At 37.8% G+C, this 72,089-nt stretch overlaps 1 protein-coding gene across 2 annotated transcripts; it reads right to left on the bottom strand.

The window, feature by feature from the left end:
• Positions 1 to 12,865: 12,865 nt before the first annotated feature.
• On the bottom strand, positions 12,866 to 54,472 carry LOC128651465 (histone-lysine N-methyltransferase PRDM9-like). 2 transcript variants are annotated; one of them, XM_053704509.1, is made up of 3 exons: positions 54,369 to 54,472; positions 35,378 to 36,139; positions 12,866 to 14,097 (listed from the first exon to the last, which is right to left on the bottom strand). In XM_053704509.1, exons 2-3 carry the CDS (start codon positions 36,081 to 36,083, stop codon positions 13,424 to 13,426), a joined length of 1,380 nt encoding a protein of 459 aa, XP_053560484.1. In that variant the 5' UTR covers positions 36,084 to 36,139; positions 54,369 to 54,472; the 3' UTR covers positions 12,866 to 13,423. The 2 variants fall into 2 exon arrangements, with proteins under 2 accessions (XP_053560484.1, XP_053560483.1); XM_053704508.1 differs by lacking the exon at positions 54,369 to 54,472 and having other exon boundaries at positions 35,378 to 36,366.
• Positions 54,473 to 72,089: the final 17,617 nt, after the last annotated feature.

Raw genomic sequence — 72,089 nt, 5'->3', positions numbered from 1 at the left:
AAACCAACAAGGATTGTAAAACTATATTTTTTAAAGCAGAGGTGGCTGACGTGACTTTGAAACATCTACCCCCCCCGGCTCTTCCGGGTAAAGCACCCAGCAATGGAGAAGGACCATGGGAGGCTGCTCAGTACCCTTCTTAGAAATCTGGGGCAGCAGATGGATAGCAGATTCAAGGAGCTCACGTATATCTTAAGAGCGGAGTACACTCATAGTTGCAGCCCTACCATCAAGATGGCGGATGACTCGGCGCAACAAGTAAATCTCAGAGAGAGTGAATACTCCCAACACAAGAGTGAGACACAGAGTCCTACCCCTCACAAAGTGACACTTGCGAACTCGGGTGGAGCGCTTAGTCCCTGCACAGATACACGGGGTAATGGATCGGATGAGGTATTGAGTACAGCTACAATTCGACATGGCGAGGCCGGCTTTCCGACGCGTAGCAGCACAGCCAGAGCCCAGAGCAGAAGAAAACAGAGCACGGAAACCTGGAAGAGACGCAGGGACATACGATCTCCCACTGGAAGTAATATGAGGCAGCTTTCCGCAAAGTACAGATCACCTATCTATGTCAGCTTCTTGATCCGGTGGCAAGAACTCGTTCTTAATATGTGGGAGTTTTTCTTTAAATTCATTTGGCTTTTTAAGGATCCTGCTTCTGGCCTGGCCCAGCTACAGGAGTGTAGAGTGGGTCATCTGCATGGCTGCTATACAAATACAAGGTCTGGAGTGGGGTAGAAGCTGCTAATATGACATTGCAATTTTGTTGAGGGTGATGTGAGTTATAATGGGCCTACTAATCTATGTTTTGAAGAATGATACAGCCCTATTCACCCCGTCTAGCATTGACAGTACAGAACCTTCAAGAACCAGATTCAAAATACAATGTTTAACTAAAGTTCATGCACCAGAACTGTATTGTTTTACTCCCAATATTATTCACTGCTAAATTATAAAAGGGTGTTATATATCTCATAGGAGTTACCGTATGTTCTCACTATATTGTTGTTTTGTTTTTTTCTCTCTCCCTTTTCTTTTTTCTGTCCCCTACTTTATGTGCATTTTATTTATAACAAGTTGCAGTGGGAGAAAACGATAGACACTTTGATAATTTCTCATCTTTTGTGTTATCCAGAACTAGGTGGACATGTTACAATGTGAGTAGATGTAGTTAGGTCACAGAAGTCCATTCTTACATCGGGACATCCCTCTCAACATGTACTAGCATAAATTGAAGTGCCATTTTACATATAATTGCCTAACAATCCTGGTGGTGCTTACATGAAGTGTGACTAAGTTGAAGGGCAATATACATTTCTTATTCCATAACATGAGTACATATGTGTTTGAAATCTAATATACACTACTCCTATGTACATGACTAGCTCTCTAGAGTGTAATATCTACTACCCTATACAGGATCCTGCTTCTCTCCTGAACATTTTTCCTTTAGAACGTTGCTTTGATGAGAATTAATCCTAGGTCCAAACTCGTAGCTATTACATACACAGCAGTAAACATATATATAAATTTTGATGAATCAATCGCCTTAGCTGTAGTCTAAGAAATAGTACCCTTGCGGCAGTGAGAGAGGCTCCCTATTGTTTGTATTCAGGAAAGTTTATCAGTCCCTTTAATAGGTGTCTTCTGTTCAATAATATAAGCATTATTTGAAAGGTTTCATGTGAAGACAGTTTGTCTTTTTAGAGATCCTATAATAGCTCTTATTATTACATTGCTGGTTTGAACGCCCCAGTATTTTCACTAACAGTTACCACCATATTATTTGAGCTAAGGAGCCACTCCACTATATACAACACATACAACTACATAGGACCCCTGATTCCTAAGCCCCTATCTACCCGTCCCTGCCTTATAAAAGTCTTCCCTTGTCCAGGTCTACCTCCTGGAGTGAGTTGATCCAATGCTCCCATATGTAACAGCTTCTAGGTCTATGGGCACACCCTTTGCTGCATTCCCAGTCATCTTCAATAATGTAGCTGCCAAATATGTTTAAGGACTCCTTATGAAGCTTGCATCACCACCCTTATCTCTTAGGGTACCCTATATCCACACTATTATAGTATGGGAAACGGATAGACCTTTTACTATAGAGGTCAGTAAGCCATCACACCCTAGATATAATTGCACATTAGCTGTTTACTACTGAAACAATAGAGTACCACCACTCACTGAGTAACAGCTGACCAGGGTATTGACTACCTTAATAAGAAGATTATCGGTGATTGGTCGACGTAGTAGTTGCTGACAGCCCAGTAGATACTCATCTTAGAGGGCACTAAATACTATTCAGTGTCAAGAGCAATTTGTGACACAGTCACTACTTATTCTGTCTTAACTTTTTTACACACTCTCAGTATGGGTTTAATACATATATAGATCTACGACACATTTACCAATGCACGCTCATATCCTTATAGGCATGATCTAATATATTCCCACTTAGTATTCCTCTTTGCTTTAAGTCTCCCCAGTGCACTTCTCCTCAGCATATACATATCCATAAACCAGTCTCCCTATCCCTTACATCATAGTATGGGCATTGGCCTAAGGTCCCAGATATTGCGTCATAAATACTGCCGTAAACACATGTAGATATATCATTACTAACTATACTATTACCTAAGACGTTTATATATTTAGGTCCAACAATGATCATTGTACTGTTAAGAGGATATTTATACTGGACCGAGGCCACGCTTCCGGCTCCTGTCCGCTGATCACCCTTGCTAGAAAAATTAATAACTCTTGCTCATATGTTCCCATGGGTATACTGATTATTATGCTACTTCTCACTCTATATGGCTCGCAGCTCGTAGGGAATCACCACCAATTTTTATATTCTAACCCGGTTCATCCTGCAGGTTGCAAATCCATAACCTTCCTATCCCTTTATTATACTATGTGCACTTGCTCCTTCACTAGTACCTATGGGAAACACAAATCCCACTCAGAAAATGAGGTTCAACACTTCAGTCACTGGAACCATTCCTCTTCTCCAGGAACTTTGCTTGAGGAGGGTATTCATTTTTCAATATTTGTCTATATATTCTAGGAAAGTTAATATGCAGTTGATTATTTCAGCATCACTGTTTATATAATTTACCACTTATGACAACAGTGATTTGTAAACCAGCAATTTAAGTCCGGTGACTGTGTTTTGTTTATTTAACTGTATCTAATTTCCTCAATAAAAAAAATATATTTTTTAAAAAAAGGCTTGGATTTATTCCAACTTGAAGAAGGTTTCCAATCGGAACCAGTCTTTAAGGGAAGGATTGGGTTTCTGTTCCTTATTCTGTTGAAAAGAATGAAAATGATTAGAAGCTTTAGATTTACCTCTTTTATCCTGAGGGAAAAAAAACTCACTCCCCCCCCCCAGTGATAGTTGAAATAATTGAATCCAACTGAGAACTAAATAAATTGTTACCTTGGAAAGAAAGAGATAGTAATCTAGACTTAGATACCATGTCAGCATTCCAAGATTTGAGCCATAAAGCTCTTCTAGCTAAAATAGCTAAAGACATAGATTTAACATCAATTTTGATGATATCAAAAATAGCATCACAGATAAAATGATTAGCATGTTGAAGCAATCGAACAATGCTAGACAAATCAGGATCTGTTTCCTGTTGCGCTAAGCTATCTAACCAAAAGGTTGATGCAGCCGCAACATCAGCCATAGAAATTGCAGGCCTAAGAAGATGACCAGAATATAAATCAGCTTTTCTTAGATAAGATTCAAGTTTTATATCTAAAAGATCTTTAAAAGAAGTACTATCTTCCATAGGAATAGTAGTACGTTTGGCAAGAGTAGAAATAGCCCCATCAACTTTGGGGACTTTTCCCCAAACTCTAATCTAGTCGCTGGCAAAGGGTACAACTTTTTAAATCTAGAAGAAGGAATGAAAGAAGTACAAGGCTTACTCCATTCCTTAGCAATCACGTCAGAAATAGCATCAGGAACTGGAAAAACCTCAGGAGTAACCACAGGAGGTTTATAAACAGAATTTAAACGTTTACTAGTTTTGATATCAAGAGGACTAGATTCCTCAATATCCAAAGTAACCAACACTCCTTTTAACAAGGAACGAATATATACTCAATCTTGAAAAGATAAGTAGAGTTGTCAGTGTCAATGTCTGAGGTAGGATCATCTGAATCAGAGAGATCCTCATCGGAGGAGGATATTTCAGTATGTTGTCGATCATTAGAAATTTCATCAACTTTATGAGAAGTTTGAAAAGACCTTTTACGTTTAATAGAATGCGGAATAGCAGACAAAGCCTTCTGTATCGCATCAGCAATATAATTTTTCATATCAACAGGGCTATCATGTACATTAGATGTTGAAGGAACAACAGAAACTGTACTAGTACTGATGGAAACGTTTTCTGCGTGCAAAAGCTTACCATAACTGTTACATACTACAGCTGGAGATATAATCTCAGCTAACTTACAACAGATACACTTAGATTTGGTAGAACTGTGATCATGCAGCAGGGTTCCAACAGTTGCTTCTGAGACAGGATCAGATTGAGACATCTTGCAAAATGTAAAAGAAAAAAACATTAAAGCAAAATATACAATTTCCTTATATGGCAGTTTCAGGAATGAGAAAAAATGCAAACAGCATAGCCCTCTGAGCATATAGAGGGCAAGAGGCATATAGGAAGTGGGGTGAAAAATAAACAAAATTTTTGGGCGGCAAGTATAACGCACGACGCAAAAGGAAGTTGAACATTTTTTTGCCGCCAACAACATCCGAAAATGACGCAACTCGTCTCATGTCAGGGTGCCAGGAATCAGACTGAGACGAGAAGTGCAAAAATAATCACACCTTTATTAATAGCAAAAAATAATAAAAAGTCCACAAGTCAAATAACAAGCCAGGAGTCAAAACCAGAGATGGTAGTCAGACGAGCCAAGTCAGGAGCCAAAGCGAATAGTCAGATGAGCCAGAATCAGGAACAAGGAAAACAGCAGAGTCAAGAACAAGCCAGGGATCAGGAACCAGGAAGGACGTCAGACAGCCAGGTAATACACAGGAACTCTCACAAACAGGTCTGAGACAACGCAAAGGCAAAGCATACTGAACAGAGGCCTTTTAAATAATAAGTGATGACATCACAATTCTGAGACTGCATCCTGTCTCACATGGATGATGCACACCAGTCTGGCCATAAAAGTGCAGGAATTGAGCAGCATCCCCCACAATGCACCATAGTCAGGAAGAGAGGTGAGTAAAATGGCTGCCAGCAGCACATGGCAAACTCAACAGGGAAAAAACCCTGACACCTCATAACAGACTTAAACTCATGCAAAGAAACCTGGTGTCAACTAAGACGCCGGAAATAACAAACTTGCGTCAAAGATGTACCTTCGCTCAAAAAAAAAAATTCTCGCGCCAAGAATGACTCAATAAATAACAGCATTTTGTGATCTCGCGAGCCTAATTTTGCCAGCGAAATTTAAAGAAAAACAAGTCAAATTTGAAAAAAAGGACTTTAAACCCAGGCAAGAAAATAACTTCCTAAAACATGCTTCCCAAACTGAAACTGACAGTCTGCAAAAGGAAATACACATAGACTTGACTCATGGCAAATATAAGTACAATACATATATTTAAAACTTTATATCAATACATAAAGTGCCAACCATAGCTGAGAGTGTCTTAAGTAATGAAAACATACTTACCGAAAGACACCAATCCACATATAGCAGATAGCCAAACCAGTACTGAAAAAGTATCAGCAGAGGTAATGGTATATAAGAGTATATCTTCGATCTGAAAAGGGAGGTAGGAGATGAATCCCTACGACCGATAACGGAGAACCTTTGAAAAGATTTCCCACAACCATAAAATCAATAGGCGATACTCTTCGCATCCCTCTGACAAACACTGTACTCTGAGAGGAATTGGGCTTCAAAATGCTTAGAAGCGCTTATCATAGAAGAAAAAAAATCAAACACAAACTTCACCACCTCCATAGGGAGGCAAAGTTTGTAAAACTGAATTATGGGTGTGGTGAGGGGTGTATTTATAGGCATTTTGAGGTTTGGGAAACTTTGCCCCTCCTGGTGGGATTGTATATCTCATACGTCACTAGCTCATGGACTCTTGCCAATTACATGAAAGAAATCCTAAAACTACACTACCATTTTTGTCATTGTAAATTAGCTAACCAAGATGGCCTCTAAAAGTTACCTAATGCAGCCACTACCGCCTCTGTCTTCATACTGAACATAATAAAATTAAATGGAGTTCCATCCAGCATCACCTCAGATAGAGGAAGTTAATTCACTTGAATTATGTAAGAATCTTCAAATAGACAGGAGACTTTCAAGTGCTTATGACCCACAAACAAAACGACCAAACCAAAAAAGGTCAATCAGATTCTGGAGCAATAGCTTTGTTGTTATTCTTCTTAATTTGCTTACAATACTATCAGCTCCACCACTAAGCAAACCCCCCTTTTCTCCATCTACGGATTTCATCCCACTTCTCTACCTACATCAATATGTCCATCCGTACAAGACTAAACTAAAAACAATTGTGATGGTTTTAAACTCCTCACACGTAATATAAAAGCAGCTCAAGCACAGCAGAAACGTAATAACCTCCGTAGAAGACAACCACCTTGCTATCAAGTTGGTGATCTTGTCTGGTTAGCCACAAAAAAATCTTTGTATCAACGTACTCACTAAGACTTCTACATCGAATCCTTTTCCAATAATCAGTATAATAAATTCCAAAGCGGTCAAATTATTCCTCCCTGCCTCTTACTACCTTCCATGTGTCCTTTTTAAATCCTTTCAAGGAAAACATGTTTCCTGACAGATATCCTAATCCTCTTCCTCCTGTACAAGACAAGTTCAGGGAGCAGAATATGAAATTGACCAAATCTTAGACTCCCGAATCTCTAGTAGGAAACTTCAGTATTGTTTTGGGCATATCTACGCAGTCATTGATCAGGGCTTTTCATTGAAGACATCCTGATAAACCGAAGCTCTGAAGCCACTGAGAGGCTTCTTTGAGGTGGGGGATATGTAATATACCTTTAACACCACTCTTCCAGCTACGATATCACATTGCATATATAACCCTTGCTTGATTGTTAACAAGCTAACTGCATGCAGGCTTCACTTGTGTGTTCTACAAAAACATTCTGAGACTCTGCTTGCTGAGTTTTACCTCTCTCCTGACCTGTTCTCTCAGCTTGTAAACAGGACTTGCTTAACCTAAGCTCTCCTGCATCTGGCTGCTAGTTTGGTAAATCCTTAAAGGGACACTAAACACATTTTTTTCATTCATGATTCAGATAGAGCATGCAAATTTAAGCAACTTTCTAATTTACTCCTATTATCAATTTTTCTTCATTCTCTTGCTATCTTTATTTAAAAGCAGGAATGTGATGCATAGGAGCCGCTCATTTTTGGTTGAGAACCTGGGTTATGCTTGTCTATTGGTGGGTAAATGTAAACCTCCAATAAGCAAGCACTATCCATGGTGCTGAACCTAAAATGGGATAGCTGCTAAGATTTACATTCTTGCTTTTTAAATAAAGATAGCAACAGAACAAAGAAACATTGATAATAGGAGTAAATTAGAAAGTTGCTTAAAATGTCATGCTCTATCTGAATCATGAAAGAAAACAATTTGGGTTCAGTGTCCCTTTAAGCACAACATGAGGGTTTACTTCCACTGCTTCAGCAATACAGCAGGACTTTCTGTGAGGATCCTGGGGAAACTGGCTACTCAGTGTTTCACCTCCTACTATAGCCTTTCACAGGTAATTCTGACCTGCAGTGTATTTTCCTACCAGCAACTATAGAGCCACACTTGCAATAAAGTCCACTTTGTTTCGCTGGAGTTTTTGAGTATTTGTGGTTAATACAGAGGCTTAGTAAGCCGTCTCCTGGCGAAGTGTTTGGTGTCTAAATGTAGCCACTATCCCTTTAACCTTCCACTTCCTTTACCCTGCAACTGGCATAGAACTCAGAAACCGCAGATTGTACCTGGGCTGCAAAATCATGGGGAAAAGTTCCATACCTGGATTGTGTTTGAGAAATAAGGTTGCAGAGAACAGCATGTGCAGGAATAGCGGCCGCCGTTTGCGGGTTGTAATACTGGCATATCTGGGCATACTTGATCTGCGAGTCTGCAGAGCATCCAGGGATAGTAAGAGATGGCGGGGACCCCGCGGACGTCTGAATACCAGGGCCCCCTGAATGAGATGGCAGAACAGATTTAAGGAGTGAGCTGCATAATTGAGCAGGAGGACACAGTATGTAACCTGCATAGCATGCATTTATTAGACTCAAATAAAGGAGTAGAACAAGTCTCCGTCTGACTAGGTTCTATCATAGTCATCCATAATGTACTATTGGATGGAAACGGCAATCAACACTAATGGTGCACCAAAAATAAATTGAGAAAAGTACTGTAAAGCCCCACAGCTATTTCTCAAGCTTTCTGCCCCAAAGCCTACTTAATAATGCTCCGTCTGAGGTGTCCTCACCACCTCCGTGTCAGTAACGGGACTCCAACGCTGCCTCAGGTACTATTGTTACGCCGTTGCGCACAAGGCAAGAAATCAAGAGTCGGGGATGGTGCCAAAACTGCATGCGGTGGGAGCCTGTAACCCACCCACCGCTGCAGATCAAATGTGCATGAGAAGCATTATCAGACATTGCGAGTGAAAACTATTTAGCCCAGATATATTAACTCTCCCCCTGCATTAGCCTAATGATAATAGCGTTAGTTTCCGGGGGTGTGAGGCCAAACATAGCCTCTTCTTACAAAGTCGCCCCATTTCACATGGCAGCAGACTGCACTGGGTTCGAACTGCAAGTTCAGTCTGAGGACCAGGTGCCGCTTCTGAGTGTGATATTGTACCCCCATAAGGAGTGCAACCTCTAACCAGTAGGTCCCTTTCCTCCACAGATTGCCCCTAGACTACTGCAGTAATCAAGTTTACTAGTTAGCTCCCTCTGCTGTGAGGGTCCCCATAAACCAGTCTGCTGGCAATCTGACTGCTTACCCTATCTCATTACGCAACAAGCCATTAGAGAGGGAAAAATAAGGAAATCTGGACTTACCCAGCTTCTGTCATCCTGAAGGAGTCCTGTAACACAAAGGAAAATCAGTGTAACTAACACTCGGCTAGATTTAGAGTTCTGCGGCCAAAGGGGTACGTTAGCTATGCGTGTATTTTTTCCCCCGCACCTTTTAAACAACGCTGGTATTTAGAGTTCACAGAAGGGCTGCGTTAGGCTCCAAAAAGGGAGCGTATAGCATAATTTACCGCCACTGCAACTCTCAATACCAGCGGTACAATAGCTAATAAATAGTTAATAACTATTTAATAGCTACCTAGCTAAAAGAAATACAAAATTACCTGTAAAATAAATCCTAACCTAAGTTACAATTAAACCTAACACTACACTATCAATAAATTAATGAAATAAACTACCTACAATTATCAACAATTAAATCAACTGAACTAAATTACAAACCCCCCCCCCACTAAATTACAACCCCCCCCACTAAATTACAAAAAATAAAAAAAGATTACAAGAATTTTAAACTAATTACACCTACTCTAAGCCCCCTAAAAAATAACAAAGCCCCCCAAAATAAAAAATGCCCTACCCTATTCTAAAATAAATATTTTACAGCTCTTTTACCTTACCAGCCCTTAAAAGGGCCTTTTGCGGGGCATGCCCCAAAGAATTCTGCTCTTTTGCCTGTAAAAAAAAACATACAATACCCCCCCCAACATTACAACCCACCACCCACATACCCCTAATCTATCCCAAACCCCCCTTAAATAAACCTAAGACTAAGCCCCTGAAGATCTCCCTACCTTGTCTTCACAACGCCGGGTATCACCGATCCGTCCAGAAGAGGGTCTGAAGTCTTCATCCAATTCCGGGCGATGTCTTCATCCAAGCGGGGGACTGAAGAGGTCCATCATCCGGCTGAAGTCTTCACCCAAGCGGGGGCTGAAGAGGTCCATCATCCGGCTGAAGTCTTCTATCAAGCGTCATCTTCAATCTTCTTTCTTCCGGCTCCATCTTCATCCCGCCGACACAGAATATCCTTCCTCCTGACGAACTCCCGACGAATGAAGGTTCCTTTAAGGGACGTCATCCAAGATGGCATCCCTCGAATTCCGATTAGCTGATAGCATTCTATCAGCCAATCGGAATTAAGGTAGGAATAATCTGATTGGCTGATGGAATCAGCCAATCAGATTGAAGTTCAATCCGATTGGCTGATCCAATCAGCCAATCATATTGAGCTCACATTCTATTGGCTGTTCCGATCAGCCAATAGAATGCGAGCTCAATCTGATTGGCTGATTGGATCAGCCAATCGGACTGAACTTCAAACTGATTGGCTGATTCCATCAGCCAATCAGATTATTCCTACCTTAATTCCGATTGGCTGATAGAATCCTATCAGCCAATCGGAATTCGAGGGACGCCATCTTGGATGATGTCCCTTAAAGGAACCTTCATTCGTCGGGAGTTCGTCGTGGAGGAAGGATGTTCCGCGTCGGCGGGATGAAGATGGAGACGGAAGAAAGAAGATTGAAGATGCCGCTTGGATGAAGACTTCAGCCGGATGATGGACCTCTTCAGCCCCCGCTTGGATGAAGACATCGCCCGGATTGGATGAAGACTTCGGAACCTCTTCTGGACGGATCAGTGATACCCGGCGTTGTGAAGACAAGGTATGGAGATCTTCAGGGGCTTAGTGTTAGGTTTATTTAAGGGGGGTTTGGGTTAGATTAGGGGTATGTGGGTGGTGGGTTGTAATGTTGGGGGGGGGTATTGTATGTTTTTTTTTACAGGCAAAAGAGCAGAATTATTTGGGGCCTGCCCCGCAAAAGGCCCTTTTAAGGGCTCGTAAGGTAAAAGAGCTGTAAAATATTTATTTTAGAATAGGGAAGGGCATTTTTTATTTTGGGGGGCTTTGTTATTTTTTTAGGGATCTTAGAGAAGGTGTAATTAGTTTAAAATTCTTGTAATCTTTTTTTATTTTTTGTAACTTAGTGGGGTTTTTTTGTAATTTAGTTTAGTTGATTTAATTGTAGATAATTGTAGGTAGTTTATTTAATTAATTTATTGATAGTGTAGTGTTAGGTTTAATTGTAACTTAGGTTAGGATTTATTTTACAGATAATTTTGTATTTCTTTTAGCTAGGCAGCTATTAAATAGTTATTAACTATTTAATAGCTATTGTACCTGGTTAAAATAAATACAAAGTTGCCTGTAAAATAAATATAAATCCTAAAATAGCTACAATATAATTATTATTTATATTGTAGCTATATTAGGGTTTATTTTACAGGTAAGTATTTAGCTTTAAATAGGAATAATTTATTTATTAAGATTTATTTTATTTAGTTAGATAAAAATTATATTTAACTTATGGGGGTGTTAGTGTTAGGGTTAGACTTAGCTTTAGGGGTTAATACATTTATTATAGTAGCGGTGAGGTCTGGTCGGCAGATTAGGGGTTAATAATTGTAGGTAGGTAGCGGCGACGTTGGGGGGGGGCAGATTAGGGGTTAATAAATATTATGTAGGTGTCGGCGGTGTTAGGGGCAGCAGATTAGGGGTACATAGGAATAATGTAGGTGGCGGCGGTGTGCAGTCGGCAGATTAGGGGTTAAAAAAATTTAATAGAGTGGCGGCGATGTGGGGGGACCTCGGTTTAGGGGTGCATAGGTAGTTTATGGGTGTTAGTGTACTTTAGAGCACAGTAGTTAAGAGCTTTATGAACCGGCGTTAGCCCAGAAAGCTCTTAACTCCTGGCTTTTCTCTGCGGCTGGAGTCTTGTCGTTAGATTTCTAACCCTCACTTCAGCCTCTAAAGTGACTCTAAATACCAGCGTTAGAAAGATCCCATTGAAAAGATAGGATACGCAATTGACGTAAGGGGATCTGCGGTATGGAAAAGTCGCGGCTGGAAAGTGAGCGTTAGACCCTTACCTACAAGACTCTAAATACCAGCGGTAGGACAAAACCAACGTTAGGACCCCCTAACGCTGGTTTTGACGGCTAACGCAGAACTCTAAATCTAGGCGACTGTTTGCCTTAAAGGGAGGATGGCAGAGCAACACTGGAAGAGGCACTGGAACTTCCTTGCGACATCCAGAAGCTGACACCAAAACTCTACTAAGGACATTACATGGCATCCAACAACTCCCCTGTCCTCTCCTTTGAGGACAATAAAAAAATAATCTTCAGCAGAGCACCTCTCTGCCAACCTCCATGAAAGGAGGCAAATAACTACTGGGAGGGTAGGGGAAGTGGGAGGGATATTCTATACTCTGTTTTGGGGTGTCTTTGCCTCCTCCTAGTGGCCAGGTAAAATATTTCCCATAGGTTATGAATTGAAGTCGTGGACTCTAACTTCCATTAGAAAGAAAAATGTGGTCTCTTATGGGGCCTTATGAGTTTGGCATCAGGATCAGTGTAGATAGTGCGTAGCTTAGGTGTGAATATTGTGTATTTAGCTATTATATATATCTGGTTAAATATATGTTTAATTCATTAAGGCGAATCAGTGCTGAGGAGGGTAGGGCTACGCCAATCTACTGAACTGCACATGTGCAAACAATGATTACCGTTTGTGATTGGCTAACAAGAGTCCCTTTGTTCTGTGGGGAGAACCACATTATTCATTGCACAGTTCCCAGAGATGCTGGTACGTTATCAACCGCTTACAATATATGTTTAATTTATATCAGGACCCTGACTCTCCATCTCTTCTCTCCTGGCACATTTATTACTTACTGGAAATAAATGCACGGTTACACCTGGGCACAATAATGTGTTTATTCTTAAGCTCCCTTTACATTTAATATATATATATGTAATAAAAGTTACGTTATCCTACTACAAAACACAGTAATCTGAGAACAGTTACACAGCTGCCTCAGGAATTTTATATCCAATGGTAACGAAGGACGGTCCAGGATGGGAAGTCAGACAAGGTACGTGTGAGGGGGTGAATTTGATTAAATAAGTGTTGAGATTCACCAAGATTAGTTTGCTTACAAGCTGCCTAAAGAGAAAAGGAATACATTATAACTATTTGGGGCCAGGTTAGCAATATCCATCATATAAGCAGATCCTGCAGTCATGTAGCAGAGCATACTCTTCAGACAACTGCACAGGAGATGGGGGAACAGGAGCTTGGATCTAAATTTGTAACCAGATACAAGAATTATGTAAAGTGCTGTTTTAGTAATGACCAAAACTTGGGGGGGGAGGGGGTTGCCAGGACGTCTGAAAAAAGTCAAACTTATTAACGTAGAGGGTCTCTCATGGCTGGAGATCCCAGAATAACCAGAAAAAAGGGTTATGGTTTTGGGCACTTTTACCGTTTCTCCGCCATATGAACTCTTTCATGTCTAACCAGGGCAGATTTAACTCGGAAGCAACTGCCACAAACCCTGCAAGAGTAAGGTTTCTCCCCAGTGTGTGTCCTGATATGGATCAGAAGGTAGGAGCTGTGCGTGAAGGTCTTGCCACACTCTGTGCATGCGTGCGGCCTCTCACCCCTATGACCACGCTGGTGTCTGAAGAGATTGGAGCTCTGAGTAAAGCTTTTCCCACACTCTGTGCACACATAGGGCCGCTCTCTAGTGTGGACTCGCTGATGCATAACTAGGTGCGACCTGCACTTAAAACTCTTATCACATCTTAGGCACTCGTAGGGCTTCTTCCAGGACAGCTTCCTGTGCAGAGGCCGGCTGTCCGTCTTGCTGGAACATCGTCTGTTGTTCTCACTGGACATTAAGCTCTTTGTCCTGTGCTCAGGGTGAAGGCTTTCAGCTGACACAGTCAAAGGACCCAACACTTCATCATTCTCTTTAGTAAGGGTTTTACAAGTGGGGGATTTTCTGGCTGATTTGCCGGGTTTCCTGCCAAATAGCTGTGCTTCCCCTGCTGAAGAATTCTGTGAGGTGACACAATCTTCAACCGTCCAATGCCAAGAATTTAGCTCCATCTGAGAACCTTCTTGCTTAATCTGTATTACAGGCAAGTCATCTACAAGAGAGACAACAAGAATTATACACTTCAGCAGTATTTTCAGCTAATTTTTAAACCCTTGAAGGCCGCCACTTAACTCAGTGCATCTGACAGTTTTTCACAGCTAGAAATCGCTAGTTCATGTGTGACATATAGATAATAGGTATATGACTAAGTGCCAAGAAAATGAACAAAAGGCCTCCTAGCTGACTTCGGGGGAGTCAAATTGGAATTTTTGTGTACAAAGCGCCTCAGAGAGGCCGAGGCGACTAGGGTGGATTGGGAAAATCCCAACAATGTCGGTATGGCTATAGCAAGAGCTAAGATACTGGTCTTAGTTGGTGAACATAACGATATATAGTGTGTATCAATTTGTGGTTTTGCCCAATCACAGTGAATTATAGTAGTAAAACAGTAGCAATCACTATATACGGTTAGTAGGATACGTCTCCTTGTAGATGAACGTAATGGTATATATGGAGTGTATCAGATTGTTCTAAAATGTAATTTAATACAATCACAGTAAAAACAGAATTTATGCTTACCTGATAAATTTCTTTCTCTTGCGATGTATCGAGTCCACGGATTCATCCAATACTTGTGGGATATTCTCCTTCCCAAAAGGAAGTGGCAAAGAGAGCACCCACAGCAGAGCTGTCTATATAGCCCCTCCCCTAACTATACCCCCCAGTCATTCGACCGAAGGCTAGGAAGAAAAAGGAGAAACTATAGGGTTCAGAGGTGACTGAAGATTTAAAAAGAAATACTACCTGTCTTAAATAGACAGGGCGGGCCGTAGACTCAATACATCGCAAGAGAAAGAAATTTATCAGGTAAGCATAAATTCTGTTTTCTCTTGCAAGATGTATCAAGCCCACGGATTCATCCAATACTTGTGGGATACCAATACCAAAGCTTTAGGACATGGATGAAGGGAGGGACAAGACAGGTACCTAAACGGAAGGCACCACTGCTTGTAGAACCTTTCTCCCAAAAATAGACTCCAAAGAAGCAAAAGTATCAAATTTGGAAAAAGTATGAAGCGAAGACCAAGTCGCAGCCTTACAAATCTGTTCAACAGAAGCCTCATTTTTAAAAGCCCATGTGGAAGCCACCGCTCTTGTAGAGTGAGCAGTAATTCTTTCAGGTGGCTGCTGGCCAGCAGTCTCATAAGCCAAACGGATGATGCTTTTCAGCCAAAAAGAAAGAGAGGTTGCCGTAGCCTTTTGACCTCTCCGCTTTCCAGAATAGACAACAAACAATGAAGATGTTTGACAGAAATATTTAGTTGCTTGTAAGTAGAACTTTAAAGCACGAACCACATCTAGGTTGTGCAACAGACGTTCCTTCTTGGAAGAAGGATTAGGACACAGAGAAGGAACAACAATTTCCTGATTGATATTCCTATTAGAAACAACCTTAGGAAGAAACCCAGGTTTGGTACGCAAAACCACCTTATCGGCATGGAAAACAAGATAAGGGGAGTCACACTGTAAAGCAGATAACTCAGAAACTCTTCAAGCCGAAGAGATAGCTACCAAAAACAGAAGTTTCCAAGATAAGAGCTTAATATCTATGGAATGCATAGGTTCAAACGGAACCCCTTGAAGAACTTTAAGAACCAAATTTAAACTCCATGGCGGAGCAACAGGTTAAAACACAGGCTTGATTCTAACTAAAGCCTGACAAAATGCCTGAATGTCTGGAACATCTGCCAGACGCTTGTGTAAAAGGATAGACAAAGCAGATATTTGTCACTTTAAGGAACTAGCTGATAATCCCTTCTCTAATCCTTCTTGGAGAAAAGCTAATAGCCTAGGAATCCTGATCTTACTCCATGAGTAACCCTTGAAATCACACCAGTAAAGATATTTACGCCATATCTTATGATAGATTTTTCTGGTGACAGGCTTTCGAGCCTGAATCAAGGTATCAATGACCGATTCAGAGAAACCACGCTTTGCTAAAATCAAGCGTTCAATCTCCAAGCAGTCAGACGCAGAGAACGTAGGTTTGGATGCTTGAATGGACCTTGAATCAGAAGGTCCTGCCTCAGCGGCAGAGACCATGGTGGGAAGGATGACATGTCCACCAGGTCTGCATACCAAGTCCTGCGTGGCCATGCAGGTGCTATCAGAATCACTGAAGCTCTCTCCTGCTTGATTCTGGCAAATCAGACGAGGAAGGAGTGGGAATGGTGGTAACACATAGGCCAGGTTGAAGGACCAGGGCATTGCTAGAGCATCTATCAGTACTGCCTGGGGATCCCTTGACCTGGACCCGTAACAAGGAAGTTTGGCGTTCTGACGAGACGCCATCAGATCTAATTCTGGTGTGCCCCATAGTCGAATCAGTTGGGCAAACACCTCCGGATGGAGCTCCCACTCCCCCAGATGAAAAGTCTGTCGACTTAGGAAATCCGCCTCCCAGTTCTCTACTCCTGGGATATGGATTGATGAAAGATTGCTGGCAAGAGTGAGTCTCTGCCCATCGAATTATTTTGGAAACCTCTATCATCGCTAGAAAACTCCTTGTTCTCCCTTGATGATTGATATAAGCTACAGTCGTGATGTTGTCCAACTGAAATCTGATGAATTTGGCCGCAGCCAGTTGAGGCCACACCTGAAGCGCATTGAATATCGCTCTCAGTTCCAGAATGTTTATCGGGAGGAGAGTCTCCTCCTGAGACCATAACCCCTGAGCTTTCAGGGAGTTCCAGACTGCACCCCAGCCCAGCAGGCTGGCATCTGTCGTAACTATGATCCATATTGTCAGCTTATGTATCCCTATATTTTTTTGATATGTAACTATGATCCACTCTGGTCTGCGGAAACACATTCCCTGAGACAGGTGGACCGGTGATAACCACCAGGGAAGAGAATCTCTGGTCTCCTGATCCAGATCTATCTGAGGAGATAAATCTGCATAATCCCCATTCCACTGTTTGAGCATGCATAGTTGCAGTGGTCTGAGGTGTAAGCGAGCAAATGGAACTATGTCCATTGCCGCTACCATAAGTCCGATTACATCCATACACTGAGCCACTGACGGCCGCAGAATGGAATGAAGAGCTCGGCAGGTGTTTACGAGTTTTAATTTCCTGACCTCCGTCAGAAATATTTTCATTTCTACCGAGTCTATCAGAGTTCCTAGGAAGGAAACCTTTGTGAGAGGGAAGAGAGAACTCTTTTTTTATGTTCACCTTCCACCCATGAGACCTTAGGAAAGCCAACACGATGTCCGTGTGAGACTTGGCTAGTTGGAAAGTTGACGCTTGAATTAAGATGTCGTCTAGATAAGGCGCCACTGCTATGCCCCGCGGTCTTAGAACCGCTAGGAGGGACCCAAGCACTTTTGTGAAAATTCTGGAAGCCGTGGTCAACCTGAAGGGAAGGGCCACGAACTGGTAATGTCTGTCCAGAAAGGCGAACCTGAGGAATCGGTGATGATCTCTGTGGATAGGGATGTGCAGATACGCATCATTTAAGTCCACGGTGGTCATATATTGACCCTCCTGGATCAGTGGCAGAATAGTCCGAATAGTCTCCATCTTGAAAGACGGGACTCTGAGGAATTTGTTTAGGATCTTGAGATCCAAGATTGGTCTGAAAGTTCCTTCTTTTTTGGGAACCACAAACAGGTTGGAGTAAAACCCTTGCCCCTGTTCCGCTCTTGGAACCGGGTGAATCACTCCCATGGTATGTAGGTCGTCTACACAGCGTAAGAACGCCTCTCTTTTTGTCTGATTTGCAGACAATTGAGAAATGTGAAATCTCCCCCTTGGGGGGGAATCCTTGAAGTCCAGAAGATATCCCTGGGAAACAATTTCTAAAGCCCAGGAATCGTGAACATCTCTTGCCCAAGCCTGAGTGAAGAGAGAGAGTCTGCCCCCTACTAGATCCGGTCCCAGATCGGGGGCCACCCCTTCATGCTGTCTTGGAGGTAGCTGCAGGCTTCTTGGCCAATTTACCCTTGTTCCAGGCCTGGTTAGGTCTCCAGGCTGACTTGGATTGAGCAAAATTCCCCTCTTGCTTTGCAGCAGGGGAAGCTAAAGCGTGACCACTCTTGAAGATTCGAAAGGAACGCAAATTATTTTGTTTGGTCTTGATTTTATTTGTTTTATCCTGAGGGAGGGTATGGCCCTTCCCTCCAGTGATGTCTGAAATAATTTCCTTCAGTTCAGGCCCGAATAGGGTCTTACCTTTGAAAGGGATGGTCAAAAGCGTTGATTTTGATGACACATCAGCCGACCAGGACTTAAGCCATAATGCTCTACGCACTAAAATGGCAAAACCTGAATTTTTTGCCGCTAATTTAGCCAATTGGAAAGCGGCATCTGTAATGAAAGAATTAGCCAGCTTAAGAGCCTTAATTCTATCCAGAATATCATCTAATGGGTTCTCCCCCTGGAGAGCCTCCTCTAGAGCCTCGAACCAAAAAGCAGCTGCAGTAGTTACAGGAACAATGCATGCAATAGGTTGGAGAAGAAAACCTTGATGAACAAAAATTTTCTTTAGGAGACCCTCTAATTTTTTATCCATAGGATCTTTGAAAGCACAACTGTCTTCAATAGGTATAGTTGTACGCTTAGCTAGTGTAGAAATAACTCCCTCTACCTTAGGGACCATCTGCCATGAGTCCCGCATAGTGTCAGATATGGGAAACATTTTCTTAAAAGTAGGAGGGGGAGCGAACGGTATACCTGGTCTATCCCACTCCTTAGAAACAATATCCGCAATCCTCTTAGGGACCGGAAAAACATCAGTGTAAACAGGAAACTCTAAGTATTTGTCCATTTTACACAACTTCTCTGGAACCACAATAGGGTCACAATCATCCAGAGTTGCAAATACCTCCCTGAGCAACAAGCAGAGGTGTTCTAGCTTGAATTTAAAGGCCATCATATCAGAGTCTGTCTGAGGGAGCGTCTTTCCTGAATCAGAAATCTCTCCCTCAGATAGCAAATCCCGTACCCCTACTTCAGAACATTGTGAGGGTATATCAGATACGGCTACTAAAGCGTCAGAAAGCTCAGCATTTGTTCTTAACCCAGAGCTATCACGCTTCCCTTGCAACCCAGGCAGTTTAGATAAAACCTCTGTGAGGGTAGAATTCATAACTGCTGCCATGTCTTGTAAGGTAAATGAATTAGACGCACTAGAAGTACTTGGAGTCGCTTGTGCGGGCGTAACTGGTTGTGACACTTGAGGAGAACTAGATGGCATAATATCATTTCTTTCTGTCTGAGAATCCTCTAGTGCTACATTTTTAAGTGCTACAATATGCTCTTTAAAATTTATAGACATATCAGTACAAGTGGGACACATTCTAAGAGGGGGTTCCACAATGGCTTCTAAACATATTGAACAAGGAGTTTCCTTGATGTCAGACATGTTAAACAGGCTAGTAATGAGACAAGCAAGCTTGGAAAACACTTTATTCAATGTAAAACAACAATTTAAAAAAAAACAGTACTGTGCCTTTAAGAGAAAAAAACATGTACACGTTCTGCAAAACTGCTTAAAAATGCACCAAATCCTTCAAAATTTGAGAGTAAATAGTACATACCGGTAACATTTAAAATAAACTCTTGCTTGAAGAAAATAAAACTAATATTTTGTCACCACAATCACTTTACCCTTCCTTATTGCTTAGAGCCGGCAAAGAGAATGACTGGGGGGTGGAGTTAGGGGAGGAGCTATATAGACAGCTCTGCTGTGGGTGCTCTCTTTGCCACTTCCTGTTGGGAAGAAGAATATCCCACAAGTATTGGATGAATCCGTGGACTCGATGCATCTTGCAAAAGAAATAATAATTCATATACAGTAGCGATCTGCAGTCAGTTGTGTGCAAATAGCAATAAAGGGATGATAGAAGACAATATAAAATCACAGTATGCAATCATAAATAAAATCAGGGATCCATGATGATAAATTAAATGAGTTAAATGACTTGATAGTAGGTGGTAGCTTGCGCTATTAGAGGTGTCTATCTCAACTACATGATGGTGGTCTGTACTTGGGAATATTCCCAATATTATCTTTTGTATCTGTACAATCTACACTATCGATCTTTAATTTACAGGTATACTCAGGAGGATTCTGGACAATACAAGGAGCCATTAGGACCTAAACTGAGGACCACTCCTATCAAATCCAAAGTTGGTCTATTATTTTCATCTCATTTTTTACCCCTCTCTCACATTGGAGTTATCACACTGACTTGTTTTTTGTTTTTTTTGCTGTTGTCATTCCCACTGGTCCACATCGGACTGGCTGCAGTGCTTTTTTGTTTTTCCACATTTTTTCATAGATTTGTACAAATCTTTTTATTTTTGGCATTTTAAATGTTCTAATATTAACACTTTATTGACACTTATCCTGTATTTGAGTCATCACATTTCCGGTACCATTTGATTTATCAACCGGATCTTCTAACCGGACTTACCACTCCCATTTGGGACTAGGCACTTTCACTTTTGAAGATCACCCTCATGCGGGTCTTGTAGTTTAATCACATCCTCTGTCCATATTTTTTCATTTTCAACTAAGCTTATCGCTCATATTCAAGTATATGTCTGCATAAATCATTTCTATTATTGTCATTTGAACAATGTACACAGACACAAGGTTTTAATCTACCACCAAGTACAGACCACCATCGTATAGTTGATAGACACCTCCAATAGCACAAGCTACCACCTACTATCAAGTCATTTAACTCATTTAATTTATCATCATGGATCCATGATTTTATTTATGGTTGCTTACTGTGATTTTATACTGTCTTCTATCATCCCTTTATTGCTATTTGCACACAACTGACTGCAGATCTCTACTGTTTAAATTACTGTTATTTTACTGTGATTGTATTAAATTACATTTTAGAACAATCTGATATACTCCATATATACCGTTACGATCATCTACAAGGAGACGTATCCTACTAACCGTTATAGTATATAGTGATTGCTACTGTTTTACTACTATAATTCACTGTGATTGTGCAAAACCACAAATTGATACACTCTATATATTGTTATGTTCACCAACTAAAACAGGCATTCCAATAACCGTTAGTCACACCTACCCTGTCGGAATTTTCACCAACTAGGACCGGTATCCTAGCTCATTGGCGCCCCCTGGCTGCTAGGCTAGGCCCCAAAAAAGTTAGCTACTAGCCTCAGCCAGCTTACTGGCCAGGGAAGCCCCCATGCTTGCTACTGCAGCTCCTACCTGGTGGATTCTTTCAGATTTTAGCTACCTTGGATGATTCTGATTCAATGGTCATAGTTACTCCCAAGAAGGCTAGTAAGCTTAATAAGTTTTTTGATGTTCCCTCCGTGGCGGAAGTTTTTCCTGTTCCGGATTGGGTTTCAGAGATTATTTCTCGGGAATGGGAGATGCCTGGAATTCTTTTTTCCCCTTCTCCTATTTTTAGGAAGATGTTTCCTATTGCGGATTCTATTAAGGAATCTTGGCAGACAGTTCCCTAAGGTAGAGGGATCTATTTCCACTGTGGCTAAGAGGACCACTATTCCTATTGAGGATAGTTGTACTTTTAAGGATCCCATGGATAAGAAGTTGGAGGCTTTGCTTAAGAGGATTTATGTTCACCTTGCTATAGCCATACCCACATTGTTCGGATTTTCCCAGTCCACCCTAGTCACCTCGGCCTCTCTGAGGCGCTTTGCACACACCAATTCAAAATTGACATAAAGATAACATTGTGCTCACCCCCTTGGAGTTATTGAAGACTCAGCTCTTATTAATTAAAATGCAAGTCTGTCAAAAGCACTGAAAAAAGGGGCAGTCTGCAGAGGCTGGGATACAAGGTAATCACAGAGGTAAAAAGTGTATTAAAGGGACACTGAACCCAAATTTTTTCTTTCGTGATTCAGATAGAGCATGAAATTTTAAGCAACTTTCTAATTTACTCCTATTATCAAATGTTCTTAATTCTCTTGGTATCTTTATTTGAAATGCAAGAATGTAAGTTTAGATGCCGGCCCATTTTTTGTGAACAACCTAGGTTGTCCTTGCTGATTGGTGGATAAATTCTTCCACCAATCAAAAACTGCTGTCCAGAGTTCTGAACCAAGAAAAAAAAGCTTAGATGCCTTCTTTTTCATATAAAGATAGCAAGAGAACGAAGAAACATTGATAATAGGAGTAAATTAGAAAGTTGCTTAAAATTGCATGTTCTATCTGAATCACGAAAGAAAAAATTTGGGTTCAGTGTCCCTTTAATATAACCGTGTGGGAATAGGTAATAAAGGGATTATCTATTTTATTGAACAATAAAAATTCTGGAACTGTCCCTTTAAGGGAGATTGAATAGAGGTTAGGAAGGGGACAGTGACAAAGTCATGTACAGATGGGGATAGCTGATGGCTGAGGTGCAATTCCTAGGTCTTGTTGCCAACATCATTTATGGCAATAACTTACAAGATAAATGGCAGATCACAAAATGCCTGTGACCCAGTTGAGGAAACTCTGGGTTATAAGAGGTTGCAGATAACGACACTACACTAATTCACTAACCATGGAGAACACACACGCACATACCCATCCTATAACCACGCGCAATATACGCACACGCACGTACCCATGCTTTAACCACACACAATATACACACACCCATGTAAGTACCCATCCTATAGCCACGCACAATATAAACACACGCACATACCCATGCTTTAACCACACACAATATACACACTCCCATGTACGTACCCATCCTATAGCCACGCACAATATACGCACACGCACATACCCATGCTTTAACCACACACAATATACACACCCACGTAAGTACCCATCCTATAGCCACGCACAATATACGCAAACGCACGTACCCATGCTTTAACCACACACAATATACACACACCCATGTACATACCCATCCTATAGCCACGCACAATATACGCACACGCACATACCCATGCTTTAACCACACACAATATACACACACCCATGTACGTACCCATCCTATAGCCACACGCACATACCCATGCTTTAACCACACACAATATACACACCCACGTAAGTACCCATCCTATAGCCACGCACAATATACGCACACGCACGTACCCATGCTTTAACCACACACAATATACACACACCCATGTACATACCCATCCTATAGCCACGCACAATATACGCACACACACATACCCATGCTTTAACCACACACAATATACACACACCCACGTAAGCACCCATCCTATAACCACGCACAATATACGCACACGCACGTACCCATGCTTTAACCACACAGAATATACACACACCCATGTAAGTACCCATCCTATAGCTACGCACAATATAAACACACGCACATACCCATGCTTTAACCACACACAATATACACACACCCATGTACGTACCCATCCTATAGCCACGCACAATATACGCACACGCACATACCCATGCTTTAACCACACACAATATACACACCCACATAAGTACCCATCCTATAGCCTGCACAATAGACATGTTTAACAGGCTAGTAATGAGACAAGCAAGCTTGGAAAACACTTTATTCAAAGTAAAACAACAATTTAAAAAAAACGGTACTGTGCCTTTAAGAGAAAAAAACATGTACACGTTCTGCAAAACTGCTTAAAAATGCACCAAATCCTTCAAAATTTTTACAGTATATGTAGTAAGCCTTAGTAAGGTTGCACCACCAGTAAAAAATGAAATTAACCCCTTAATACCAAAACCGGATTGACAAGAGTAAAAAAACGGAATATATACAGTCAGCACCTTGCCACAGCTCTTCTGTGGCGCCTACCTGCCCTTAGGGGTTGAATTTGAGGGAATAAAGCTTCGTTTTGGCCCCAAAACCGCTTCAGGACCCTCCAATGTTGCAGCTTGCTGTCCAAAATGAATAAAAACTGTGCATCTAAGGTGCAAAATTAGGCCCCACCCACCTCTTACACGATGTCTGTTGGGCCTTAAAGTGACACCTCAAGTGTTAAAAATAGCCATGTGGGATGTAAATCCCAAAAATAAGCCAAATGAACCCTCTCAATAAAAGTTCCAAAACGTTTTACCCAATTTAAAAAAAAAAAGTTTGCTCTAGTGTCAACCAGCAGAGTAATTTAGCCCTTATGTAAGCTTGAAATACTACCCAAGTATTTGATTACAGCCTACCCTTCTCCCCTCATGGGGATAATGTCAGCCCTTTTCTGGAAATATCAGTCTTTCTAGAAAAAAATGACTGAACATACCTCAGTGCAGCATAGCCTGCAATACCGTTCCTCAACTGAAGTTTCTACAGAATCTATCAGAGTCCCTAGGAAGGAAACTCTTGTAAGTGGGGATAGAGAACTCTTTTCCTCGTTCACTTTCCACCCATGCGATCTCATTAATGCCAGTACTACGTCCGTATGAGACTTGGCAATTTTAAAGTTTGACGCCTGTATCAGGATGTTGTCTAAATAAGGAGCCACTGATATGCCCCGCGGTCTTAGGACCGCCAGAAGTGACCCCAGAACCTTCGTAAAGATTCTTGGGACTGAAGCTAATCCAAAGGGAAGGGCTACAAACTGGTAATGCCTGTCTAGAAAGGCAAACCTGAGAAACTGATAATGATCTTTGTGTATCAGAATGTGAAGGTAAGCATCCTTTAAATCCACTGTAGTCATATATTGACCCTCCTGGATCATAGGTAGGATGGTAGGAATAGTTTCCATCTTGAATGATGGAACTCTGAGGAATTTGTTTAAGATCTTTAGATCCAAAATTGGTCTGAAGGTTCCCTCTTTTTTGGGAACCACAAACAGATTTGAGTAAAAACCCTGTCCCTGTTCCTCCTTTGGAACGGGATGGATCACTCCCATAACTAGGAGGTCTCGTACACAGTGTAAGAATGCCTCTTTCTTTATCTGGTTTGCAGATAATTGTGAAAGGTGAAATCTCCCTTTTGGGGGGGGAAGCTTTGAAATCCAGAAGATATCCCTGGGATATAATTTCCAGCGCCCAGGGATCCTGGACATCTCTTGCCCACGTCTGGGCAAAGAGTGAAAGTCTGCCCCCTACTAGATCCGTTACCGGATAGGGGGCCGTTCCTTCATGCTGTCTTAGAGGCAGTAGCAGGCGTTTTGGCCTGCTTACCTTTGTTCCAGGTCTGGTTTGGTCTCCAGACCGTCTTGGACAGAGCAAAAGTTCCCTCTTGTTTTGCATTAGAGGAAGTTGATGCCGCACCTGCCTTGAAGTTTCGAAAGGCACGAAAATTAGACTGTTTGGCCCTTGATTTGGACCTGTCCTGAGGAAGGGCATGACCTTTTCCTCCATTGATATCAGCAATAATCTCCTTCAAACCAGGCCCGAATAGGGTCTGCACCTTGAAGGGAATGTTAAGTAGCTTAGATTTTGAAGTCACGTCAGCTGACCATGATTTAAGCCATAGCGCCCTGCGCGCCTGTATAGCAAAACCAAAAGTCTTAGCCGTTAGTTTAGTCAAATGAACAATGGCATCAGAAACAAAAGAATTGGCTAGCTTAAGTGCCCTAATCTTGCCAAGTATGTCATCCAATGGAGTCGCTACCTGTAAAGCCTCTTCCAGAGACTCAAACCAGAACGCTGCAGCAGCAGTGACAGGAGCAATGCATGCAAGGGGCTGTAGGATAAAACCTTGTTGAATAAACATTTTCTTAAGGTAACCTCTAATTTTTTATCCATTGGATCTAAAAAAGCACAACTGTCCTCGACAGGGATAGTAGTACGCTTTGCTAGAGTAGAAACTGCTCCCTCCACCTTAGGGACTGTCTGCCATAAGTCCCGTGTGGTGGCGTCTATGGGAAACATTTTTCTAAAAATAGGAGGGGGAGAGAACGGCACACCTGGTCTATCCCATTCCTTAGTAATAATTTCTGTAAACCTTTTAGGTATTGGAAAAACATCAGTACACACCGGCACTGCATAGTATTTATCCAGTCTACACAATTTCTCTGGCACAGTCATTCAGAGCAGCTAAAACCTCTATGAGCAGCACGCGGAGGTGTTCAAGCTTAAATTTAAATGTAGAAATATCAGAATCAGGTATCCTACCTGAGTCAGAAACATCACCCACAGACTGAAGCTCTCCTTCCTCAGCTTCTGCATATTGTGAGGCAGTATCAGACATGGTTCTTAAAGCGTCAGTATGCTCTGCATTTCATCTAACCCCAGAGCTATCTCGCTTACCTCTAAATTCAGGTAGTCTGGCTAATACCGCTGACAATGTATTATCCATGACTGCCGCCATGTCTTGTAAAGTAATCGCTATGGGCGCCCTAGATGTACTTGGCGCCATTTGAGCATGAGTCCCTTGAGCGGGAGTCAAAGGATCTGACACGTGGGGAGAGTTAGTTGGCATAACTTCCCCCTCGTCAGATTCCTCTGGTGATAAATTTTTTAAAGACAGAATATGATCTTTATTGCTTAAAGTGAAATCAGTACATTTGGTACACATTCTAAGAGGGGGTTCCACCATGGCTTTTAAACATAATGAACAAGGAGTTTCCTCTATGTCAGACATGTTTACACAGACTAGCAATGAGACCAGCAAGCTTGGAAAACACTTTAAATCAAGTTAACAAGCAAATATAAAAAACGGTACTGTGCCTTTAAGAGAAATAAATTTTGTCCGAATTTAAAAAACAGTGAAAAAAGGCAGTTACACAAACGAAATTTTTACAGTGTGTAAAATAAGCTAACAGAGCATTGCACCCACTAGCAAATGGATGATTAACCCCTTAGTTCAAAAAACGGATCAAAAAACGTTTTTTTTTTTTTTTTTTTAACAGTCACAACAAACTGCGACAGCTCTGCTGTGGCCCTACCTTCCCCAATAAACGACTTTGGGAAGCCTTTGAGCCCTTTAGAGATGTCCTATAGCATTCAGGGGACTTCTGAGGAAAGCTGGATGTCTCAGTCTGTAATTTTAACTGCGCAAAAAAGCGCTAAAATAGGCCACTCCCACTCATACTACAACAGTGGAAAGCCTCAGGAAACTGTTTCTAGGCAAAATTTAAGCCAGCCATGTGGAAAAAACTAGGCCCCAATAAAGTTTTATCACCAAAGCATTTATAAAAACGATTAAACATGCCAGCAAACGTTTTATATTGCAATTTTATAAGGGTATAACCCCTGAGAGTAAGCATGATACCATTCGCTATTAAATCACTGTATTCAGGCTTAACTTACATTAATCCGGTATCAGCAGCATTTTCTAGCATTTCCTATTCTAGAAAAAATTGTAACTGCACATACCTCATAGCAGAGTAAACTGCACGCCATTCTCCCACTGAAGTTACCTCTCTCCTCAGACATATGTGAGAACAGCAATGGATCTTAGTTACAACCTGCTAAGATCATAGAAAACTCAGGCAGATTCTTCTTCTATTTACTGCCTGATATAAAATAGTACAACTCCAGTACCATTTAAAATAACAAACTTTTGATTGAAGATAAAAAAACTAACTATTTTTCACCACTCTCTCTTACTACCTCCATGCGTGTTGCAAGAGAATGACTGGATATGGCAGTTAGGGGAGGAGCTATATAGCAGCTCTGCTGTGGGTGTCCTCTTGCAACTTCCTGTTAGGAATGAGAGTATCCCACAAGTAATGGATGATCCGTGGACTGGATACACCTTACAAGAGAAAACGATATAGACGTTTTTTAACAGTCACACCAAACTGCCACAGCCTTGCTGTAGGCCTACCTTCCCCAACAAACGATTTTGGAAAGCCTAAAAGCCCTTTAGAGATGTCCTATAGCATTCAGGGGACTCCTGGAGGAAGCTGGATGTCTCAGTCTGTAAAAGTTACTGCGCAAAAAAAGCGCTAAATTAGGCCCCTCCCACTCATAGTAACACAGTGGAAAGCATCAGGAAACAGTTTCTAGGCAAATTTAAGCCAGCCATGTGGAAAAAACTAGGCCCCAATAAAGTTTTATCACCAAAGTATATATAAAAACGTTTAAACATGCCAGCAAACGTTTTATATTGTAAATATAAAAAAATATTACCTCAGAAAGTAAGCATGATACCAGTCGCTATTAAATCACTGTATTCAGGCTTACCTTACATAATTTTGGTATCAGCAGCATTTTCTAGCATTCACATCTTGTAGAAAAAATCTTAACTGCACATACCTCATAGCAGGATAACCTGCACGCCATTCCCCCGCTGAAGTTACCTCTCTCTTCAGTCATGTGTGAGAACAGCAATGGATCTTAGTTACAACCTGCTAAGATCATAGAAATCACAAGCAGATTCTTCTATTTTTCTGCCTGGGACAAAATAGTACAACTCCGGTACCATTTAAAAATAACAAACTTTTGATTGAAGCAAGATAACAGCTACATTTCACCACTTTCCTCTTACTACCTCCATGCTTATTGAGAGTTGCAAGAGAATGACTGGATATGGCAGTTAGGGGAGGAGCTATATAGCAGCTCTGCTGTGGGTGATCCTCTTGCAACTTCCTGTTGGGAAGGAGAATATCCCACAAGTAATGGATGATCCGTGGACTGGATACACCTTACAAGAGAAATATAGGCATGCGCATCCCTAATCTTACAGCCCGCACATGTAACAATCCTATAGCCACACACAATATACACATGCGCATCCGTAATCTTACAGCCCGCACACGTAACCATCCTATAGCCACACACAATATACGCATGCGCATCCCTAATCTTACAGCCCGCACACGTAACCATCCTATAGCCACGCACAATATACACATGCGCATCCCTAATCTTACTGCACACACACATACCCATCCTATAGCCATGCACATACATACCCATCCTATAGCCATGCACATACAAAATCTTACAGCATGCACACAGTCCCATTTTATAGCCAAGCACAATATATGTATGCGCATCCCTAATCTTACAGCCCGCACACGTAACCATCCTATAGCCACACACAATATACACATGCGCATCCCTAATCTTACAGCCCGCACACGTAACCATCCTATAGCCACACACAATATACGCATGTGCATCCCTAATCTTACAGCCCGCACACGTAACCATCCTATAGCCACACACAATATACGCATGCGCATCCCTAATCTTACAGCCCGCACACATAACCATCCTATAGCCACAAACAATATACGCATGCGCATCCCTAATCTTACAGCCCGCACACTTAACCATCCTATAGCCACACACAATATACGCATGCGCATCCCTAATCTTACAGCCCGCACACTTAACCATCCTATAGCCACAAACAATATACGCATGCGCATCCCTAATCTTACAGCCCGCACACTTAACCATCCTATAGCCACACACAATATATGCATGCGCATCCCTAATCTTATAGCACACACTTAACCATCCTATAGCCACACACAATATACGCATGCGCATCCCTAATCTTACAGCCCGCACACATAACCATCCTATAGCCACACACAATATACGCATCCGCATCCCTAATCTTACAGCCCGCACACGTAACCATCCTATAGCCACACACAATATACGCATGCGCATCCCTAATCTTACAGCCAGCACACGTAACCCTCCTATAGCCACACTCAATATACACATGGGCATCCCTAATCTTACAGCCCGCACACGTAACCATCCTATAGCCACACACAATATACGCATGCGCATCCCTAATCTTACAGCCCGCACACGTAACCATCCTATAGCCACACACAATATACACATGCGCATCCCTAATCTTACAGCCCGCACACGTAACCATCCTATAGCCACACACAATATACACATGCGCATCCCTAATCTTACAGCCCGCACACGTAACCATCCTATAGCCACACACAATATACACATGCGCATCCCTAATCTTACAGCACACACACGTAACCATCCCATAGCCACACACAATATACACATGCGCATCCCTAATCTTACAGCACATATACATACCCATCCTATAGTAATACACATATTTACATGCTGACATTATCTTACAGCACACACACATACCCATCCTATAGTGATACATTATATTCACATGCTGACATTATCTTACAACACACACACACATACCAATTGTAGTGATACACATTACATTCACATGCTGACATTATCTTACAGCACACACACATACCCATCCTATAGTGATACATTATATTCACATGGTGACATTATCTTACAGCACACACACATATCCATCCTATAGTGATACACATTATATTTACATGCTGACATTATCTTACAGCACACACACATATCCATCCTATAGTGATACATTATATTCACATGCTGACACTATCTTACAGCACACACACATTCCCATCCTATAGTGATACACATTATATTCACATGCTGACATTATCTTACAGCACACATATACCCATCCTATTGAGATAATTTATATTCACATGCTGGCATTATCTTACAGCACACACACATACCCATCCTAGTGATGCACATTATATTCAAATGCAGACATCATCTTACAGCACACACACATTCCCATCCTATAGTGATACACATTATATTCACATGCTGACATTATCTTACAGCACACACACATACCCATCCTATAGTGATACACATTATATTCACATGCTGACATTATCTTACAGCACACACACCCATCCTATAGTGATACACATTATATTCACATGCTGACATTATCTTACAGCACACACACATACCCATCCTATAGTGATACATTATATTCACATGCTGACATTCTCTTACAGCACACATACCCATCCTATAGTGATACACATTATATTCACATGCTGACATTATCTTACAGCACACATACCCATCCTATAGTGATACACATTATATTCACATGCTGACATTATCTTACAGCACACATACCCATCCTATAGTGATACACATTATATTCACATGCTGACATTATCTTACAGCACACACACATACCCATCCTATAGTGATACATTATATTCACATGCTGACATCATCTTACAGCACACACACATACCCATCCTATAATGATACACATTATATTCACATGCTGACATTATCTTACAGCACACACACATTACCATCCTATAATGATACACATTATCTTACAGCACACACACATACCCATCCTAGTGATGCACATTATATTCAAATGCAGACATTATCTTACAGCACACACACATTACCATCCTATAGTGATACACATTATATTCACATGCTGACATTATCTTACAGCACACACACATACCCATCCTATAGTGATACACATTATATTCACATGCTGACATTATCTTACAGCACACATACCCATCCTATAGTGATACACATTATATTCACATGCTGACATTATCTTACAGCACACACAGATACCCATCCTATAGTGACACATTATATTCACATGCTGACATTATCTTACAGCACACACACATACCCATCCTATAGTGACACATTATATTCACATGCTGACATTATCTTACAGCACACACACATACCCAGCCTATAGTGATCTGTTATATTCACATGGTGACATTATCTTACAGCACACACACATACCCATCCTATAGTGACACATTATATTCACATGCTGACATTATCTTACAGCACACACACATACCCATCCTAGAGTGATACATTATATTCACATGCTGACATTATCTTACAGCACACACACATACCCATCCTAGAGTGATACACATTATATTCACATGCTGACATTATCTTACAGCACACACACATACCCAGCCTATAGTGATCTGTTATATTCACATGGTGACATTATCTTACAGCACACACACATACCCATCCTATAGTGACACATTATATTCACATGCTGACATTATCTTACAGCACACACACATGCCCATCCTATAGTGATACACATATTCACATGCTGACATTATCTTATAGCACACACACATACCCATCCTATAGTGATACATTATATTCACATGCTGACATTATCTTACAGCACACACACATGCCCATCCTATAGTGATAAACATATTCACATGCTGACATTATCTTACAGCACACACACATACCCATCCTATAGTGATACACATTATTTATATTCACATGCTGACATTATCTTACAGCACACACACATACCCATCCTATAGTGACACATTATATTCACATGCTGACATTATCTTACAGCACACACACATACCCATCCTAGAGTGATACATTATATTCACATGCTGACATTATCTTACAGCACACACACATACCCATCCTAGAGTGATACACATTATATTCACATGCTGACATTATCTTACAGCACACACTCATACCCATCCTATAGTGATACATTATATTCACATGCTGACATTATCTTACAGCACACACAAATACCCATCCTATAGTGATACATTATATTCACATGCTGACATTATCTTACAGCACACACTCATACCCATCCTATAGCCATGCAAAATCTGTTAGTGATACACATTATATTAACATGTTGATAATATTTTTCAGCACACACACATACCCATCCTATAATGATACATTAAATTCACATCCTGACATCTTACTGCACATACCCATCCTATAGTGATACACATTATATTCACATGCTGACATTATCTTACAGCACACACACATTCCCATCCTATAGTGATACACATTATATTCACATGCTGACATTATCTTACAGCACACACACATACCCATCCTATAGTGATACATTATATTCACATGCTGACATTATCTTACAGCACACACACATACCCATCCTATAGTGATACACATTATATTCACATGCTGACATTATCTTACAGCACACATACCCATCCTATAGTGATACACATTATATTCACATGCTGACATTATCTTACAGCACACATACCCATCCTATAGTGATACACATTATATTCACATGCTGACATTATCTTACAGCACACACACATGCCCATCCTATAGTGATACACATATTCACATGCTGACATTATCTTATAGCACACACACATACCCATCCTATAGTGATACATTATATTCACATGCTGACATTATCTTACAGCACACACACATGCCCATCCTATAGTGATAAACATATTCACATGCTGACATTATCTTACAGCACACACACATACCCATCCTATAGTGATACACATTATTTATATTCACATGCTGACATTATCTTACAGCACACACACATACCCATCCTATAGTGATACACATTATATTCACATGCTGACATTATCTTACAGCACACACACATGCCCATCCTATAGTGATACATTATATTCATATGCTGACATTATCTTACAGCACACACACATACCCATCCTATAATGATACACATTATATTCACATGCTGACATTATCTTACAGCACACACACATTACCATCCTATAATGATACACATTATATTCACATGCTGACATTATCTTACAGCACACACACATACCCATCCTATAGTGATAAATTATATTCACATGCTGACATTATCTTACAGCACACATACCCATCCTATAGTGATACACATTATATTCACATGCTGACATTATCTTACAGCACACACACATACACATCCTATAGTGATACACATTATATTCACATGCTGACATTATCTTACAGCACACACACATACCCATCCTATAGTGATACACATTATATTCACATGCTGACATTATCTTACAGCACACACACATACCCATCCTATAGTGATACACATTATATTCACATGCTGACATTATCTTACAGCACACACACATTCCCATCCTATAGTGATACATTATATTCATATGTTGACATTATCTTACAGCACACACACATGCCTATCCTATAGTGATACACATTATTTATATTCACATGCTGACATTATCTTACAGCACACACACATACCCATCCTATAGTGATACACATTATATTCACATGCTGACATTATCTTACAGCACACACTCATACCCATCCTATAGTGATACATTATATTCATATGCTGACATTATCTTACAGCACACACTCATACCCATCCTATAGTGATACATTATATTCACATGCTGACATTATCTTACAGCACACACTCATACCCATCCTATAGTGATACACATTATATTCACATGCTGACATTATCTTACAGCACACACACATGCCCATCCTATAGTGATAAACATATTCACATGCTGACATTATCTTACAGCACACACACATACCCATCCTATAGTGATACACATTATTTATATTCACATGCTGACATTATCTTACAGCACACACACATACCCATCCTATAGTGATACACATTATATTCACATGCTGACATTATCTTACAGCACACACACATGCCCATCCTATAGTGATAAACATATTCACATGCTGACATTATCTTATAGCACACACACATGCCCATCCTATAGTGATACACATTATATTCACATGCTGACATTATCTTACAGCACACACACATGCCTATCCTATAGTGATACACATTATATTCACATGCTGACATTATCTTACAGCACACACACATACCCATCCTATAGTGATACACATTATATTCACATGCTGACATTATCTTACAGCACACACACATACCCATCCTATAGTGATACACATTATATTCACATGCTGACATTATCTTACAGCACACACACATACCCATCCTATAGTGATACACATTATTTATATTCACATGCTGACATTATCTTACAGCACACACACATACCCATCCTATAGTGATACACATTATATTCACATGCTGACATTATCTTACAGCACACACTCATACCCATCCTATAGTGATACATTATATTCATATGCTGACATTATCTTACAGCACACACACATACCCATCCTATAGTGATACACATTATATTCACATGCTGACATTATCTTACAGCACACACTCATACCCATCCTATAGTGATACATTATATTCACATGGTGACATTATCTTACAGCACACACACATACCCATCCTATAGTGATACATTATATTCATATGCTGACATTATCTTACAGCACACACTCATACCCATCCTATAGTGATACATTATATTCACATGCTAACAATCTTCCAGCACACACATACCCATCCTATAGTGATACACATTATATTCACATGCTGACATTATCTTACAGCACACACACATGCCCATCCTATAGTGATACATTATATTCATATGCTGACATTATCTTACAGCACACACACATACCCATCCTATAGTGATACACATTATATTTATATGCTGACATTATCTTACAGCACACACACATGCCCATCCTATAGTGATATACATTATACTGATACGCAGTTCTCCTATTAAGAGGCACATGTGTCTATGACATACTATGCACACAGACTCCCTTATACATGTATACAACATATATGACTGCTTTAGCGTGTTACTAACCTGGGCAGGTGTTTTGATAGGTATCTGTGATGCTACTTAGCAGGGTACTCTGGCAGGTACTTGTAGGGATAATTGGGCAGGTCTCTGTAAATGCACTGGAATATGTGCTCATAAAGTTGCTGTCTTTACAGGAGTCTGTGAAAACCTTTTCAAAGGTATTTGGTGAGTTTTCTGTGCATGTATTTGTGGAGGGAAGTTGATAAGAGTTGATAGTAGGTTCATTGTGGGGCAGAGGCTTTGTAGCAGGGTCCAGGAAGGTACTAGAGTAATTATTCTTTTTGTCTTCACTGAAGGTGCTGGGGTAATCTTCAAAGCTACTTGAGCTTGCACCTGGTTTGTTACTCCTGTGAGTGGTGTCCGTATAGGCGCTCATGATCATATCAGTAACACTCGTGCCTTGCGGTTCCCTCATTTGCCGCTCTGGTTTATTACTCCTGTGAGTGGTGTCCGTATAGGTGCTCATGATCATATTGGTAACACTCTCATTGTGCCGCGTATCTTGTGGTTCCCTCATATGCCGCTCTGGTTTATTACTCCTGTGAGTGGTGTCCGTATAGGTGCTCATGATCATATTGGTAACACTTGTGTCTTGTGGTTCCCTCATTTGCCGCTCTGGTTTATTATTCCTGTGAGTGGTGTCCGTATAGGCACTCATGATCATATCGGTAACACTCTCATTGTGCTGCATGTCTTGTGGTTCCCTCATATGCCGCTCCTGTTTATCGGCTCTTGATGCAGCCTCAGTTTTTACATTAAAGGCCCCTAGACAGTAAAGCACAAATAGTCACAATGTGCTTGTTATAGCAAGAATTACACAGCCTAATGTGTTATACACAGAGCGACGCCGTATTCTGTATACAGCTGTGTGCTTAATGTATTATACACAGTAATGTACTCTATACACAGCTGTGTGCTTAATGTATTATACACAGTGATGTACTCTATATACAGCTGTGTGCTTAATGTATTATACACAGTAATGTACTCTATACACAGCTGTGTGCTTAATGTATTATACACAGTGATGTACTCTATATACAGCTGTGTGCTTAATGTATTATACACAGTGATGTACTCTATATACAGCTGTGTGCTTAATGTATTATACACAGTAATGTACTCTATATACAGCTGTGTGCTTAATGTATTATACACAGTGATGTACTCTATATACAGCTGTGTGCTTAATGTATTATACACAGTAATGTACTCTATATACAGCTGTGTGCTTAATGTATTATACACAGTGATGTACTCTATATACAGCTGTGTGCTTAATGTATTATACACAGTGATGTACTCTATATACAGCTGTGTGCTTAATGTATTATACACAGTGATGTACTCTATATACAGCTGTGTGCTTAATGTATTAATACACAGAGTGACACAGTATTCTGTATACCGCTGTGTGCTTAATGCATTATACACAGTAATGTACTCTATATACCTATATACAGCTGTGTGCTTAATGCATTATACACAGTGATGTACTCTATATCAGTGATTTGCAACCTTTTTTTTGCCGTGGCACACTTTTTTACATTAAAAAATCCTGTGGCACACTACCAACACACAAAATTTTACAAAATCACACATTGTAGCCTAATACAGGATATATATATATATATATATATATATATATATATATATATATATATATATACACACATACTGTATATACACACACACACACACACACTGTACTGTGCTGTCTTGCCATGCCTCCTTCAAACTATACATGACATATTGACATTCATTCACAAACAATCATAATGATTGTCTGTGAATGAATGTCAATGTCATGGTTGTAAATGATGCCTGATGAGCCTGTCACATACATCCCAATATTTCAAAATTTGAAAGAGGCACACCCCCGCACTGTTGTCAGTCTGCCGCGGCACACCTGAGGATCTCTCATGGCACAGTGGTTGAAAAACACTGCTCTATATACAGCTGTGTGCTTCATTTATTAATACATTTAGCCACCAATCAGCAAGCACTAAACCAAAAATGGCCTGTCCCCTAAGCTTTACATTCCTGCTTTTCACATTCAGATACCAAGAGAACAAAGAAAAATTGATAATAGGAGTAAACTAGAAAGTTGCTTAAAATTGCTGCTCTATTTGAATCATGAATTAAAAAAATGGGTTTAATATCCCTTTAATAGCTGATATACTGTGCATATATAAACATTTAGGTCTAGATTACAAGTGGAGCGCTAATTTATCGCTTGCGGGCACCGGATAATTAATCAGCCATTAAAAGTGGCTGGATATTGCTATTGCAAGCTTGCGGTAGCAATTAGCACTCATATAATTATCCAGAGTCTGGTTATTTTCAAAATAACCCCCCATTTGGCCCCAAAATAAAGATGAATCTTTTTTTATTTAAAATAATAATAATAACAATAATAATAATATAATAAAATAACATCATAATAACAACAAACAATATATTATAACAATAATAATATAATAACAATAATAATATAATAACAAAATAATATTATAAAAAACTATAACAATAATATCATTATAAACTAATATAATAATAACAATAAAAATATTACAAATAATAATATAATAACAAAATAATATAATAATAACAATAACATAATAACAATAATAATAAAATAATAACTAATAATATAACAATTATAATAAAATAACATAATAAAATAATTATAATAATAATAATAAAAATAATAATAACAATAATAACAATAACAATGATAACAATACAATAATAATAATCATAATAATAATAATATAATAATAAATTAACAATAATAATATAATAATAATAATAACAATAAAAATATTATAAATAATAATTTAATAACAAAATAATATAATAATAATAACATAATAATTATAAAATATAATAACAATAATAATAAAATAACTAATAATATAACAATAATTATAATAAAATAATAATAATATAAAAATAATAACAATATTAACAATAGCAATACAATAATAATAATAATATAATAATAACAATAATTTAACAATAATAATAACAATAATTTAACAATAATATAATCATAATAATAATATAATATCATAAAATACTATTATAACAATTTAACAATAATAATATAATAACAACAACAACAACAATATAATAATAATATAACAACAATAATAATCAAAAAAATTTTTTTATTTAAATCTTTTTATTGGGGTATTTAGAAGTAACACCAAACATAACATGGCCTTGCACTTAAATAGCAGGCAAACAAAGTGGATACAAATCCAGGAATTACAGTACATGGTTAGTAACACTATGGGTACAGGACAATTCAGGATATAACAGAAGTAGAAGCTAGTCAATAATCCATTTCCTGGGAAAGTATGCATAGATAACAGCTTGTATCAAATTATCCTAGACAAAAGACTAAACATCATGTAATCTTTACATATAATTTAACAAAATAAGGCATAGATCATAGCTGCGCACTAACATGGTTATCTACCTGCATAGGAATCCAACAAAGTTAAGGCCAATATAAGTGAAACCTCAATTTTTATAATGGTATGAGCCCCCTAAGATAATAATGGGCCACTCTTGGACCCGTGTGTTATGGTATATAGTTACGGAGGCAAGCTAGTTTGATATTAAGTCACTCATGATGTAGTTATGTCATGCACTATGTGAAAACTATAAAATAATGTTATCTGTTGGACATATGCCATTAACACAAATATTTGCCTGTTGCTGGCGGTGAGGTAAATATAGACAAATATACTCATGAAGTGAGCTAAGGTTACATAACAAATGATGAGAAGAGATGTGCTTCCAATTTCTGTTGCATACAATAAGGCGAATAGAAAAATAATGCAGCTCAGATATGCTATACCGTATCAATATTATTACATTCTGTTTTCCAGAAAGGGATATTATATTGGATAAGGCTCTATATAAATAGGGAAATCAGGCATATCCAGTTTTTAGCAAGTGAGATACTGCAGTGTAGGAAAACATAATTTATGTAAGAACTTACCTGATAAATTCATTTCTTTCATATTAACAAGAGTCCATGAGCTAGTGACGTATGGGATATACATTCCTACCAGGAGGGGCAAAGTTTCCCAAACCTTAAAATGCCTATAAATACACCCCTCACCACACCCACAAATCAGTTTAACGAATAGCCAAGAAGTGGGGTGATAAGAAAAAGTGCGAAGCATATAAAATAAGGAATTGGAATAATTGTGCTTTATACAAAAAAATCATAACCACCACAAAAAAGGGTGGGCCTCATGGACTCTTGTTAATATGAAAGAAATGAATTTATCAGGTAAGTTCTTACATAAATTATGTTTTCTTTCATGTAATTAACAAGAGTCCATGAGCTAGTGACGTATGGGATAATGACTACCCAAGATGTGGATCTTTCCACACAAGAGTCACTAGAGAGGGAGGGATAAAATAAAGACAGCCAATTCCTGCTGAAAATAATCCACACCCAAAATAAAGTTTAACAAAAAACATAAGCAGAAGATTCAAACTGAAACCGCTGCCTGAAGAACTTTTCTACCAAAAACTGCTTCAGAAGAAGAAAATACATCAAAATGGTAGAATTTAGTAAAAGTATGCAAAGAAGACCAAGTTGCTGCTTTGCAGATCTGGTCAACCGAAGCTTCATTCCTAAACGCCCAGGAAGTAGATACTGACCTAGTAGAATGAGCTGTAATTCTTTGAGGCGGAGTTTTACCCGACTCAACATAGGCAAGATGAATTAAAGATTTCAACCAAGATGCCAAAGAAATGGCAGAAGCTTTCTGGCCTTTCCTAGAACCGGAAAAGATAACAAATAGACTAGAAGTCTTACGGAAAGATTTCGTAGCTTCAACATAATATTTCAAAGCTCTAACAACATCCAAAGAATGCAATGATTTCTCCTTAGAATTCTTAGGATTAGGACATAATGAAGGAACCACAATTTCTCTACTAATGTTGTTGGAATTCACAACTTTAGGTAAAAATTCAAAAGAAGTTCGCAACACCGCCTTATCCTGATGAAAAATCAGAAAAGGAGACTCACACGAAAGAGCAGATAATTCAGAAACTCTTCTAGCAGAAGAGATGGCCAAAAGGAACAAAACTTTCCAAGAAAGTAATTTAATGTCCAATGAATGCATAGGTTCAAACGGAGGAGCTTGAAGAGCTCCCAGAACCAAATTCAAACTCCAAGGAGGAGAAATTGACTTAATGACAGGTTTTATACGAACCAAAGCTTGTACAAAACAATGAATATCAGGAAGAATAGCAATCTTTCTGTGAAAAAGAACAGAAAGAGCAGAGATTTGTCCTTTCAAAGAACTTGCGGACAAACCCTTATCCAAACCATCCTGAAGAAATTGTAAAATTCTCGGTATTCTAAAAGAATGCCAAGAAAAATGATGAGAAAGACACCATGAAATATAATTCTTCCAGACTCTATAATATATCTCTCGAGATACAGATTTACGAGCCTGTAACATAGTATTAATCACGGAGTCAGAGAAACCTCTATGACCAAGAATCAAGCGTTCAATCTCCATACCTTTAAATTTAAGGATTTCAGATCCGGATGGAAAAAAGGACCTTGTGACAGAAGGTCTGGTCTTAACGGAAGAGTCCATGGCTGGCAAGATGCCATCCGGACAAGATCCGCATACCAAAACCTGTGAGGCCATGCCGGAGCTATTAGCAGAACAAACGAGCATTCCCTCAGAATCTTGGAGATTACTCTTGGAAGAAGAACTAGAGGCGGAAAGATATAGGCAGGATGATACTTCCAAGGAAGTGATAATGCATCCACTGCCTCCGCCTGAGGATCCCGGGATCTGGACAGGTACCTGGGAAGTTTCTTGTTTAGATGAGAGGCCATCAGATCTATCTCTGGGAACCCCCACAATTGAACAATCTGAAGAAATACCTCTGGGTGAAGAGACCATTCGCCCGGATGCAACGTTTGGCGACTGAGATAATCCGCTTCCCAATTGTCTACACCTGGGATATGAACCGCAGAGATTAGACAGGAGCTGGATTCCGCCCAAACCAAAATTCGAGATACTTCTTTCATAGCCAGAGGACTGTGAGTCCCTCCTTGATGATTGATGTATGCCACAGTTGTGACATTGTCTGTCTGAAAACAAATGAACGATTCTCTCTTCAGAAGAGGCCAAAACTGAAGAGCTCTGAAAATTGCACGGAGTTCCAAAATATTGATCGGTAATCTCACCTCCTGAGATTCCCAAACTCCTTGTGCCGTCAGAGATCCCCACACAGCTCCCCAACCTGTGAGACTTGCATCTGTTGAAATTACAGTCCAGGTCGGAAGAACAAAAGAAGCCCCCTGAATTAAACGATGGTGATTTGTCCACCACGTCAGAGAGTGTCGAACAATCGGTTTTAAAGATATTAATTGAGATATCTTCGTGAAATCCCTGCACCATTGGTTCAGCATACAGAGCTGAAGAGGTCGCATGTGAAAACGAGCAAAGGGGATCGCGTCCGATGCAGCAGTCATAAGACCTAGAATTTCCATGCATAAGGCTACCGAAGGGAATGATTGTGACTGAAGGTTTCGACAAGCTGTAATCAATTTTAGACGTCTCTTGTCTGTTAAAGACAGAGTCATGGACACTGAATCTATCTGGAAACCCAGAAAGGTTACCCTTGTTTGAGGAATCAAAGAACTTTTTGGTAAATTGATCCTCCAACCATGATCTTGAAGAAACAACACAAGTCGATTCGTATGAGACTCTGCTAAATGTAAAGACGGAGCAAGTACCAAGATATCGTCCAAATAAGGAAATACCACAATACCCTGTTCTCTGATTACAGACAGAAGGGCACCGAGAATCTTTGTGAAAATTCTTGGAGCTGTAGCAAGGCCAAACGGTAGAGCCACAAATTGGTAATGCTTGTCTAGAAAAGAGAATCTCAGGAACTGATAATGATCTGGATGAATCGGAATATGCAGATATGCATCCTGTAAATCTATTGTGGACATATAATTCCCTTGCTGAACAAAAGGCAATATAGTCCTTACAGTTACCATCTTGAACGTTGGTATCCTTACATAACGATTCAATAATTTTAGATCCAGAACTGGTCTGAAGGAATTCTTCTTCTTTGGTACAATGAAGAGATTTGAATAAAACCCCATCCCCTGTTCCGGAACTGGAACTGGCATAATTACTCCAGCCAACTCTAGATCTGAAACACAATTCAGAAATGCTTGAGCTTTCACTGGATTTACTGGGACATGGGAAAGAAAAAATCTCTTTGCAGGAGGTCTCATCTTGAAACCAATTCTGTACCCTTCTGAAACAATGTTCTGAATCCAAAGATTGTGAACAGATGTGATCCAAATTTCTTTGAAAAAACGTAACCTGCCCCCTACCAGCTGAACTGGAATGAGGGCCGTACCTTCATGTGAACTTAGAAGCAGGCTTTGCCTTTCTAGCAGGCTTGGATTTATTCCAGACTGGAGATGGTTTCCAAACTGAAACTGCTCCTGAGGACGAAGGATCAGGCTTTTGTTCTTTGTTGAAACGAAAGGAACGAAAACGATTGTTAGCCCTGTTTTTACCTTTAGATTTTTTATCCTGTGGTAAAAAAGTTCCTTTCCCACCAGTAACAGTTGAAATAATAGAATCCAACTGAGAACCAAATAATTTGTTTCCCTGGAAAGAAATGGAAAGTAGAGTTGATTTAGAAGCCATATCAGCATTCCAAGTCTTAAGCCATAAAGCTCTTCTGGCTAAGATAGCCAGAGACATAAATCTAACATCAACTCTAATAATATCAAAAATGGCATCACAGATGAAATTATTAGCATGCTGGAGAAGAATAATAATATCATGAGAATCACGATTTGTTACTTGTTGCGCTAGAGTTTCCAACCAAAAAGTTGAAGCTGCAGCAACATCAGCCAATGATATAGCAGGTCTAAGAAGATTACCTGAACATAGATAAGCTTTTCTTAGAAAAGATTCAATTTTTCTATCTAAAGGATCCTTAAACGAGGTACCATCTGACGTAGGAATGGTAGTACGTTTAGCAAGGGTAGAAATAGCCCCATCAACTTTAGGGATTTTGTCCCAAAATTCTAACCTGTCAGACCCAAAGAATCAGAATGATGGTGTTCATTTAAAAATTCATCTGTAGAGAGAGAAGATTTAAAAGACTTTTTACGTTTACTAGAAGGAGAAATAACAGACAAAGCCTTCTTTATGGATTCAGAAACAAAATCTCTTATGTTATCAGGAACATTCTGCACCTTAGATGTTGAGGGAACTGCAACAGGCAATGGTACATCACTAAAGGAAATATTATCTGCTTTAACAAGTTTGTCATGACAATTAATACAAACAACAGCTGGAGAAATAGCTACCAAAAGTTTACAGCAGATACACTTAACTTTGGTAGATCCAGCAGGCAGTGGTTTTCCTGTAGTATCTTCTGGCTCAGATGCAACGTGAGACATCTTGCAATATGTAAGAGAAAAAACAACATATAAAGCAAAATAAATCAAATTCCTTATAAGACAGTTTCAGGAATGGGAAAAAAATGCCAAACATCAAGCTTCTAGCAACCAGAAGCAAATGAAAATGAGACTGAAATAATGTGGAGACAAAAGCGACGCCCATATTTTTTGGCGCCAAATAAGACGCCCACATTATTTGGCGCCTAAATGCTTTTGGCGCCAAAAATGACGCCACATCCGGAACGCCGACATTTTTGGCGCAAAATAACGTCAAAAAATGACGCAACTTCCGGCGACACGTATGACGCCGGAAACGGAAATGAATTTTTGCGCCAAAAAAATCCGCGCCAAAAATGACGCAATAAAATGAAGCATTTTCAGCCCCCGCGAGCCTAACAGCCCACAGGGAAAAAAGTCAAATTTTTGAGGTAAGACAAAATATGATAATTTAAAGCATAATCCCAAATATGAAACTGACTGTCTGGAAATAAGGAAAGTTGAACATTCTGAGTCAAGGCAAATAAATGTTTGAATACATATATTTAGAACTTTATAAATAAAGTGCCCAACCATAGCTTAGAGTGTCACAGAAAATAAGACTTACTTACCCCAGGACACTCATCTACATGTTTGTAGAAAGCCAAACCAGTACTGAAACGAGAATCAGTAGAGGAAATGGTAAATATAAGAGTATATCGTCGATCTGAAAAGGGAGGTAAGAGATGAATCTCTACGACCGATAACAGAGAACCTTATGAAATAGACCCCGTAGAAGGAGATCACTGCATTCAATAGGCAATACTCTCCTCACATCCCTCTGACATTCACTGCACGCTGAGAGGAAAACCGGGCTCCAACTTGCTGCGGAGCGCATATCAACGTAGAATCTAGCACAAACTTACTTCACCACCTCCCTTGGAGGCAAAGTTTGTAAAACTGATTTGTGGGTGTGGTGAGGGGTGTATTTATAGGCATTTTAAGGTTTGGGAAACTTTGCCCCTCCTGGTAGGAATGTATATCCCATACGTCACTAGCTCATGGACTCTTGTTAATTACATGAAAGAAATGTTTATTTATGGCTAAAAGCAAATGGCTAGCTTTATGTCACAGACTTTAGAGGGGAGATGATGTATGTGGAAGAGCGGTGTTCCTGGCAGTGTCTGCGGGCCTGGCGAGGTAACCGGAAGTAATGCCGGTTTCAGTATAGTCTTTCCGTGGTGAGCCAACGGAGTGCCTTTGCAGTGGCGAAACCCAGCCACTATGTAGATGCAGGACAAGAAAGAAATACAGGCACTGATGGAGGTTCCTTAAAACAATGATGCTTTATTTGAACAAAGTTAAAAAGTGAACAGCTACATCCGCTGTAAAAAATGCTTGTATAGAAAAGGTACAAACAGATAAAGTGCAAAGCTGGGATATTTAGACACAAAAATTGTCTGACTAGTTTCGAGTCCTCTCAGGACTCTTATTCATAGACATAAAAAGGAGAGAGTGAAGCCTGCATTTAAAGGGAAAACTGTGTAAACATCAGCTGGTTCCTATAAAAATTAATTAGGGAACCAGGAATAGTTAACCCCTAAAGATGCAAGTCGCTCTTAATCCTTAACAGAAAGGTTAAAAACAAATAGAGAAATTCTCAGATTCATGTTTTTCAATTAAACAACAGATAATCTCATTTATAAATATTTAAACGAATGGGTGTATTTAGCAACCACTGTGTGAAATGTATATGGCCAATGTACTCTCTTAATATTCTTAACTTTACAAATGAATATGTTATTAGAAATTTTTTTTTAGAAAGATTGCAAAAAGACTCTCTTTCTATGGATTTTGATAAGACTTATTGGATATAAGTATAAACAAAACTAAAATTTTTTAGCCTTGCACTTTATCTGTTTGTACCTTTTCTATACAAGCATTTTTTACAGCGGATGTAGCTGTTCACTTTTTAACTTTGTTCAAATAAAGCATCATTGTTTTAAGGAACCTCCAGCAGTGCCTGCATTTCTTTCTTGAGATGATGTATGTCTTTACAGTGATACATAAATATTAACACTTGTATGAAGAACTAGGTAATTGAATTAAATCGAGGGCATCTCTAGATCATCTCTAGATCATCTAACCTTAGGCTGTCATTAATAGTGATTAAAGTAAATAGCAGTAAGCAATTGCTTCTTGAATTCACCCAAAAAAAAAAAGCCACATAATCACACAAAGTGGGCAAGCAGGTAGGGTACATAAGCATATAACGATAACACTATAATAATAGAACTGTTAAGTGGATTATAGTAATGCATTCGTGCCCATCATCCATAACATACTCTAATGCATAGCTAATGAAGTAAGTCAATTAGTAATCTTACTCTTGCAATCAAATGGCTATGGGGCTAAGATAATCAATCTAGGTTAAGAGAAAAGAGTACATGAGTTCACTAGCCCACTCCAATGCAGTCATTCTGAACAGATCTTCCGTGTGGACTATCATTCAGGCAGCCCAGTACCTGGTCGAGTGAGGGAGATTTGAATGGGAACAAGGGTACTTCAGAGGCTGTATCGGTTGCGTCCAGCTCAAGGTCAGGCAGTTGGGGAGATGGAGGAATGTCACCTGTGTCTCGGCATATTTTCAGCTTTCCCATATGTATGGGGGAGGAAATTAGATGCAGAGGGAAAAAAAAATCAGCGACGAAATCTCGCAAAGTCTGCGGGGCCCCATATCCATGCAAGATAATATCCATCTTTAGTTTGGCGGGGAATGCAGCCGCGATCCCCATATGTGCTGGTACTATATTGTCTGCAGGGGCTGACTGTTCCCTAGCGGTAAGGCAGCTATGGGTCTCCTCCAAAGCTGAAGGTTTCTCTCCAAGATCCACATCGATCTCATGTGTGACTCCGCCATCCCTGATTTCAAGATCTAACGCAGGAAGTTTGCGGTCTCTCCGGGTAAGTCCAGTATCTGGTAATATGCACTGGAGATAAGACGCTCCATCATTCTCCCCTTCTGCGCATAAGGGTTCCTGTTGGGGAGATACCTCTAAGGTGTAATTGCCAAATGGTTTAGATGCCATCTGTTGCTTCTCCTCAACTATGGTTTGATAGAGATCAAGCAAGCGACTCAGTTCTTTTGAAATACAGGCAGTATTCTCCATTTTAAGCCTCTATAGTAGACTTTATGTAGGTATGTGGGTATGTGGGTATTAATCAGCACTGCTCGACAGTGAAGTCCATGGGGAAAATCACTGGGGGGTTGTATTGAGGCCTAAACCTCAGAGTAATGCTCCGGATTCTGAAAGCAGGCAGTAATCCTGAAAATATTAGTATCTCTTGAAAGGAAATCCTCCGTAGATCAAAATGTTATCAAATTGAAGTTCAGATGGAGTTCTTAAATTTAGATTTTAGTTGGAATTAGTAGGATAACTGGAGCAGCTCAAAATATTGCGTCCAAGCATAGCCACCGCCCGGAAGTTCCCCCCATTTTTTTATTCAAAGGGAGTCTACTTCAGTTCTTTTGACAAACATGCCTTTTAGCCAATCAGTGCTGACTCCTAGGTAACTCCATGTGCACAGGCACAATGTTATCTCTAGCTGTGAAAAACTGTAAAAATGCCCTAAGATAAGAGGCGGCCTTCTGGGGCTTAGAAATTAGCATATGAGTCTACTTAGGTTTAGCTTTCAACAAACAATACCAAGAATACAAAGAAAAAAAGTAAATTGGAAAGTTGTTTAAAATTGCATACCCGATCCGAGTCATAAAAGTTTATTTTTTTTAAAAAACCCACTTTAAAAAGCAGTTAAAAGGAATTAAAATTGCTGGGTATGGGGTGTTATTAAAAAAGTCACTAAAAAACAAAATTTATGCTTACCTGATAAATTCCTTTCTCCTGTAGTGTGGTCAGTCCACGGGTCATCATTACTTCTGGGATATTAACTCCTCCCCAACAGGAAGTGCAAGAGGATCACCCAGCAGAGCTGCTATATAGCTCCTCCCCTCTACGTCACACCCAGTCATTCGACCGAGAACCAACGAGAAAGGAGAAGCCAAAGGGTGCAGTGGTGATTGGAGTATAATTTAAAAATTTTAGACCTGCCATAAAAAACAGGGCGGGCCGTGGACTGACCACACTACAGGAGAAAGGAATTTATCAGGTAAGCATAAATTTTGTTTTCTCCTGTTAAGTGTGGTCAGTCCACGGATCATCATTACTTCTGGGATACCAATACCAAAGCTAAAGTACACGGATGACGGGAGGGACAGGCAGGCTCTTTATACGGAAGGAACCACTGCCTGAAGAACCTTTCTCCCAAAAACAGCCTCCGAAGAAGCAAAAGTGTCAAATTTGTAAAATTTGGAAAAAGTATGAAGAGAAGACCAAGTTGCAGCCTTGCAAATCTGTTCAACAGAAGCCTCATTCTTAAAGGCCCAAGTGGAAGCCACAGCTCTAGTAGAATGAGCTGTAATCCTTTCAGGAGGCTGCTGTCCAGCAGTCTCATAAGCTAAACGTATTATGCTACGAAGCCAAAAAGAGAGAGAGGTAGCAGAAGCTTTTTGACCTCTCCTCTGACCAGAATAAACGACAAACAGGGAAGACGTTTGTCGAAAATCCTTAGTTGCCTGTAGATAAAATTTCAGGGCACGGACTACATCTTGATTGTGTAGAAGACGTTCCTTCTTCGAAGAAGGATTAGGACACAAGGATGGAACAACAATCTCCTGATTGATATTCCTGTTAGTGACCACCTTAGTTAAGAACCCAGGTTTAGTACGCAGAACTACCTTGTCTGAATGAAAAATCAGATAAGGAGAATCACAATGTAAGGCAGATAACTCAGAGACTCTTCGAGCCGAGGAAATAGCCATTAAAAACAGAACTTTCCAAGATAACAATTTGATATCAATGGAATGAAGGGGTTCAAACGGAACACCCTGTAAAACATTAAGAACTAAGTTCAAACTCCATGGTGGAGCAACAATTTTAAACACAGGCTTAATCCTAGCCAAAGCCTGACAAAAAGCCTGAACGTCTGGAACCTCTGACAGACGTTTGTGTAAAAGAATGGACAGAGCTGAAATCTGTCCCTTTAAGGAACTAGCGGATAAACCCTTTTCTAAACCTTCTTGTAGAAAAGACAATATCCTAGGAATCCTAACCTTACTCCATGAGTAACTCTTGGATTCGCACCAATATAAGTATTTACGCCATATTTTATGGTAAATCTTTCTGGTAACAGGCTTCCTAGCCTGTATTAAGGTATCAATTACTGACTCAGAAAAACCACGTTTTGACAAAATCAAGCGTTCAATTTCCAAGCAGTCAGCTTCAGAGAAATTAGATTTTGATGTTTGAAGGGACCCTGGATCAGAAGGTCCTGTCTCAGAGGCAGAGACCAGGGTGGACAGGATGACATGTCCACTAGATCTGCATACCAAGTCCTGCGTGGCCACGCAGGTGCTATTAGAATCACCGATGCTCTCTCCTGTTTGATTCTGGCAATCAATCGAGGAAGCATCGGGAAGGGTGGAAACACATAAGCCATCCCGAAGGTCCAAGGTGCAGTCAAGGCATCTATCAGGACCGCTCCCGGATCCCTGGATCTGGACCCGTAACAAGGAAGCTTGGCGTTCTGTCGAGACGCCATGAGATCTATCTCTGGTTTGCCCCAACGTCGAAGTATTTGTGCAAAGACCTCCGGATGAAGTTCCCACTCCCCCGGATGAAAAGTCTGACGACTTAGGAAATCCGCCTCCCAGTTCTCCACTCCCGGGATGTGGATTGCTGACAGGTGGCAAGAGTGAGACTCTGCCCAGTGAATTATCTTTGATACTTCCATCATCGCTAGGGAGCTTCTTGTCCCTCCTTGATGGTTGATGTAAGCTACAGTCGTGATGTTGTCCGACTGAAACCTGATGAACCCCAGAGTTTTTAACTGGGGCCAAGCCAGAAGGGCATTGAGAACTGCTCTCAATTCCAGAATGTTTATTGGCAGGAGACTCTCCTCCTGAGTCCATGATCCCTGAGCCTTCAGAGAATTCCAGACAGCGCCCCAGCCTAGTAGGCTGGCGTCTGTTGTTACAATTGTCCAATCTGGCCTGCTGAATGGCATCCCCCTGGACAGATGTGGCCGAGAAAGCCACCATAGAAGAGAATTTCTGGTCTCTTGATTCAGATTCAGAGTAGGGGACAAATCTGAGTAATCCCCATTCCACTGACTTAGCATGCACACTTGCAGCGGTCTGAGATGTAGGCGTGCAAAGGGTACTATGTCCATTGCCGCTACCATTAAGCCGATCACCTCCATGCATTGAGCCACTGACGGATGTTGAATGGAATGAAGGACACGGCATGCATTTTGAAGCTTTGTTAACCTGTCTTCTGTCAGGTAGATCTTCATTTCTACAGAATCTATAAGAGTCCCTAAGAAGGGAACTCTTGTGAGTGGAAAGAGAGAACTCTTCTTTTCGTTCACCTTCCATCCATGCGACCTTAGAAATGCCAGTACTAACTCTGTATGAGACTTGGCAGTTTGAAAGCTTGAAGCTTGTATCAGAATGTCGTCTAGGTACGGAGCTACCGAAATTCCTCGCGGTCTTAGTACCGCCAGAAGAGCACCCAGAACCTTTGTGAAGATTCTTGGAGCCGTAGCCAATCCGAATGGAAGAGCTACAAACTGGTAATGCCTGTTTAGGAAGGCAAACCTTAGATACCGGTAATGATCTTTGTGAATCGGTATGTGAAGGTAAGCATCCTTTAAATCCACTGTGGTCATGTACTGACCCTTTTGGATCATGGGTAGGATTGTCCGAATAGTTTCCATTTTGAACGATGGAACTCTTAGGAATTTGTTTAGGATCTTTAAATCCAAGATTGGCCTGAAGGTTCCCTCTTTTTTGGGAACCACAAACAGATTTGAGTAAAACCCCTGTCCATGTTCCGACCGCGGAACCGGATGGATCACTCCCATTAGTAAAAGATCTTGTACACAGCGTAGAAACGCCTCTTTCTTTATTTGGTTTGTTGACAACCTTGACAGATGAAATCTCCCTTTTGGGGGAGAGGATTTGAAGTCCAGAAGATATCCCTGAGATATGATCTCTAACGTCCAGGGATCCTGGACATCTCTTGCCCAAGCCTGGGCGAAGAGAGAAAGTCTGCCCCCCACTAGATCCGTTCCCGGATCGGGGGCCCTCGATTCATGCTGTCTTAGGGGCAGTAGCAGGTTTTCTGGCCTGCTTGCCCTTGTTCCAGGACTGGTTAGGTCTCCAGCCTTGTCTGTAGCGAGCAACAGCTCCTTCCTGTTTTGGAGCAGAGGAAGTTGATGCTGCTCCCGTCTTGAAATTACGAAAGGAACGAAAATTAGACTGTCTAGCCTTAGGTTTGGCTCTGTCTTGAGGCAGGGCATGGCCTTTACCTCCTGTAATGTCAGCGATAATTTCCTTCAAACCGGGCCCGAATAAGGTCTGCCCTTTGAAAGGTATGTTAAGTAATTTAGATTTAGAAGTAACGTCAGCTGACCAGGATTTTAGCCACAGTGCTCTGCGTGCCTGAATGGTGAATCCGGAATTCTTAGCCGTAAGTTTTGTTAAATGTACTACGGCATCTGAAACAAACGAATTAGCTAGCTTAAGTGTTTTAAGCTTGCTTGAAATCTCATCTATAGTTATTGAGTCAAGAGTCTCTTCCAGGGACTCGGACCAAAAAGCGGCCGAGACAGACGCAATACATGCAAGGGGTTGCAATATAAAACCTTGTTGAACAAACATTTTCTTAAGGTAACCCTCTAATTTTTTATCCATTGGATCTGAAAAGGCACAGCTATCCTCCACCGGGATAGTGGTACGCTTAGCCAGAGTAGAAACCGCTCCCTCCACCTTAGGGACCGTCTGCCATAAGTCCCGTGTGGTGGCGTCAATTGGAAACATTTTTCTAAACACAGGAGGGGGGGAAAAGGGTACACCGGGCCTATTCCACTCCTTAGTAATTATCTCTGTAAGCCTCCTAGGTATAGGAAATACGTCAGTACTCGCCGGTACCGCATAGTATCTATCCAGCCTACATAATTTCTCTGGGATTGCAACGGTGTTACAATCATTCAGAGCTGCTAATACCTCCCCTAACAGTACACGGAGGTTTTCGAGTTTAAACTTAAAATTAGAAATGTATGAATCCATTCTATTGGGATCAGAACCGTCACCTGCAGATTGAAGCTCTCCGTCCTCATGTTCAGCATACTGTGACGCAGTATCAGACATGGCCCTATTATCAACAGCGCACTCTGTTCTCACCCCAGAGTGATCACGCTTACCTCTAAGTTCTGGTAATTTAGCCAAAACTTCAGTCATAACATTAGCCATATCCTGTAATGTGATTTGCAATGGCCGCCCTAATGTACTCGGCGCTACAATATCACGCACCTCCCGAGCGGGAGATGCAGGTACTGACACGTGAGGCGAGTTAGTCGGCATAACTCTCCCCTCGTTGTTTGGTGAATGATGTTCAATTTGTACAGATTGACTTTTATTTAAAGTAGCATCAATGCAATTAGTACATACATTTCTATTGGGCTCCACTTTGGCTTTAGCACATATAGCACAGAGATATTCCTCTGAGTCAGACATGTTTAACACACTAGCAATTAAACTAGCAACTTGGAAATACTTTTCAAAGCAATTTACAAATAATATAAAAACGTACTGTGCCTTTAAGAAGCACAGAAAAAAAGTTATGACAGTTGAGAAATAATAAACTTGAGAAACTATAACATCAAATTCTTTCCGGTAAAAACACAATTTTAGCAAAGGATTGCCCCCATTAGCAATGGATAACTAACCCTAAATAGCAGAAAAAAAGTACAGAAAATAAACGTTTTTTATCACAGTCAGTCACAATCTCACAGCTCTGCTGTGAGTGATTACCTCCCTCAAATTGACTTTTGAAGACCCCTGAGCTCTGTAGAGACGAACCGGATCATGCAGGGAAGATAAGAGACTTCTGACTGAATTTTCTGATGCGTAGCAAAAGCGCCAAAAAAGGCCCCTCCCCCTCACACACAACAGTGAGGGAGATCAGTAAACTGTCTTAAATTAAATAAAACGATTGCCAAGTGGGAAAAAAAAACAGTGCCCAAAACAATTTTTCACCCAGTACCTCAGATAATTAAACGATTTAACATGCCAGCAAAAACGTTTAACATCAAATAAATGAAATGTCATTAGAAAGCCTGTTGCTAGTCACTGCAAATTAGGCTAAAGTCTTATGCATACAGTATTATCCCAGTGAAGTGCCATTCCCCAGAATACTGAAGTGTAAATATACATACATGACAGCCTGATACCAGTTGCTACTACTGCATTTAAGGCTGAGCTTACATTATATCGGTATGGCAGAATTTTCTCAGTCAATTCCATTGTCAGAAAATAATATGCTGCTACATACCTCTTTGCAGGTTAACCTGCCCGCTGTCCCCTGATCTGAAGTTTACCTCACTCCTCAGATGGCCGAGAACAGCAATATGATCTTAACTACGCCGGCTAAAATCATACAAAAAACTCAGGTAGATTCTTCTTCAAATTCTACCAGAGAAGGAACAACACACTCCGGTGCGGTTATAAAATAACAAACTTTTGATTGAAGGTATAAAACTAAGTATAATCACCACAGTCCTCTCACACATCCTATCTATTAGTTGGGTGCAAGAGAATGACTGGGTGTGACGTAGAGGGGAGGAGCTATATAGCAGCTCTGCTGGGTGATCCTCTTGCACTTCCTGTTGGGGAGGAGTTAATATCCCAGAAGTAATGATGACCCGTGGACTGACCACACTTAACAGGAGAAAGTGCCTTTACATTGCGGTCTGTGGGAACATTTTGTTCCCTGTAACTATATATGTATTTGATATGTGTATTTACATACAGTATATATTTATGTGTTAATATGTGTATATACATATACACTCACCGGACACTTTATTAGTACCGAGTTGGACCCCCTTTTGACTTCAGAACTGCCATAATTCTTTGTGGCATATATTCAACAAGGTGTTGGAAACATTCCTCAGACATTTTGGTCCATATTAGCATGATAGTATCACGCAGTTGCTGCAAATTTTTCAGCTGCACATCCATGATGCAAATCTCCCGTTCCACCACATCCCAAAGGTGCTCTTATTGGATTGAGATCTCGTGACTGTGGAAGCCATTGGAGTACAGTGAACTCATTGTCACATTCAAGAAACCAGTTTGAGATGATTTGAGCTTTGTGACATGGTGCATTATTCTACTGGAAGTAGCCATCAGAAGATGGGTACACTGTAGTTATAATGGGATGGATATGGTCAGCAACAATACTCAAGCCATGGCGTTTAAATGGTGCTCAATGGGTACTAATGGGCCTAAAGTGTGCCAATAAAATATCCCCCAAACCATTGCACAACCACCACTAGCCTGAACCGTTGATACAAGGCAGGATGAATCCATGTTTTCATGTTTACGGCAAATTCTGACCTTACCATCTGAAATCGAGACTCATCAGACTAGGCAACATTTTTCCAATCTTCTATTGTCCAATTTTGGAGAGCCTGTGCGAATTGTAGCCTCAGTTTTCTGTTCTTAGCTGACAGGAGTGGCACCCAGTGAGGTCTTCTGCTGCTGTAGCCTATCTGCATCAAGGTTCGACGTGTTGTGCATTCAGAGATGGTATTCTGCATACCTGGGTTGTAATGAGTGGTTATTTGAGTTAATGTTGCCTTTCTATTATCTCAAAACAGTCTACCCATTCTCCTCTGATCTCTGACATCAACAAGGCATTTTTGTCCACACAACTGCTGCTCACTGGATATTTTCTCTTTTTCGGACCATTCTCTGTAAGCCCTAGAGATGGTTGTGCATGAAAATCCCAGTAGATCAGCAGTTTTTGAAATACTCAGACCAGCCCATCTGGCACCAACAACCATGCCACGTTCAAAGTCACTTATATCCCCTTGTTACCCCATTCTGATGCTTGGTTTGAACTTCAGCAAGTCGTCTTGACTATGTCTAGATGCCTAAATGCATTGAGTTGCTGCCATGTGATTGGCTGATTAGCAATTTGGGTTACCAAATACATATACATCCGTGTGGACAATGAGAGACATAATATTAGAGAAATGCAGATACTTGCTGATTACACCCCAGATAAAATAACAAAGTACAAAGATAGAACAGAGGACCTAAGGTCCCCTCAGTATAGCAATTATTCCCAGAAATTAATTAGGTCGTATCTGGAGTTTAAGCCATGAGGTGTCCCGGTTTTAAGATGGAATATCCAGAACACCTCACGCTTAGCCAGAATGCTCTCAAGATCACCACCCCTCTTAGGTGTTACTACTTTTTCAATGGCGATCCACCTGAACGTGTCCAATTTGCCATTGTGAATAGTAGCAAAATGTTGCACCAACATGTGTATATATATGTATATTTATATATTTATATTTTAGCAATGTATTACTGGTTTTGCATATGTATTTATTATGTTCAACTGCGCTAGATCAATGTGCCATTTGTATGGATGGGATGCCACAGAAGCTTTATGTGGTCTCATTCTTACACTTGGTCATCCCTCTGTCAGATAGCATCCTGACACAGACATTCTATTGCTAGATTCATGTTATCATGCATTTATTTCTATTTATTTTCATTCATTTTAATGTGGATTGCTTTGTTACATAATTTCTTGCATAAGATTTGATAATTTCTGATTTATTGAACCCCCTTTTTTACATACTGCTGTTGTAACATTTATAGTGCATTGGTGTATATCTATATTGGCATCTGCATTTATATATCCATTAGAATTCAATTTCTATGCTAGTGCTTGCTCTTCATTTTGAGAGTTTATGTATGCACATGGATTTAGATATACGTTTAATGCACTTATTGCTGTACACTGTCCTGGTTTAATAGATATATATATACATATTTATTTATGCTTTTATGTTCTTCCTCTATTTATGTACTAATGTATAAACACATTTTTATGAGGACCGAATTGGGGTATATATATATCCCTAGTTCAACATAATAATGTGGCATTAATGAGTTAAAGTTTGTGTGCTTGTAGCTTAGTAGGCGTTTCTGTTTCTTAATTGTTTCACCTATCAGGTACTGCGATGCCTGTTTTAAAAATCACTGTTGTGCAAAGCATGCTATGACTATGGCCGAAACATGTTAGCAGCTGTGCGTTGCCTACCTATGCGTTTGGGATGCCTCCCAATTTTTAATGATTTCAAATAAAAGATTTATTTTATTCTACAGCGGCTCCACATCTTCGTATTTCTTCTGTGCTGCTACCAGCTACGGAACCGCTGTGGTCGGGTCTTTTGCAGTTAGCCCAGGTACCTTGCTCCCTTTGTTTCTCCCCCCCCCCCCCCCGCACATACGTCATCTCAGACGTCAGTGGAGCCTCACTTCCGGATTCCCGAGACACGTGTGGAGTGCGAATGCCGGGGATCAGCTGATTCAGCTGCCGAGTGAATCTCGGCCGGTGGAGGTTACACACACAGTCGGGCCAAGGAAGCAAAGGAGCCTTAGTGTCCTCTTCGAATCTACACATCGTCATTCAAGGTATTTTACTTGTAATACTGAGGAAGGGGGGAGCAAGGACAGTGCTTTTGTGCAGCAAAGAGGACCTGGTGAAGATAATTATTCTCATTTTATATACCAACAATTGCAGTGTGCCTATTCTCTTTTGATTCATGTTTATATGTGTATATACATATATATTTATGTGTTACTATGTGTATATACATATATATTTATGTGTTACTGTGTATATACATATATATTTATGTGTTACTATGTGTATATACATATATATTTATGTGTTACTGTGTATATACATATATATTTATGTGTTACTATGTGTATTTACATATATATTTATGTGTTACTATGTGTATTTACATATATATTTATGTGTTACTATGTGTATATACATATATATTTATGTGTTACTATGTGTATATACATATATATTTATGTGTTACTATGTGTATATACATATATATTAATGTGTTACTATGTGTATATACATATATATTAATGTGTTACTATGTGTATATACATATATATTAATGTGTTACTATGTGTATATACATATATATTTATGTGTTACTATGTGTATATACATATATATTTATGTGTTAGTATGTGTATATACATATATATTTATGTGTTACTATGTGTATATACATATATATTTATGTGTTACTATGTGTATATACATATATATTTATGTGTTAGTATGTGTATATACATATATATTTATGTGTTAGTATGTGTATATACATATATATTTATGTGTTAGTATGTGTATATACATATATATTTATGTGTTACTATGTGTATATACATATATATTTATGTGTTACTATGTGTATATACATATATATTTATGTGTTAGTATGTGTATATACATATATATTTATGTGTTAGTATGTGCATATACATATATATTTATGTGTTACTATGTGCATATACATATATATTTATGTGTTACTATGTGTATATACATATATATTTATGTGTTACTATGTGTATATACATATATATATATTTATGTGTTATTATGTGTATATACATATATATTTATGTGTTAGTATGTGTATATACATATATATTTATGTGTTACTATGTGTATATACATATATATTTATGTGTTAGTATGTGTATATACATATATATTTATGTGTTACTATGTGTATATACATATATATTTATGTGTTACTATGTGTATATACATATATATTTATGTGTTAGTATGTGTATATACATATATATTTATGTGTTAGTATGTGTATATACATATATATTTATGTGTTAGTATGTGTATATACATATATATTTATGTGTTAGTATGTGTATATACATATATATTTATGTGTTAGTATGTGTATATACATATATATTTATGTGTTACTATGTGTATATACATATATATTTATGTGTTAGTATGTGTATATACATATATATTTATGTGTTAGTATGTGTATATACATATATATTTATGTGTTACTATGTGCATATACATATATATTTATGTGTTACTATGTGTATATACATATATATTTATGTGTTACTATGTGTATATACATATATATATATTTATGTGTTATTATGTGTATATACATATATATTTATGTGTTAGTATGTGTATATACATATATATTTATGTGTTACTATGTGTATATACATATATATTTATGTGTTACTATGTGTATATTCATATATATTTATGCGTTACTATGTGTATATACAAATATATATTTATGCGTTACTATGTGTATATACATATATATTTATGCGTTAGTATGTGTATATACATATATATTTATGTGTTACTATGTGTATAGACATATATATTTATGTGTTAGTATGTGTATATACATATATATTTATGTGTTACTATGTGTATATACATATATATTTATGTGTTACTATGTGTATATACATATATATTTATGTGTTACTATGTGTATATACATATATATTTATGTGTTAGTATGTGTATATACATATATATTTATGTGTTAGTATGTGTATATACATATATATTTATGTGTTAGTATGTGTATATACATATATATTTATGTGTTAGTATGTGTATATACATATATATTTGTGTTACTATGTGTATATACATATATATTTATGTGTTACTATGTGTATATACATATATATTTATGTGTTACTATGTGTATATACATATATATTTATGTGTTACTATGTGTATATACATATATATTTATGTGTTACTATGTGTATATACATATATATTTATGTGTTACTATTTGTATATACATATATATTTATGTGTTATTATGTGTATATACATATATATTTATGTGTTACTATGTGTATATACATATATATTTATGTGTTACTATGTGTATATACATATATATTTATGTGTTACTATGTGTATATACATATATATTTATGTGTTACTATGTGTATATACATATATATTTATGTGTTACTATGTGTATATACATATATATTTATGTGTTACTATGTGTATATACATATATATTTATGTGTTACTATTTGTATATACATATATATTTATGTGTTATTATGTGTATATACATATATATTTATGTGTTACTATGTGTATATACATATATATTTATGTGTTACTATTTGTATATACATATATATTTATGTGTTATTATGTGTATATACATATATATTTATGTGTTACTATGTGTATATACATATATATTTATGTGTTACTATGTGTATATACATATATATTTATGTGTTACTATGTGTATATACATATATATTTATGTGTTACTATGTGTATATACATATATATTTATGTGTTACTATGTGTATATACATATATATTTATGTGTTACTATGTGTATATACATATATATTTATGTGTTACTATGTGTATATACATATATATTTATGTGTTACTATGTGTATATACATATATATTTATGTGTTAATATGTGTATATACATATATATTTATGTGTTAGTATGTGTATATACATATATATTTATGTGTTAGTATGTGTATATACATATATATTTATGTGTTATTATGTGTATATACATATATATTTATGTGTTACTATGTGTATATACATATATATTTATGTGTTACTATGTGCATATACATATATATTTATATGTGTTACTATGTGTATATACATATATATTATATGTATATACATATATATATGTATATACATATATATTTATGTGTTACTATGTGTATATACATATATATTTATGTGTTAGTATGTGTATATACATATATATTTATGTGTTAGTATGTGTATATACATATATATTTATGTGTTAGTATGTGTATATACATATATATTTATGTGTTAGTATGTGTATATACATATATATTTATGTGTTAGTATGTGTATATACATATATATTTATGTGTTACTATGTGTATATACATATATATTTATGTGTTAGTATGTGTATATACATATATATTTATGTGTTAGTATGTGTATATACATATATATTTATGTGTTACTATGTGCATATACATATATATTTATGTGTTACTATGTGTATATACATATATATTTATGTGTTACTATGTGTATATACATATATATATATTTATGTGTTATTATGTGTATATACATATATATTTATGTGTTAGTATGTGTATATACATATATATTTATGTGTTACTATGTGTATATACATATATATTTATGTGTTACTATGTGTATATTCATATATATTTATGCGTTACTATGTGTATATACAAATATATATTTATGCGTTACTATGTGTATATACATATATATTTATGCGTTAGTATGTGTATATACATATATATTTATGTGTTACTATGTGTATAGACATATATATTTATGTGTTAGTATGTGTATATACATATATATTTATGTGTTACTATGTGTATATACATATATATTTATGTGTTACTATGTGTATATACATATATATTTATGTGTTACTATGTGTATATACATATATATTTATGTGTTAGTATGTGTATATACATATATATTTATGTGTTAGTATGTGTATATACATATATATTTATGTGTTAGTATGTGTATATACATATATATTTATGTGTTAGTATGTGTATATACATATATATTTGTGTTACTATGTGTATATACATATATATTTATGTGTTACTATGTGTATATACATATATATTTATGTGTTACTATGTGTATATACATATATATTTATGTGTTACTATGTGTATATACATATATATTTATGTGTTACTATGTGTATATACATATATATTTATGTGTTACTATTTGTATATACATATATATTTATGTGTTATTATGTGTATATACATATATATTTATGTGTTACTATGTGTATATACATATATATTTATGTGTTACTATGTGTATATACATATATATTTATGTGTTACTATGTGTATATACATATATATTTATGTGTTACTATGTGTATATACATATATATTTATGTGTTACTATGTGTATATACATATATATTTATGTGTTACTATGTGTATATACATATATATTTATGTGTTACTATTTGTATATACATATATATTTATGTGTTATTATGTGTATATACATATATATTTATGTGTTAGTATGTGTATATACATATATATTTATGTGTTACTATTTGTATATACATATATATTTATGTGTTATTATGTGTATATACATATATATTTATGTGTTACTATGTGTATATACATATATATTTATGTGTTACTATGTGTATATACATATATATTTATGTGTTACTATGTGTATATACATATATATTTATGTGTTACTATGTGTATATACATATATATTTATGTGTTACTATGTGTATATACATATATATTTATGTGTTACTATGTGTATATACATATATATTTATGTGTTACTATGTGTATATACATATATATTTATGTGTTACTATGTGTATATACATATATATTTATGTGTTAATATGTGTATATACATATATATTTATGTGTTAGTATGTGTATATACATATATATTTATGTGTTAGTATGTGTATATACATATATATTTATGTGTTATTATGTGTATATACATATATATTTATGTGTTACTATGTGTATATACATATATATTTATGTGTTACTATGTGCATATACATATATATTTATGTGTTAGTATGTGTATATACATATATATTTATGTGTTACTATGTGTATATACATATATATTTATGTGTTACTATGTGTATATACATATATATTTATGTGTTAGTATGTGTATATACATATATATTTATGTGTTAGTATGTGTATATACATATATATTTATGTGTTAGTATGTGTATATACATATATATTTATGTGTTAGTATGTGTATATACATATATATTTGTGTTACTATGTGTATATACATATATATTTATGTGTTACTATGTGTATATACATATATATTTATGTGTTACTATTTGTATATACATATATATTTATGTGTTATTATGTGTATATACATATATATTTATGTGTTACTATGTGTATATACATATATATTTATGTGTTACTATGTGTATATACATATATATTTATGTGTTACTATGTGTATATACATATATATTTATGTGTTACTATGTGTATATACATATATATTTATGTGTTACTATGTGTATATACATATATATTTATGTGTTACTATGTGTATATACATATATATTTATGTGTTAGTATGTGTATATACATATATATTTATGTGTTAGTATGTGTATATACATATATATTTATGTGTTAGTATGTGTATATACATATATATTTATGTGTTAGTATGTGTATATACATATATATTTATGTGTTACTATGTGTATATACATATATATTTATGTGTTACTATGTGCATATACATATATATTTATGTGTTACTATGTGTATATACATATATATTTATGTGTTACTATGTGTATATACATATATATATATATATATGTGTTATTATGTGTATATACATATATATTTATGTGTTAGTATGTGTATATACATATATATTTATGTGTTACTATGTGTATATACATATATATTTATGTGTTACTATGTGTATATACATATATATTTATGTGTTACTATGTGTATATACATATATATGTGTTACTATGTGTATATACATATATATTTATGTGTTAATATGTGTATATACATATATATTTATGTTTTACTATGTGTATATACATATATATTTATGTGTTAGTATGTGTATATACATATATATTTATGTGTTAGTATGTGTATATACATATATATTTATGTGTTAGTATGTGTATATACATATATATTTATGTGTTAGTATTTGTATATACATATATATTTATGTGTTATTATGTGTATATACATATATATTTATGTGTTACTATGTGTATATACATATATATTTATGTGTTACTATGTGTATATACATATATATTTATGTGTTACTATGTGTATATACATATATATTTATGTGTTACTATGTGTATATACATATATATTTATGTGTTACTATGTGTATATACATATATATTTATGTGTTACTATGTGTATATACATATATATTTATGTGTTACTATTTGTATATACATATATATTTATGTGTTATTATGTGTATATACATATATATTTATGTGTTACTATGTGTATATACATATATATTTATGTGTTACTATTTGTATATACATATATATTTATGTGTTATTATGTGTATATACATATATATTTATGTGTTACTATGTGTATATACATATATATTTATGTGTTACTATGTGTATATACATATATATTTATGTGTTACTATGTGTATATACATATATATTTATGTGTTACTATGTGTATATACATATATATTTATGTGTTACTATGTGTATATACATATATATTTATGTGTTACTATGTGTATATACATATATATTTATGTGTTACTATGTGTATATACATATATATTTATGTGTTACTATGTGTATATACATATATATTTATGTGTTAATATGTGTATATACATATATATTTATGTGTTAGTATGTGTATATACATATATATTTATGTGTTAGTATGTGTATATACATATATATTTATGTGTTATTATGTGTATATACATATATATTTATGTGTTACTATGTGTATATACATATATATTTATGTGTTACTATGTGCATATACATATATATTTATGTGTTAGTATGTGTATATACATATATATTTATGTGTTACTATGTGTATATACATATATATTTATGTGTTACTATGTGTATATACATATATATTTATGTGTTAGTATGTGTATATACATATATATTTATGTGTTAGTATGTGTATATACATATATATTTATGTGTTAGTATGTGTATATACATATATATTTATGTGTTAGTATGTGTATATACATATATATTTGTGTTACTATGTGTATATACATATATATTTATGTGTTACTATGTGTATATACATATATATTTATGTGTTACTATGTGTATATACATATATATTTATGTGTTACTATGTGTATATACATATATATTTATGTGTTACTATTTGTATATACATATATATTTATGTGTTATTATGTGTATATACATATATATTTATGTGTTACTATGTGTATATACATATATATTTATGTGTTACTATGTGTATATACATATATATTTATGTGTTACTATGTGTATATACATATATATTTATGTGTTACTATGTGTATATACATATATATTTATGTGTTACTATGTGTATATACATATATATTTATGTGTTACTATGTGTATATACATATATATTTATGTGTTAGTATGTGTATATACATATATATTTATGTGTTAGTATGTGTATATACATATATATTTATGTGTTAGTATGTGTATATACATATATATTTATGTGTTAGTATGTGTATATACATATATATTTATGTGTTACTATGTGTATATACATATATATTTATGTGTTACTATGTGCATATACATATATATTTATGTGTTACTATGTGTATATACATATATATTTATGTGTTACTATGTGTATATACATATATATATATTTATGTGTTATTATGTGTATATACATATATATTTATGTGTTAGTATGTGTATATACATATATATTTATGTGTTACTATGTGTATATACATATATATTTATGTGTTACTATGTGTATATACATATATATTTATGTGTTACTATGTGTATATATATATATGTGTTACTATGTGTATATACATATATATTTATGTGTTAATATGTGTATATACATATATATTTATGTTTTACTATGTGTATATACATATATATTTATGTGTTAGTATGTGTATATACATATATATTTATGTGTTAGTATGTGTATATACATATATATTTATGTGTTAGTATGTGTATATACATATATATTTATGTGTTAGTATGTGTATATACATATATATTTATGTGTTACTATGTGTATATACATATATATTTATGTGTTACTATGTGTATATACATATATATTTATGTGTTACTATGTGTATATACATATATATTTATGTGTTAGTATGTGTATATACATATATATTTATGTGTTAGTATGTGTATATACATATATATTTATGTGTTAGTATGTGTATATACATATATATTTATGTGTTAGTATGTGTATATACATATATATTTATGTGTTACTATGTGTATATACATATATATTTATGTGTCAGTATGTGTATATACATATATATTTATGTGTCACTATGTGTATATACATATATATATTTATGTGTTACTATGTGTATATACATATATATTTATGTGTTACTATGTGTATATACATATATATTTATGTGTTACTATGTGTATATACATATATATTTATGTGTTACTATGTGTATATACATATATATTTATGTGTTACTATGTGTATATACATATATATTTATGTGTTACTATGTGTATATACATATATATTTATGTGTTTATATGTGTATATACATATATATTTATGTGTTTAATTTAAAAAGAGATGGGTCGTCTTGCAAGTTAAAATCCAAAACTTTTATTGATCCAAGGTTAAAACCAGGTTACAGCAGCCCAAGGCAGACACACCAACACAGCGTAGCACAGAACGGCTTACACGTTTTGGCTCTTGGCCGTAGTCATAGCCATACAACATTAGTTTAAAAAAGGTACAACACATATCAATTGGTTAAAAACAAGGAACGCCCATGTTGTGTAAGCCAATAACATAACTATCTCTCATAGTGTGATACAACACACACGCAATCATATGATACCGAACAGATGAAACAAGCTAATCCCATTTGATTTAATACATTTGGGACATAAGGAAGGACTATTTTACAGAATACATGCTCTGAACAGATCAATACATTAAGACTAGTATCTATATTGGAACGATACTAAGAAGCTAGGGCATAAAGGTTAATACATGCAATAAAAATAAACTAGACAGGTTAGGACAAGTTTGCAGGATTCATGCTTTAGTACATTGATACATTTGGAGCAATATCTTCCATTCATAATAGTAGAATAGGGCATAAGGTTATTACATACAAATCTTTATAGTGATAATATCCTGCATCCTAAGACTGAAACCCATCTAATATAGCACGTTTCTACCATCTCCTATATAGTGAAAACACTATGGAAAAATAAGACACGTCAATATTAACTAATAAAGTTATATCAGTAACTATCTACCTATGAGAACTAGCTTCTCTAAGGCATGTCTAATGCCTAAGGGGAAATCTGAAGCCCAAAGCAGGCTCTCAAAGGTGGACATGTCTTGGCCCCAGGTCTAACACACTGTAATGCTGTAGTGCAAGATGAGAACTGGATCACAACTGCAGAGAATTTATAAATGAAGGAAGTGTATGACTTTAGCAAATGGACTATTGATCAGCATAGACCAAGCTGCTTCCAGTGAAGTTGTTATGCAGAGCAAAGGCTTGTTTTGCAACAATGTAATAAAGTCAGAATTGTTGTTAAACCTCACAACAACATAGTTCAGACTGATAACTGAGTAGACAGTCACAAAGAATGGCTAACACAAATACATTTCAGGAGAGAAAGTGCACTTAGCAAATGTATATTTGACTCTCAGAAGTGTAATGTCTCTAACAGTGTCCTTTAAATACTGCTGTCTGTTTAGTAACAGATTATAGATGTTTCCAGCACTAGCTAGGATTCAGCTGGTTAGTGTAGCAGGAGCGCTTACCCCCACTCACCAGATGAGTCTTTACAGAGGCACAACTCCCTGCTTAGGGTACGGATGCAATGTCTGCACGTACGCAGTCTGTACACAAGCTCCGCTGTGTGAGAGCGGCTTTGAGGAGGAGTCCGGTTAGCCTGCTGCGTTCCAGGGTGTCAGCGGAACGGTAATAATGGTTTGCTTAGAGGGAGCCGAGAAAGTCTGCATGAGAGACAGTAGCTGGAGGAATAGCTTCACTTAATGCGTGCACGCAAGTAAGACTTAAGGAGAACAGATCATCCAAGTTGTTGTACGGGTATGACCGCAAAAGACTTTGCCTATTAGCAAGTATTCCCACGGAGCAAGCTTGGTTCAGATCATTTGTAATTCTAGAAAGCTACATGACATTAGCTTAGCAGATAAGGAATAAAGCAGCTACAAACGTCAGGTAGTAACATAATAATCAAGCACCTGTTTGCAGTCACATGATGCTTTAAATACAGGTAAGGCTAGAGTCAGGTGACTGAAGGGAAAGAGGTAAGATATGGAATGGATTCCTTACACACACTTAGTCAAATAGTTCATATAAGGTTAGTGGAAGTTATACATAGCATAAGAAAAGTACATTAATAGACTATTGCCTATTAATGTACATAACATCATAATAAGAATTAAGGCCTGATGGAGGAGATCTTGTACCCAGCATAAAGATCCAATAGGCCTCTCTTTTGGCTAAAATACAATCCAGATCACCACCTCTCTTGGGTCTATGGGCTTTTTCTATGGCACGCCAGGAGAACGTGCTCAATTTACCTTGGTGCTTAATGCCAAAATGTTGTACTAGCGGGGTAGATAATCTGTTCGCTTTAAATGAGGAGAAGTGTTCCTTCATTCTTGTGTTGACATCGCGGGTCACGAGTCCGACATATTGGACCCTACACTGGGTACAATCTATCAAATATACAACATAATTGGAGGCACGGACCTATATTATAAGTCCTATTGGTTGTAAAAGACGTAAATGTCTTGTTTACTTGGACATACTCACAGGGTTTACATCTCTGATGACCACGTTTATACATCCCTAAATGTCTCAACCAAGAGCTCCTGTTTTCATTGGTAGATTTTAATTGTGTAGGGGAAAGAATGGATCCCAAGGTGGGATTCTTTTTATATAAACATCAAAGGACTTACTAAATCCACCAATTTGTCATCAGCGGCCAAGATGGAAAATGTTTACGCAAAAAATTGCATACTTCAGGATATTGTCCCCCCTCCAAAAATATTTTTTACGAGAACTAGGATTGGTCCAAAAGGTCCTCCCTAGATCTCGATTGAACTGCAAATGTAGCCCTTTTAATAGCTGTATGGGGATATTACCTTTCCCTCAGTTTGTGTTCTAGATCCACTACCTATCCTCTTGATCTGAACAATTTCGTTTCAGGCAAGTAAATTCCCCTTTTGGTTATGGAAAAGGGTACATGTTTCGGATGACAGCTTGCCCCATGCAGTAAAGAGTTTCCCGATATTGGTTTTCGGAATACTGTAGATTTAATTCTGCTATTTTCTTGTCTCACAAGAGTAAGATCAAGGAAATGAATCTGCTCTTTATTATATTCTGACGTAAAATCAAGACCAATATCATTCTGATTGAGCCAATGTACAAAAGGCTGTATGGATTCTTCTGGTCCTGACCAGATAAAGAGGAGGTCATCAACATAACGCTTATAAACAGTTATGTGTTTTCTAGAGAGGTTTCTATCTCCAAAGATGTGGAAACATTTTGTGTGTGTATATACATATATATTTATGTGTTTATATGCTTACATATTTATTTATGTTAAAGGGACATGAAACCCAACATTTTTCTTTCATGGTTTGGATAGATGATGTAATTTTAAACAACGTTCCAATTTACTTCTATTTAATTTGCTTCCTTCTCTTGTTATCCTTTGCTGAAAGATTTATCTAGGCAAGCTCAGGAGCAGCAACGAACCTAGGTTCTCGCTGCTGATTGGTGGCTGCATCTATGTACAGATTGTCATTGGCTCACCCATGTGTTCAGTTAGAAACCAGTAGTGCATTGCTGCTCCTTCAAAAATGATACAAAGAGAATAAAACAAATTAGATAATAGAAGTAAATTAGAAAGTTGTTTAAAATTGTATTCTCTACCTTAATCAGAAATAATTTTTGTAGGTTTCATGTCCCTTTAAGCAAACCAAAAAAAAGATCCTGTTTCTATAAAGACACTAGCTCAGCTACCCTTAAAAGAGCGGTACCCCAACTACATATAAATATGTGGCAAAAGAAAGGGTGTGCTAAAAACAGCAGCTATATAGACATGAGGAAAGAAAGAGACCTAAGCGACCAAATACAATCCTTAAAATACAACTAACTACACTTTTAATTAAAAGACAGCATTTACGGGCAGAGTCTGGCCACGCTTGCAGATGGCCGCATTTTAAGAGGGCTCCAATATCCTGAGCCAGTTTAGATCCCGCTACCTGATTTCCTTCCCTTCAATCCTATCCCTTAGGCTTCATTTGTGCCCCAGAAGTGTCCCCAACATATCGTGTGACCAGACGTTTAAAAACTAGGAGCGCGCAGCTCCCGACGCAACCCAGCACCTCCTGAGGCCTCAGAGTTCTCCGACCCGGAAACACATTTGCGGCTCGACTTGAGATCAAAGGTGAGAAACAGCGGGGGTAAAGACTTTAACAGCCTTGTGGCACTTTCGCTGACAAGAGACCTGTGTGACAGGTTACATGCACCATCCCCACGTTACTCACATACCTCGTCCTCTCCACCGCCACGTGGCCCTAACGCGGCGCACATCTAAGCTAAGACCGAGGGGACATGCTCGCTTGCCACACGTAGTTTGCCTCTGAGAAAGGGCGCCCCAACATCCTCTGGGGAAGGCTAGAAAGCGCTGCTCCACCTAACTTGATCCTCAAGCCTTTAGTTGTCTGCCTGAAGCAGCACTCCCCGGGACCTCTCCTTACACGAATTACTGGCCTCAGGCCTATTCCTACTTCTAACACTCTGCCGCAACCCCTGACACCGGATACCTCAGCTGGGGGTCCTAGGCAGAAAACTGCGCCCAGCCATTTTAATATTACCCAGGGTATAAAGGACAATATACATACTCAGAAAGCTTCCCCAAATATTTCACAAAAGGGTATAGAACACACCTATAAACTGCACCCCATTACTGCATCTAGCTTCTGGGTGATGCCTTGCAAAAAGCACAATAAACCAGGCGTGCTTAATACAGGGAAAACTCTAAAACAATTCCTTGCTCCTAGGGATACCCCCCCTGATCTAAACGACAAGGACATGTCGAACCCGCAAAGAAATGATCCAGAGCCTACCCCCAGCCTTGACCATACATCCTTTGTCACTAAACAAGATATACAGCACCTCTCCTCTAAAGAGGATATCAATGTAGTGCTTCAGGAAACGAGAACACTCTTTGGGGACCTTAGAAAGGACCTGGGTGCCCTAGATCATAGAGTTCAAGCCTTGGAGGAGAAACAAAAACATAATTTATGTAAGAACTTACCTGATAAATTCATTTCTTTCATATTAGCAAGAGTCCATGAGCTAGTGACGTATGGGATATACATTCCTACCAGGAGGGGCAAAGTTTCCCAAACCTCAAAATGCCTATAAATACACCCCTCACCACACCCACAATTCAGTTTAACGAATAGCCAAGAAGTGGGGTGATAAGAAAAAAGTGCTGAAGCATATAAAATAAGGAATTGGAATAATTGTGCTTTATACAAAAAAATCATAACCACCACAAAAAAGGGCGGGCCTCATGGACTCTTGCTAATATGAAAGAAATGAATTTATCAGGTAAGTTCTTACATAAATTATGTTTTCTTTCATGTAATTAGCAAGAGTCCATGAGCTAGTGACATATGGGATAATGATTACCCAAGATGTGGATCTTCCACGCAAGAGTCACTAGAGAGGGAGGGATAAAATAAAGACAGCCGGGGGGCGGAGCCTACAGTTGCAGAGACAGGACGTGTTTTGTGGGAGCTCCTGGTTCCACTACAGTGTTTTATATAACTTTTTATTGTTTTCCTATATAAAAATTTCTAATCCTGTGGATGGGGGCCAGGGGGATACTACGAGACTCAAGGAATTGACAGTCCTGAGGGAAACTTTCTGGATAGACCGCTCTGTCTAAGTTCTGCAGCTAGGCCTCAAGGCTGCCGCATTTATAAAGTGTCTGGCGGTTTCTGGAGCCGGGGCTTACGCATATTCCCCCCCCTGGGAGACTGGGGTTACGAGTAGTACTAATTACTACACATTTTCAATTGCTCTTCTACTAATCATCTGCCCTAAGGAAAAACTAAGAAGGGTCATGGAAATGACTGCGTCAGCAACTTCGGAACTCAGTAAGCTCCTTAAGCTTCAACAAGCGGCCATAATGACAGTGCTGACAGAGACTTTCACCTCTCTCCGCATGGCTGCACAGCAGGCGAGCAATAGCACCATGCCAAATACAGAGCCCTGTCTGAGGGATAGGGTCCTGGAGAAAAGGGACTTATCACTTGCCTCTCCACGCCGCAACTTTCTGGACGAAGTCCAGCTGACAGCCCGGGAAACTATGCAAACCGCATCCAGCACTTCATGTGGCCCGGTTAAGCGGATTTACAATGGCTCGGATTGTACATCCCCAGCTACAGTGACACAGCACAACTACAGGAGCACAGGCCCACCTAATACCTTAGCAAGCCACGGCTACCTCGCGACTGGACTTGCTGGGACTACCCGGTCTATGCAGGTCGCTAAGAGAGCGGATGATCAGGAGGAGACCCTTCCCCCGGAGGATGCCTGTGTCATCCAGAGAAAACCAACCCTAGCCTTTGGTCCGCAATATGGGGATCTGTCATGCTGGAGCCATGAGGAGGGTATTTCGGATCGCAGAGAGGACCCCTGGTATGCGGTCATTAATCAGCCGCCAGAATTTGGAATCAGCACGGAGGCCCTGAGCGATGGTGAACCTATAGAAGCCACAAACACCAATGTACAGAATTTTCAGTCTAATACCGGCACTTCATTAACCCGGGTGCTCCTTGGGGTTTGCAGGCAAGGATTGCAGAGGATACCCTACTCGACTGCAGCCATTCCTGGTAAAAGTAGTGCCACTGGCATTGGGCTGAATCCGGCAACAGAGGTAAAGCAATTTATTTCTTACAGGGACTTAATCTCAATAATAACCTCAAGAACCGGAATAGGTTAAAATGGACATAACCATGTGGAACTGTTTGGTTTCCAGAGGCCCGGTGTGGGTTAAAAGACAAAGAGCCCACATGGGCAGCAAAGAAGTGAGAGACTGTACAGAGACACTTTAATACCATGTAAGCCATGTCCAGATGAACAATGGGACTGTTTTTTTTTTTTTGTTGTTTTTTTTGCTTTGTTTGTTTTTTCTTTATAATTAAGGTCTCTATTCCGGTATAACTCAGGCATACTAGAATCCTAATGACGTTTTGTTGCATATACCTATGATCAGCCAGAT

This window comes from Bombina bombina, chromosome 3 (assembly GCF_027579735.1).
Source record: "Bombina bombina isolate aBomBom1 chromosome 3, aBomBom1.pri, whole genome shotgun sequence".
In the NCBI taxonomy this organism is placed as follows: domain Eukaryota; kingdom Metazoa; phylum Chordata; class Amphibia; order Anura; family Bombinatoridae; genus Bombina; species Bombina bombina.
This window is presented reverse-complemented; position numbering and strand designations above follow the sequence as displayed.

Excerpts from the sequence above, each read along its gene's own strand:
- LOC128651465 (XM_053704509.1), bottom strand. The coding sequence starts at position 36,083 with ATGAGGGAACCACAAGACATGCAGCACAATGAGAGTGTTACCGATATG. Across the intron at positions 14,098-35,377 it reads CTATCAAAACACCTGCCCAG|ATGACTTGCCTGTAATACAG; the intron begins GTTAGTAACACG and ends TCTCTCTTGTAG.